The 70,058-nt window shown below is 51.3% G+C and overlaps 2 protein-coding genes across 2 annotated transcripts; one reads left to right on the top strand and one right to left on the bottom strand.

Moving 5' to 3' along the window:
* Positions 1–10,167: 10,167 nt before the first annotated feature.
* On the top strand, positions 10,168–24,231 carry LOC132590576 (gamma-secretase subunit Aph-1b-like). The gene is made up of 7 exons (XM_060263512.1): positions 10,168–10,413; positions 10,748–10,918; positions 11,470–11,543; positions 11,918–12,040; positions 12,157–12,284; positions 23,910–24,033; positions 24,188–24,231. The coding sequence occupies exons 1-7, from the start codon at positions 10,301–10,303 to the stop codon at positions 24,229–24,231; spliced, it is 777 nt and encodes a 258-aa protein (XP_060119495.1). The 5' UTR covers positions 10,168–10,300.
* A 1,234-nt stretch (positions 24,232–25,465) lies between these two features.
* On the bottom strand, positions 25,466–60,000 carry CA9 (carbonic anhydrase 9). Its single transcript, XM_060263511.1, has 11 exons — positions 59,902–60,000; positions 56,096–56,134; positions 54,948–55,118; positions 47,798–47,943; positions 36,169–36,261; positions 35,831–35,897; positions 34,638–34,795; positions 34,249–34,402; positions 26,471–26,506; positions 25,661–25,745; positions 25,466–25,559 (listed from the first exon to the last, which is right to left on the bottom strand). Exons 1-11 carry the CDS (start codon positions 59,984–59,986, stop codon positions 25,466–25,468), a joined length of 1,128 nt encoding a protein of 375 aa, XP_060119494.1. The 5' UTR covers positions 59,987–60,000.
* Positions 60,001–70,058: the final 10,058 nt, after the last annotated feature.

Genomic DNA, 70,058 nt, shown 5'->3' with positions numbered 1-70,058 from the left:
CAAAGACTGGTGCCAGGAAGAAGATAGAAAAAGAGGAAGACCATCTCCTGCCAGAGCCAAGTCTTTTGTCTAATCCGGGGGATACCTAGGTCAATATTTGATTCTCTATTGTCACCTTTTTAGATAAGTCCATCTTATCTGCCTGCCCCTTGGCCTGTTTCAATCTGAAAGTTCTTTCAGGCACACAGGACCCAGGCAAGTTCATTGGTCAAGAGCAGGTACCCAATTGGGTGCCACCAAGGGACTTGCTATTGGCTCTGCAATAGTCCAGCCCTCCTGGTCATTGCAGAGCCTCCCCTTTCTCCTCCCTCTTACCTCCCAGCCCCTGAGAGTCTAAGCTAGTCTATTTAACCTCTGACCCAACTCCACTCATGTGTGCTTCTAGCACTATCCCAGTTCCGCTGTCTAGATCCATCCCCAATTCTGGCCACAGTTTTGGGTCCATTTCCCCCGTCCTCTTTTGTCGCCATTGGAGCCTTCCTTGAAGACTACGATAGGTAATATTACCCTGTGTGTCTACCCTTTACGTTCCCCTATCGATCTATCTATATTTCTACGACTGTATGTGTGATTGGATGTGTATTTTTATCTTGTATGGAAGACTATATTTTTCTCAATAAATTATAATTGGTTTTACTAAATTAGAGTTCCGTTATTTAAGCATCACTTTTCTGGTTGGTTAATCTTGTATACATAGGTAAAAAGATCCCTAGTGAGCCAGGTGCCCACCTAACTAATTCCCCAACCTCGTTTTGAGGGCATTTTGGCTAACAGAGTGGACTTGCCGCTATGTGGACGCAGAAAGGGTTTGCACTGATGTATGACTGGTGCTGCCACAGCAGAAGGGAGTTACATGGGCGGGGGGCCGCCCGAGAACAGCGGCGCCTGAGGGCTGTGCCCGAGTGTGGGCAGAAGTGAGATGCAGCGCAGTGTTCAGGCAGAAGAGGAGATGGAGTTGGGGGCACGGCCAGGCTTAAGCAGCTTCCTGAGCAGTTTGGGCCATGACATGCCTTCCCCAAGAGGCGCAATGTTATGCCCGCAAAAACAGCAGCATGTCCCATAGGCAGAAGCTCGCAAACCTCTTAGGGAGCGGCGTGATTGCCTCGCCAATCCCCTCGCGCCTCGGGCTGATGAGCCCCCTCCCCAGCACCCAATCACGGTCTCCCCCCTCCTAGAAATATTTTCGCTCTGGCCTCGCACAACTCAGTTGTTAGGGATAGGAGCGCTTGGCAGGAAGCTCTGCCGGCGAGCTCCTGGCCATACAAACTTAGAGTGAGGGACAGGCAGGCACATTAGTGACATGTTTTGCACTGCGGAGTTGCTTTGACAGTATCTTTGACTTGCGAAAGGGAGAGAGTGGTCTCTCCCCTGGGGCTAACTGCTCTTGTTTCCAGGTCTCCACAGGTTCCCGACTCCTGGAGGCTCTGTATACGAGGACTGTCGCCCATGGCTGTGTAAGTTCCACTGTCCACCCCCCCGCCTATCCCTCCCCTCGCTCTCGACTGCTCAGTGTGCGAGCGTCTCTGGTACTTGAACCAGACAGTGTGCTCCAGCAGGGGGCATTTGCTGCCCCCACTCCCCTGTGCTGCTGCCAATACCTGAGAGGAGCAGAGCAGCTCTGATAGCTGAGACAGCTGGAGAAATTGCTGAGAATTTCTGAGTTTTGAAGGACTTCATTCTAAGGTTTGTGGGGCTGCCTAAAATTCTAAGGTGTGATAGCTGGGGAACTGCTCTTTGTTTGGTTGACTGCTCTTTGTTTGGTTGACTGGCCTAAGGGTGAAAGAGATTGAGAGTGATTGCTGCTGATTGCGGAGGAGTGCCTCTGCTCCACCTCTTTGCATTTTAAGCTGCGCCTTGCCAAAGGCGAGAGCTAAAGGGCTCTTGGCCTGTGGCTTTTCGCCTAGGGGCTCTCTAAGGACCAGGAACCCAGATCCCTGATTTCCTTGTTCTCCCAATAAGGTAAGTTCCCAATAAGGTAAGTTGAGGTAAGGTAAGTTGACCCTCCAGAAGGGGAGCCACCTAAACAAACAGCATTTAAAGAGGACTGTATATATATATAAAATGAAGATAGAATGCCAGCAGGGGGTTGGGGGCTTTCCAGTGTTTTGCACTGAGTGTCACATGTATGACTATCTGCCCAAAGGACAGAAGTCTTGGGTGTGTGCTCGAAGCAAGGAGCTCCTGGTCCTCAGGGAACGAGTTCGTACCCTTGAGGCCAAGGTGACTGCCCTGGAGAAGCAGAGACGGTCAGTTAGGCACTTGGGGAAAACTCTCGGGGGCGTATTAGATGAGCCCCGCTCTGAACGTAGCAGCCCCGTTGCTGCCAGAGAGCGTGAGAGTCAAGAGGGAACAGGGCACCGGGCTGAGGACAAGGGGAATGCGCCCTTAGAAGGGACCTCTTCTTCGGTTGGTGAGTGGGTATCCTTTCGCGCCAAGGAACCATCCCTGAGCAGGGGGAGAGGGGGGGGTTGGTAGTTGGTGATTCGATCCTTAGGCAAGTAGACAGCTGGGTGGCGAAACCGCGTACTGACCATATGGTGACTTGCCTGCCTGGTGCGAAGGTAGCGGACATTACGCGTGTAGTAGATAGACTGATAGACAGTGCTGGGGAGGAGCCTGTGGTCATGGTGCATGTTGGCACCAACGATGTGGGGAAATGCAGTCGTGAGGTCCTGGAGGAAAAATTTAGGCTGCTAGGCGGGAGACTTAAGGCCAGGACCTCCAAGGTAGCCTTCTCAGAAGTGCTACCTGTTCCACGTGCAGGGCAGGAGAGACAGGCACAAATTAGAAGTCTCAATGTGTGGATGAGACGATGGTGTAAGCAGGAAGGGTTTAAGTTTGTTAGGCACTGGGATGCTTTCTGGAACAAGCGGGAGCTGTACAAAAGAGACGGTCTCCACTTTTCCCCGGATGGAACCAGGCTGCTGGCGCTTAAAATCAAAAAGGTGGCAGAGCAGTTTTTAAACTAAATCTTGGGGGAAAGCCGACAGGAGATGAAATGTCTCTGGTTCGGAAGGACTCGTCTCAAAGAGATGAAGGGTTAGCTGCTAGTTTTCCACCGGGTAACGGACCAGAGTTGTCCACTGTGAAGGTGACAAACAATATGGACTGTCTGCCAGAGTCTCGAGGCGGCAGGAGGAAGGTGGCGGGCCTAGCTCGCCTGGGAAATTATAGATGTTTGTATGCAAATGCTAGAAGTGTTCGAAGTAAAATTGTGAATTGGAATGTTTAGTGTTGGGAGAAAACATAGACATTGTGGGAATTTCAGAAACTTGGTGGAATGAGGAGAATCAGTGGGACACGGTGATTCCTGGATATAAGCTATATCGGAAGGATAGGGAGGGAAGGGTTGGAGGTGGGGTGGCTCTGTATGTCAGAGAGGATATACGGTCCAGTAAGACTGAGATCAGAGAATTAGATTCACTTTTAGAAATGCTTTGGGTTGAAATAGAGGGCCCAAAAGGAAATTTAACTATGGGAGTTTGTTATCGCCCACTAAATCAAAAGAGAGAGGATGATTATAATATGATGGAAGGCTTAAAGATAGCAGCTAAACGTAAAAACTGTCGTAATAGGTGATTTTAACTACCCGCAGATTGATTGGGTCAATATGTGTTCTGGTCGAGAGAAAGAGATTGAGTTTCTTGATGCTCTCAATGACTGTGCTACGGAGCAGATGGTCTCAGAACCTACCAGGGGTGCGGCGATCCTGGATTTGGTCCTAAGTAATGCCCAAGACTTGGTGAGAGATATAAAAGTGATTGCGCTGCTTGGGAACAGTGACCATAATGTTATTGATTTCACCGTTTGTATAAATAGGGAGTTGTCCAAAAAGACCGCCACAACCACGTTTAACTTTAAAAGGGGTAAATACACTGAGATGAGGAGGCATGTGAGGAGGAAACTGAAAGGAAAGGTACATACGGTCAAAACCCTTGGGGAAGCTTGGACGCTATTTAAAACTATAATCCTAGAAGCTCAGATAAAATACATACCACAAGTTAGGAAAGGCACAAACAGGCATAAGAAAAGGCCTGCGTGGTTAACAAACAAAGTAATGGAAGCTGTAAAAGGTAAGAAGGACTCCTTTAAGCGGTGGAAAACCAGTCCAAGTGAGATTAGTAAAAGGGAACACAGGCAGTGGCAAATCAAATGCAAGACTGTGATCAGGCAGGCAAAAAGGGACTATGAGGAGCATATTGCAAAAAACATAAAGACCAACAATAACACTTTCTTCAAATATATTAGAAGTAGGAAACCAGCCAGGGAGGCAGTGGGGCCCTTGGATGACCATGGGGTAAAAGGATTACTGAAGGAGGATAGGAAAATGGCTGAGAAGCTAAATGAATTTTTTGCCTCCGTCTTCACTGTGGAAGATGAGAACTTTTTGCCCGCTCCAGAACCACTAATTTTGGAAGGGGTGCTGAAAGACCTGAGTCAGATTGAGGTGACAAAAGAGGAGGTCCTACAACTGATAGACAAATTAAAAACTAATAAGTCACCGGGTCCGGATGGCATACATCCGAGAGTTCTGAAAGAACTCAAAGTTGAACTTGTGGATCTTCTAACAAAAATCTGTAATCTTTCATTGAAATCTGCCTCCGTTCCTGAGGACTGGAAGGTAGCAAATGTCACCCCCATCTTTAAAAAAGGTTCCAGAGGAGACCTGGGAAATTACAGGCCAGTCAGTCTGACTTCAATACCAGGAAAGTTGGTAGAAACCATTATCAAGCACAGTATGAGTAGGCACATTGATGAACACGGGTTATTGAGGAAAACTCAGCATGGGTTCTGCAAGGGAAGATCTTGCCTCACTAACCTGTTACATTTCTTTGAGGGGGTGAACAAACATGTGGACAAAGGAGACCCAATAGATGTTGTTTGCCTTGACTTCCAGAAAGCTTTTGATAAAGTTCCTCATCAAAGGCTCCTTAGAAAGCTTAAGAGTCATGGAGTAAAAGGACAGGTCCTCTTGTGGATCAAAAACTGGCTGAGTAATAGGAAGCAGAGAGTGAGTATAAATGGGCAGTCTTCGCCGTGGCGGACGGTAAGCAGTGGGGTGCCGCAGGGCTCGGTACTGGGTCCCATGCTCTTTAACTTGTTCATAAATGATTTAGAGTTGAGCGTGAGCAGTGAAGTGGCCAAGTTTGCGGATGACACTAAATTGTTCAGGGTGGTGAGAACCAGAGAGGATTGTGAGGAACTCCAAAGGGATCTGTTGAGGCTGGGTGAGTGGGCGTCAACGTGGCAGATGCGGTTCAATGTGGCCAAGTGCAAAGTAATGCACATTGGGGCCAAGAATCCCAGCTACAAATAAAAGTTGATGGGGTGTGAACTGGCAGAGACTGACCAAGAGAGAGATCTTGGGGTCGTGGTAGATAACTCACTGAAAATGTCAAGACAGTGTGCGTTTGCAATAATAAAGGCCAACACCATGCTAGGAATTATTAGGAAGGGAATTGAAAACAAATCAGCCAGTATCATAATGCCCCTGTATAAATCGATGGTGCGGTCTCATTTGGAGTACTGTGTGCAGTTCTGGTCGCCGCACCTCAAAAAGGATATTATAGCATTGGAGAAAGTCCAGAGAAGGGCAACTAGAATGATTAAAGGGCTGGAGCACTTTCCCTATGAAGAAAGGTTGAAACGCTTGGGACTCTTTAGCTTGGAGAAATGTCGACTGCGGGGTGACATGATAGAGGTTTACAAGATAATGCATGGGATGGAGAAAGTAGAGAAAGAAGTACTTTTCTCCCTTTCTCACAATACAAGAACTCGTGTTCTTGTATTCGATGAAATTGCTGAGCAGACAGATTAAAACGGATAAAAGGAAGTACTTCTTCACCCAAAGGGTGATTAACATGTGGAATTCACTGCCACAGGAGGTGATGGCGGCCACAAGTATAGCCACCTTCAAGAAGGGTTTAGATAAAAATATGGAGCACAGGTCCATCAGTGGCTATTAGCCACAGTGTATGTGTGTATATAAAAATTTTTGCCACTGTGTGACACAGAGTGTTGGACTTGATGGGCCGTTGGCCTGATCCAACATGGCTTCTCTTATGTTCTTATATCAAGCACCGGTATTTCAAATAATCCAGCTTTTGTTTAAATCAAAGACTTGCTTTATTGATAATCCAATACTTGCTCCAAGGACTGAAACCTTGGAAGTGATACAGAGTTTCACACAGCATAGGATCTTAAAGGCTACTTCAAAGGCAAAGTTGTAGATAACTTCAAAAGCATAACATACAGATGTGAATTGCATATAGGGTTCAAAGGGTACTATCAACTATCCATTTGGTCACTACAACATCTCCTTGTTCCCACACATTCCTAGCTTGTTGATAAGGCATGTGGATGGGAACTCAGGGGAGAGGCATTTGTTGTACAATGACAAGGTTACTTGCATATTCTGAATCATTGTTACTAGGTAGGAAGGGGGGGTTGAAGAGGAGCCTCTTTGTTCAGAGGAAATAGAAAGGGGAAGAGAGGGGGGAGGGTGAATATAGGAAATCAGAAATAGCATGCTTGACAGCCTGCCCCCTTCCCTTGGTCTGCCCTCTGCCGCGTTCCCAACCCCTGGTGGGGCACGGGGTGTGTGTGTGTGGCAGCTGCCCTGTTGTGGGGAGGTGGGTCAGAGACTGTTCCTTTAAGCACCCAGCTGAAACACAGCCTGCTCTTCCAGCCGCTGCCCCTGCAGGTGCTCTTAATCTCTGTCTCTGTTTTGCAGGTGGGACTCCAACACAGAGGCTTCTGCATGTGCCGCTCCACGGCCCCCCCACTCCCTCAGCTGCTTCTGCCCACCGCTCGGAATGGAGCCCCGCCCAAGGCAAGACTGCCCAATGCGCACCAGGGAGACTGTTGCACTCTGTTCCAGAAAAATAAAGTCTGAGCTGTGCCCTCTGCTGTCTCTCCCGCTTGGCATCTGCTGCACATTCCCTGGACAAACACCCCCCCCCCTCTGTCAGTGGCCTCTCCAAGGGAGTGCCTAGGAGGGTGGGCAGACTTGGTGTGTGGGGGGGACCGGTCTATGAGCTGCCACGCTGCCCCCCACGTGGCTGGACAGGGGAGGGAGGGTGCCACCCCTCAGCCTGCCCGGGCTGACAGCCTACCCGACCTCACAGGGCTGTTGTGCGCAGGGCACTAAAGGGGGGCTGATGAAGTGGACTCAGAGTTCTGCGGCCCCCGGGGGAGGTGTTCCGTGCACATGGCAGGGGGCATCAGGGCAGCACAGGGGGTCTCTGGGTGGGGGGGTGGCTGCTGCTGGGCTGCTCACTCCCAGACACACATTCCAGTCACTGTGTATGGTAGCGAACTCCTGCACTTGGTACTTCCTGCTTGCCTGCCTGCCATTGGCAGAGACTCTGACAGCAGGAGGGTGTGAGGTGACTGACGGCTTCTCCGTGGTCCCATGCGGCCCTGTCTTGCCCCCACCCCCACCTCGCCACCAAACCAGGCTTCTCTTGTGCGCATATCCAGCCTCACTCCTGTTCCCTTCCCGTGTTGATGGGCTGTCTCTCCTTTTCCTGTGAGACTCTGCACATCATTGGCTCTGTTCTCTGTTTGGGGGTGGGTTGGGGATGGCTATCAGCCTCTCTGGGGCCGCCTCTCCCCATCCCTGACTGCCATGAGTAGCGGTGCAGGCGCCAGGACTGGCCAATGGAGGGGCGGGCCGGCCTTCCCCTCCGGCTGCCTCCGCCTCCCTTGTGTTTACACCAGAGGTGTTGCCATGGCAACCATCTCCCCCATGGCAAGCTACGCCTCTCCTCTCCCCACACTCCAGCGTGCTGAAGTCCTCAGGAAGTCTACAAGTGGCATGGCAGCTACACCACGGCCGACCGCCATTTATGCCTCGATTGGGCTGTTAGTGGACCGTACACTGACCAAGAGTCAACGGTGTGATGTGGTAGCTAAAAAGGCAAATGAGTCAACAGTGTGATGTGGTGGCTAAAAAGCTGCCCTCAGCTCGCTTTGGCAGGGAGGGCGGGATATAAATGGAAATAAATAAATAAATGCAATAATGAGTTGCATTAACAGAAGTCCAGATCACATGAAGTGATGGTTTCGCTTTACTCTGCTCTGGTAAGTCCTCACCTGGAGTATTGTGTTCAATTTTGGGCACCACATTTTAAGAAGGATCTAGACAAGCTGGAACAGGTCTAGAGAAGGGCAACAAAGATGGTGAGGGGTCTGGAGACCGAGTCCTATGAGGAAAGGTTGAAGGAGCTGGGTATGTTTACCCTAGAGAGGAGGCGGCAAAGAGGGGATATGATCATCATCTTCAAGTACTTGAAGGGCTGTCCTATAGAGGATGGTGTGGAATTGTTTTCTGTGGCCCCAGAAGGAAGGACCAGAACAAACAGGTTGAAATTAAATCAAGAGTTTCCAGCTCAACATTAGGAAGAACTTCCTGACCATTAGAGCAGTTCCTCAGTGGAACAGGCTTCCTCGGGAGGTGGTGGGCTCTCCTTCCTTGGAAGTTTTTCAACAGAGGCTAGATGGCCATCTGACAGCAATGAGGATCCTGTGAATTTAGACGGAGGTGTTTGTGAGTTTCCTGCATTGTGCAGGGGGTTGGACTAGATGACCCTGGGTGTCCCTTCCAACTCTAGGATTCTATGGTTTCTGATGAATGCATGTGAGGCAGGATCCCCCCCCTTTATATTTAAGGTGTATCCTGCCCTCATTCTTCAAATGGTCTCTGAACAACTAAAGTGGGTATTTGATGGAATTGGGGGGGGGGGGTTTGTCAGGGCAGTCCTTGGTGCAGAGCTTTGCAATAAGAGCCCCCCCCCCCAATCCAAACCCACCTCGCTTGTTTCCTTTCGAAATGAAGGTTTGGTAGATTCACAAGCAGGAGACTAGAAGGCACAGAGGGAGGGACATCCCAGCAGCAGCAGCAGCAGCAGTGGCACAAGAAGCCTTCAGAAGGGGTGAAGAGAAGACGGCCTCAAACTTTCAGGGCCCTCCCCATAGAGCTGCCTCCGCCCTTCTTACTGGATATCTGAATTGCCTGTCCCTGCTATGGCAGGGCTCTGGGGAAGGCCTTGAAAGTCAGTCCCAGAATCTGACTCCACAAGGAGCCACTGCAGTTGGCGCAGCACCAGGTGTAGATGCGCCATCTGCGATGTTCCCGTCAGGACTTGTGCCACCGTATTTTGGATCAGTTGGCGTTTCCGGGTCAGTCTCAAAGGCAGGCCACATAGAGCGAGTTACAGCAGTGTCGCCTGGAGGTGACCATTGGGTGGATTTCCATGGCTTGGTCAGACAGAATGGGGCCAATTGCCAAGCCTGGCACTAGGGTAGGAAGGGGCGATGCATTGGGGTAGGCAGGGTCTGAGCTGGCCTTCTAAGCCTCTCCTGTGGAGCTCCCGCTGCCCCCCCCCAAAGTTGCCTTATGCTGACTCAGACCCTGGGGGTCCACCAATGTCCGCAGTGTCTGCTCAGACTGGCAGCAGCTCTCTCTCCAGGGTCTCAGGTGGGAAAGGGTCTTTCCCATCACGTGGTCCTTTCAGCTGGAGACGCTGGGGGTTGAACCTGGGACCTTCTGCCTGCCAAGCAGCAGCTTTCCCACTGAGCTGCAGCCCTTCCTTCAAACGGGCTTCTTGCAAGCTTTGCAAAACTGAACAGTTGGAGAGGGCTTTCCAACCAAGGCACCAGGGGAGCGCTGTATATTAATTGATGAACTTATAAGTCACTTGGGGAATCACGAGGGACTGCGGTCTCTCTCTGCTACTGTGTGTAGCTTGGTGGTGCTACAGATTGTTGTATGCAGCGGCCCCCTCACCCGGCCAGCAGCGGAAGGAAGGAAGGAAGGAAGGAAGGAAGGAAGGAAGGAAGGAAGGAAGGAAGGAAGGAAGGAAGGAAGGAAGGAAGGAAGGAAGGAAGGAAGGAAGGAAACGAGGTAGCTGCCCGGCCGCTTTCTTCTCTTCTTTTCCGCTGCCTGGTCCAGCGGCGAGGAGGTGCTGAGCAGACCGGCGGCGGCCCCCCTGGGTGGGTGGGATTCGAACCGGAGGCCCCGCGGGCCACCTGACAAGGCAAGGCACGGCCGGGCACGCCTCCTCCAGCAGCAGCGGCAGGGAGGGAGGGAGGGAGGGAGGCGGGCCCGGCGGCCGCGCTTTGCTTTGCTTTGCTTTGCCCTCCCCTGCCGGGCGGCGCGGGATGTGAGGTCAGGCAGCGGAAGGAAGGAAGGAGGGAAGGGAAGGGAAGGGAGGCAGGCGGCCGGACCTCCTCCTGCTGCGCGTGCTCCTGCTGCGGCCCGGGCCCGGGGCTGGGGTGCGGCGGGCGGGCGGGCGGGATGACGCTGGCGGTCTTCTTCGGGTGCGCCTTCGTGGCCTTCGGGCCGGCGCTGGCCCTCTTCCTGCTCACCGTGGCCGCCGACCCGCTCCGCATCATCATCCTCATCGCCGGGTGGGTCCGTGGCTCGCCCCTCCCCCGGCGGCGGTTGCGGGGGGCGGTTGGGTCAAGGGGGGGCTCTTCCCTCCCTCCCTCCCCTGCTGGCCGGGGGGGGGGGCGCGGGGAGGGTCTCCTTCTCCTCCTCCCAGCGGTGGTGGCGGTAGTGGGGGGGGGCTCCTCTCCTCTCCTCTCCTGGCCTGGGCCCCGATCCTCCTGGTAAAGGGAGGGGGTCCTGGGCTCCTCCTGCGGGGTGGGGGTCCCAGAGCGGCCCTGCCTGGCGGGGGGGAGGGGGAGGCAGGGGAAGGGTCCGCCCTCCTCTCTGACCCTCTGTTCTCCCCCCACCCCGCAGGGCCTTCTTCTGGCTGGTCTCGCTGCTGCTGTCCTCGCTGGTGTGGTTCGTGGCGGTGAAAGCCAGCGACCCCAGGGATGAGGCGCTGCAGAAGGGCCTGCTCATCTGCGGGGTGGTCTTCTCCGTCCTCATCCAGGAGGCCTTCCGCTTCCTCTACTACAAGCTGCTCAGGTGCGCCAGGAGTGGGGAGAGCTGGGGCTGCCCCCAGGCCTGGGTCTCTGGGGAGGGGAGAGCCCCAGGCGGGGTGCCAGAGGGGAGCCCCCCCCCCACAGCCCCTTAGCCAGCAGTTCCAGAGCAGAGTTAGCCCTGGGGGTGGGGGGTGGGGGACCGTGCCGGCTGCACCTGAATCCCGGCAGGCACTGGAAGCCTCTGACTGGACCAGGGCATCTGCACACAGCCATAGCGGGGCGGGGGGCTGCCTTCTTGCAAAAGAAGCCACAGAGAGGGAGGGCTGGCCGGGAGTGGGGCTTATCCCGCTGGTCCTTGGGAGCCAGCAGAGAGGCCGGCCTTCCTTTGGGGGATGGGGTTGGGCGGCTTTCTTCAGGTGCAGTTTTTGATCCTGGCCCAGAATGCTTCTAATGCCAAGGTGGAGTTTTGCACTCTTTTCCTGTGAATTTAGGGGGAAGTGTTTGTGAGTTTCCTGCATTGTGCAGGGGGTTGGACTAGATGACCCGAGAGGTCCCTTCCGACTCTAGGATTCTTCCCTTCCCTTCCCTCCCCAGAAAGGCGATCGAGGGACTGGTGGCCCTGAGTGAAGACGGATGCTGGCCTGTCTCTATCCAGCAAATGGCCTACGGTGTGTTTTGGGGGTAGGGGAGGGGGGCTTTCCTTTTCCAAGGGGGCACGCAACGCCTCCGCAGTGAACCCATTAGGCAGCGGGAGACTTCTTGAAGACCCCTCCCCCTGCGAAGTGCTGGGTGCATGTAGGGGGGCAGAGGGACGTTCAGTGGGTCTGTCCTGTCCTTTTGGTGGTGGAGGGGAAGGGGGTTTATGCAGTTCCTGCACTTGTATCCCAGAGCATGCAAGAGTTCAGCTGGAGAGTCTCCCCCCCCCCCCCGCCGTAGCTCCCTGCCAGTAGCTGGCTGATCAGAGTCTCCTGCAGCGGTGGGTGCAGGAGGGGGGCAGCAGTGGGCCTCCTCCAACATTGCGTGCCTGGCGATGTCCCTTCAGTGGCTGGCCTGGGCTTCGGACTCATGAGCGGTGCCTTCTCCATGATCAACCTGCTGGCCGACGCTGTGGGTCCAGGCACCGTGGGCATCTACGGGGATTCTCAGCTCTACTTCCTGACATCAGGTAAGTCCCCCCCCTCCTGCCAGACCTGCCATGGCACCAGACAGCGCTGTTCGGGGGGACACCCCCCCCCCCGTGCCCAGTGTATGCAAACCATCTCTCCCCCCTCACCCACTCAGCCTTCATGACCCTGGTGATGATCTTTCTCCACACGTTCTGGGGGATCGTGTTCTTCCACGGCTGCGAGACCCGGCAGTGGTGGGAGGTGAGCGCAGTGGTGATCACCCACCTCATCGTCTCTGGCCTGGTGAGTATGGGCGGGGGGGGGGGGGGAGAGGAAGCGCTCTCCTGCTGCTGCCTGCCTCGGGCGGAGGGTGGGGTTTGGGTCGCCCTGCCCTGGCTCAGTACACCTTAGTCTGCGAGTCTGACGTGAGTTAGCTGTGATGCGGGGGGGGGGGGGGCGGTGTGTGCTTTGTTTGCTGGGTCTGCAGCAGCCTGGGCTGCCCAAGAAAAGAGAATCTTCTGGGTCTAGCTTCACCCTCAGCAGGATCTCCTTTCCACTCCCAGCCCAGAGAAGCCAAGGAGCAGGCTAGACTCAGCCGCCTTCCTCTCCGTCTGTCTTTCTCTCCTGCAAAACGGAGGGAAGCTCTGAGGCCCTTCTGCCTTGAGCAGCTTTAGCAAGAATAAGTAAAAAATCTGCTCACACAATCCCAGCTTTTCTGGTGGGTTTCCCACAAGCACAGCAAGAATAGCCGCCCATTTCTTTCAACCTAGCAAAGACGGGAGGCCTTTGCAGCCTCTGGTTTTGCATCTGCCTGCGTTGATTCAAAGTTCTTAGCTGCAGGTATGCAGTTCGCCTCCCTCGTCCTTCGGAGCGAAGCCCAGATCCAGTGGGTGTCTGGCTCTCTGCAGCCATGTGGGCTGGGCTTGCGTGGTCTCCTCAGGGGCCAAGTCCGGAGGGAGGGAAGCTGTAGCATTTGGCACTGGGCACACCCAGCCTGTCCCCAGTGGAAGGGGGGGATGCCTGAGGTTCCCCCCTGACCTCCATACGCATCTTCCAGCTCTGGCCAGCCAGATCCTTTAGAGGCTGGCTCCAAGGCAGGTCTTTATGCCAAACTCAAAGGAGCTGGCCAGAACAGACCCTAGTGGGGGCCTCTCCCCCCTCCCCCTGGGCAGAGGGGAGATGTCGTGGGTGATGTCTACTTGGCACTACCCCTGGGACAAAGGAGGGGTCCTAGCAATGCTTGTGCCCCAGCAATATGGTAAGCGGGAACCAAGAAAGACCAAAATCTGATCCTACTATGGGGGCTTTCTGCAGCAGGCACACCCAATTGAAATTCCTGCTCTCCCTCCAATCACTGGGAGGAGGTACCAAGTAGAATAATAGAAGAGTTGGAAGGGACCTCCAGGGTCATCTAGTCCAACCCCCTGCACAATGCAGGAAACTCACAAACACCTCCCCCTAAATGCACACGATCTTCATTGCTGTCAGGTGGCCATCTAGCCTCTGTTTAAAAACCTCTACGGAAGGAGGTTCCCAAGGAGGAAGCCTATTAGAATCATATTAGAGTTGGAAGGGACCTCCAGAGTCATCTAGTCCAACCCCCTGTGCAATGCAAGGAATCCAGAAAATACCTCCCCCCAAATTCACAGGATCTTCATTGCTGTCAGATGGCCATCTAGCCTCTGTTGAAAAACCTCCAAGGAAGGAGAGCCCACCACTTCCCGAGGAGGAAGCCTGTTAGAATCATAGAAGAGTTGGAAGGGACCTCCAGGGTCATTTAGTCCAACCCCCTCTGCAATGCAGGGAATCCAGAAACTACTGGATAGATAGGGGAACATATAAGGGTAGACACACAGGGTGATATTACCTATTGTAGTTTTCGAGGAAGGCTCCAATGGTGACAAGTGAAGGAATGGGTAAAGGACCCGAAACTGATCAGGGATGGATCTATGCAGCGGAAGGTGGGATACTGCTAGAAGCACACATGAGTGGAGTTGGGTCAGAGGTTAGATAGGCTCCCTTAGAACCTTAGGGGATGGGAGGTCAGAGGGAGGAGAAAGGGGAGGCTCTGCAATGACCAGAAGGGCTGGACTATTGCAGAGCCAATAGAAAGTTCCTTGGGGACACCTAATTGGGTACCTGTCTTGACCAATGAGCTTGCCTGGATCCTGGGTACCTGAAAGAATCTTCCTGATTAGAACAGGCCATGAGGCGGCTCCGAAGTGACAGAATAGAAGTGATTACTGGGTGGGGAACACTTAAGATTAGATGGGCTTATCTGAAAAGGTGACAATAGGGAATCAAATATTGACCTAGGTATCCCCCGGATTAGACAACAGACTTGGCTCTTGGCTGAAGATGGTCTTCCTCTTTTTCTATCTTCTTCCTGGCACCAGTCTTTGTTCTGGGTTTCGTTAGACAAAGGCTTGAGTGGTCTGGCAGGGTATGCTTGATTGCCTTATGCAAAAGCTGAAGCAGATGCTGGAGATGGAATCAGGAAAACAAGATGGATTCTGGTGGTGTTAGCCCTTGTTTCATGGAAACAGGCTGGAAACTGTTTGCTTGTACAGTTCATGGTGGCATGGCTTCCTTTACTGCAGCGGCCAAGACTGGGCACACAAGGAGTAGCTGGAGCACGTCTGTAGTTCTGGCTAACACCCATCAGAGATGTAGAATGCAGCTGCAAAGCTGAGGCTTATAGTATCCACATAAGCCTTAGAGACTGTGGGCAAAGTCCACTTCTTAGAGCAGATGTGTGAGAGTCAAACTCCAGGCACCCTGGCAACCATACTGGTGATCACGATGTCCATATGTATGAAAAGTAGGGGGTTTTTTCCTCACAATACCTCCCCACATGTCCATATGTATGAAAAGTAGGGGGCTTTTTCCTCACAATACCTTGGGGGGGGAGGGGGGGCTCCCTCTTGGGTATCCTGCCCCCCCCAGGGAAAGTGTACGTGCAATACATAGCCTCTCCTCTCCCGGGGTAGTGAATGCCACGTGGTCATTGTCCAGCTATGCCTGGCAGATGGTCACTGCAATGGCCTCTCCTACATTACTGCATCCGTGGCAACACCTTCCTGCTGGTCTCCCCCGTTTCTCACAGAGTTTGCCACGCCATGGTGCGACCGAATATCCGGCAGTATAACCGGATGGGCAGGCTGGGCTCACCAACCTCGCCAGCCAAGAGAAGGAAAACTCTAACATCAAACCCGGGCAGATAGAGCTCGTTAATGTAACACCTACCACCTGGAGGACTCGCTGCCGGCGTCCCGGCTTACTGGGCCATGGCAGATGACCCCAAGGTGAAAGGGTGGAGCCAGTACCGCGCACACTGTGCTTCACCTAAAAATTCCTCTGTGCAGGCCTGAAGGGCATATCCACATCCACAACCCACAACACACCAAGTCCTGCAGCGATGGGCAAGGGGCGAAACGGCAGGTGGAAGATGCCACTGGAAGCCGCAGTCCCGATCCTGCATGTAGGCGGTTCAGGGTATTGGTCGCCTGATGCTGACTCGGAGACGAAAGCATTTTTCGGCAGCACCCTGAACGACCAAGCAGCCTTATCTAGGGACAGCACTGCTTGCTCCACACGGAGAGGGGCCTAGAAAAGGTGGCCTAAACAAAGCTCATCTCCCCCCCCCCCAGTTGGCTAGCCGCGGTCAACGGGCATCCTTACTTATGGTCAAAAAATAACAACAAAGAAAAGGCATGAACCTGCCTCACAAAGTGTGCAAACACTAAAGCTTGCGTGTTGGAACATCAGAACCATGCTTGACACAGTAGACAGTGGTTGCCCTGAACGACGCTCTGCTCTAGTTGCCCACGAACTTCTCAGGTTGAATATTGACATAGCAACTCTCAGTGAGGTCCGTTTCCCTGAGGAAGGTAGTCTTCAAGAACATGGTGCTGGCTATACCCTCTACTGGTCGGATAAGTCAAAGGCTGAGAGCCGCCTTTCTGGCGTTGGCTTCATGGTCAGGAACTCCATTGCCTCCAAACTCGGAAACCTGCCAACAGGTCACTCAGATCGCATCATGTCCATGCGCCTCCCACTTCAAAACAAGCAACATGCAACACTCTTCAGTGTGTATGCCCCAACCCTTCAAGCAGATCCTGCAGAAAAGAACAAGATCTATGCTGATCTACGCAACCTCATACGGAAGACCCCTACAGAGGACAAGGTGATCATCCTTGGCAACTTCAATGCCAGAGTAGGTAAAGACTCGGAAGCCTGGAAAGGAGTACTTGGCAAACACGGCATTGGCAACTGCAATGATAACGGGCGCCTCCTGCTAGAATTCTGCACGGAGCACCAGCTCACCATCACCAACACTATCTTTCAGCAGAAGAACAGCCTGAAGACAACCTGGATGCACCCACGGTCCAAGCACTGGCACCTTATCGACTACATTCTGGTGCGCCAGAGAGACCTTCAAGATGTCTTACACACCCGAGTAATGCCCAGTGCGGAATGTCATACGGATCATCGTCTTGTACGCTGCAATCTCCGTCTTCACTTTAAACCCACACCCAGGAGAGGAGGTATCCCTCGGAGGAAGCTTCAGGTTGGCAGCCTTCAGTCAGCCGAAGTTAAAGCTGCCTTCCAGGCAAAACTTCAGTCAAGAATTGAGGACCCCAGTTGCCCCACAGACCCTTCTCCAGAAGCACTCTGGGAACACCTAAAAACTACCATCCTGTCGATCTCTGAAGAAGTCCTTGTGTTCTCCACAAGGAAGAACAAGGACTGGTTTGACGAGAACAATCAAGAGATCTAAGAATTACTAGCGAAAAAGAGATCTGCCTACCAAGCACATCTTGCTCAGCCCTCCTGTCCTGGGAAAAAAGCAATCTTTCGCGCTGCATGTAGCAACCTCCAGCGCAAGCTTCGAGACATTCAGAACGAGTGGTGGACCAAGCTTGCAGAGAGAACCCAGCTGTGTGCAGACACTGGTGATTTAAGAGGGTTCTACGAAGCCCTGAAGGCAGTATATGGCCCATCATATCAGGCTCAGAGTCCCTTGCGTAGTGCAGACGGTCAAGTGCTCCTCACAGACAAGGCATCCATACTGAACCGGTGGTCGGAGTATTTTCAGGTTCTCTTCAGTGCCAACCGCGTAGTTCAAGATTCAGCAATCCACCTCATCCCACTTCAACCAGTGAAAACAGAGTTGGATGAGATCCCCACCCTAGAAGAGACTGTTAAAGCCATCAAGCAACTGAAAAGTGGCAAGGCAGCGGGAGTTGATGGAATCCCACCAGAGATCTGGAAGCATGGGGGCACAGTACTACATAGCACACTTCACAAAGTACTTGTCACCTGCTGGGAACAAGGCAAACTACCACAGGACTTTCACGATGCAATCATCATCACTCTACACAAGAACAAAGGGGAAAAGTCAGACTGCTCCAACTACCGGGGGATAACCCTGCTCTCCATCGCAGGCAAAATCCTTGCCAGAATACTCCTGAACAGACTGGTGCCCACCATTGCAGAAGAACTCCTCCCAGAGAGCCAGTGCGGCTTCAGAGCTAACAGGAGCACCACCGACATGGTATTTGTTCTCAGGCAGCTCCAAGAGAAATGCAGGGAACAGAACAAGGGTCTATATGTGACTTTTGTCGACCTTACCAAAGCTTTCGATACCGTTAGCAGGAAAGGCCTGTGGCAAATCTTGGAACGTTTAGGATGTCCCCCAAGGTTCCTCAGCATCATCATCCAGCTACATGAAGACCAGCGAGGCCAAGTCAGACACTGCAACGACCTCTCGGAGCCCTTCCCAATAGGCACAGGTGTAAAGCAAGGCTGCGTTCTCGCGCCAACTCTCTTTACGATCTTCTTTAGCATGATGCTTCAAAGAGCCGTAGTAGATCTAGATGATGATGATGGTGTCTACATCCGCTATCGCACCGATGGCAGCCTGTTCAACCTGAGGCGACTAAAGGCTTACTCCAAGACAATGGAAAAACTTATCCGCAAGCTACTGTTTGCTGATGCTGCTGCATTCGTCTCCCACTCGGTATCAGCTCTGCAGCATATGACGTCCTGCTTTGCAGAGGCTGCCAAGCTATTCGGCCTAGAAGTTAGTCTGAAGAAGACAGAAGTTCTCCACCAGCCTGCACCCCAGGAAGATTATCACCCTCCCTGCATCACTGTGGGTGAATCAGTTCTGAAGACAGTCCAGCAGTTCAGCTACCTGGGGTGCATCATCTCCTCAGATGCCAAGATCGACAAGGAGATTGACAACAGGCTGGCAAAGGCAAACCGTGCATTTGGCCGACTACACAAAAGAGTGTGGAGCAACAAGCAGCTGAAAAAAAGGCACAAAGATCAATGTTTACAAAGCGGTTGTGATGACAACCCTCATCTACGGCTCCGAATCTTGGGTTTTATACCGTCATCACCTGCGACTCCTTGAGCGCTTTCATCAGCGCTGCCTTCGCACCATCCTCAACATCCACTGGAGTGACTTTGTGACCAAACTGAAGTCCTCAAGAGGGCGGAGGTTACAAGCATCAAGGCACTGCTGTTGAAGACGCAGCTGCGCTGGGCAGGGCATATTTCTAGGATGGAAAACCACCGCCTTCCCAAGATTGCTCTGTATGGCGAACTTTCCACCGGCCATCGAAATAGAGGGGCACCAAAGAAGAGGTACAAGGACTCCTTGAAGAAATCCCTTGGCACCTGTCACATCAACCATCACCACTGGTCTGACCTAGCCTCAGATCGCAAAGCATGGAGGCACACCATCCACCAGGCTGTCTCTTCCTTTGAGAACGCACGCATAGCTGGTCTTGAGGACAAAAGGAGATTGAGGAAGAATCGCACTGCTACAGCACCAACCCCAAATCAGACTTTTCCCTGCAGCCACTGTGGCCGGATCTGCCTGTCCTGCATTGGTCTTGTCAGCCACCAGCGAGCCTGCAGCAGACGTGGACTACTGCACCCTTCTTAAATCTTCGTTCGCGAAGTCAAGCCGAGAATGGAGAGAAAGAGAAAAACCTCCCCACACACATACAGCTTCCATGCCCAGAAGATGGCAAAACCCTCCAGGATTCCTGGCCAAACGGGCCTGGAGAAAAATTGCTGCCCGACCCCAGAATGGGTGATGCAGCCCTTCCTGCCCTCCTTCTCATGATCTGCCTAATTCACAGAATCAGCATTGCTGTCGGATGGCTGCCTAGCCTCTGCTTAAAAACCACCAAGGAAGGAGAGCCCACCACCTCCCAAGGAGGAAGCCTGTTCTACTGAAGCTTAATTTCAACCCTTTGGTTCTGGTCCAACCTTCTGGGGCAACAGAAAACAAATAAAATGAATTTTAATGGGGATAAATGTAAAGTTCTGCATTTAGGTAGGAAAAATCTAATGCATCATTATAGTTCCCAGGACAGATCCTTGAGGCACTCTGCTTGTTACTCCTCTCCAAGAGGACGAGGAACTCTTCACAAGCACTCTTTGGGTGAGATCTGTCAGCTAGTTACAGATCCACCTCTCAGTAACAGGATCCAAACCACATTTTACCTACTTGTCAACAACAACAATGTGGAACCTTATCAAAAGCCTTACTGAAATCCAGATAAACTATGTCTACAGCATTCCTGATCCAGCAAGGTAGTAACTTTCTCAAAAAAAGAGAGATAAGGTTAGTTTGACATGACTTGTTCTTGAGAAACCCATGCGGGCTCTTAGTAATCCCAGCCATTTTTTCTAAATGCTCAAGGACTGACTGTATGATGATTTCTTCTAAAATGGAGAAAGTAGAGAAAGAAGTACTTTTCTCCCTTTCTCACAATACGAGAACTCGTGGGCATTCGATGAAATTGCTGAGCAGACAGGTTAAAACGGATAAAAGGAAGTACTTCTTCACCCAAAGGGTGATTAACATGTGGAATTCACTGCCACAGGAGGTGGTGGAGGCCACAAGCATGGCCACCTTCAAGAGGGGGTTAGATAAAAATATGGAGCAGAGGTCCATCAGTGGCTATTAGCCACAGTGTGTATGTGTGTGTGTGTGTGTGTGTGTATATATATATATATATATATATATATATATATATATATATATATATATTTGGCCGCTGTGTGACACAGAATGTTGGACTGGATGGGCCATTGGCCTGATCTAACATGGCTTCTCTTATGTTCTTATGTTCTTAACTTTTCCAATAATAGACATTAGAGGTTGAGAGGTTGGTAGTCACCCGGATCGTCCTTTTCCCCCTTCTTGAAGATGGGGACAACATTTGCCCAGAGTTGCTACATGTTTAGTTGCCTCTATGAAAATCTGTTCTAACTAGGGATGGCTGTGAACCAGGAAAATGCAGTTCAGTTTATGCCTTGTTTGAGAACCATGAACTGTTACAAGCGTTTAGGAGCCAAATGAACCAGTTTGGTTTGTGAGGTGAATGGTTTGCTAGAACCCTTCCCCACCCCAAGCTGGAGACACCAAACTTGGGCTCCAGAACGAGGCTCAACCCCTGCCCCAAGTGAAGGCATTCACTCCCCCCCACCTCAAGGGGAGCTGAAGAGCAGTTGTAATTCTGAGTGATCTCCAGTCCTCACCTGGAGATTTACAGAGAGCAAGCCATGAAAAATAACTAACAACAATGATCAAAACCACTCAGTTCTGTTACAGATTCACCAGATTCATACAGCCTGTGCAGGGCTTGTCCAATTCCGATTTTCCCTGAAGGTCCTTGAGGTCTGACTGCCCGATTTTGAATGATATGGTTCTTTGATGAATATGCTTCTTTGGTAAAAAAAACAACAAAAAACCCTTGGAAGGTGGCTTAGTCAACAGAACTGTCAGACCCTTTTGTGATAAGTCCATACTTATACTTATATACACGTGTGGACCAAATAATACAGGAGGCAAGACTTGCTTTGGACTTACGCAGTTATTTAATTTCATATCGGGATGGGACTGACCCAGCAGGGCTCTCCTGATGTTCTTTGCAGGGGAAGGACTCAGCTTCTCTGCCCTGCTGTTGACCCTCCAGAGGAACTGGTTGGCCCCTGTGGGAGACAGGAGGCTGAACTAGCTGGACCCTCACTGGTCTGATACAGCAGGGCTCTCCTGATGTTCTTCTCAGGGGAAGGCCTCAGCCTCTCTGACCTGTTATTGGCCCTCCAAAGGAACTGGTAGGCCACTGTGTGAGACAGGAGACTGGACTGGATGGACCCTCACTGGTCTGATCCAGCAGGGCTCTCCTAATGTTCTTGGCAGGGGAAGGCCTCGGCCTCTCTGCCCTGCTGTTGACCCTCCAGAGGAACTGGTTGGCCCCTGTGAGACAGTAGGCTGGACTAGAGGCACCCTCACTGGTTTGATCCAGCAGGGTTCTTCTGATGTTATTCTCAGGGGAAAGCCTCTACCTCTCTGCCCTGTTGTTGTCCCTCCAAAGGAAGTGGCTGGCCCTTGTGTGAAACAGGAGGCTGGACTAGATGGACCCTCCCTGGACTGACCAAGCAGGGCTCTTCTGAAGTTCTTCTCAGGGGAAGACCTCAGCCTCCCTGCCCTGTTGTTGTCCCTCCAGAGGAACTGGTTGGCTACTGTGTGAGGCAGGAGGCTGGACTAGATGGACCCTCCCTGGTCTGACCCAGCAGGGCTCTTCTGATATTCTTCTCAGGGGAAGGCCTTGGCCTCTCTGCTTTGTTGTTGGCCCTCCAGAGGAACTGGTTGGCTACTGTGTGAGGCAGGAGGCTGGACTAGATGGACCCTCCCTGGTCTGACCCAGCAGGGCTCTTCTGATGTTCTCAGGGGAAGGCCTCGGCCTCTCTGCCCTGTTTTTGTCCCTCCAGAGGAACTGGTTGGCTACTGTGTGAGACAGGAGGCTGGACTAGATGGACCCTCCCTGGTCTGACCCAGCAGGGCTCTTCTGATAGTCTTCTCAGGGGAAGACCTCAGCCTCTCTGCCCTGTTGTTGTCACTCCAGAGGAACTGGTTGGCTACTGTGTGAGGCAGGAGGCTGGACTAGATGGACCCTCCCTGGTCTGACCCAGCAGGGATCTTCTGATATTCTTCTCTGGGGAAGGCCTCGGCCTCTCTGCTTTGTTGTTGGCCCTCCAGAGGAACTGGTTGGCTACTGTGTGAGGCAGGAGGCTGGACTAGATGGACCCTCCCTGGTCTGACCCAGCAGGGCTCTTCTGATGTTCTTCTCAGGGGAAGGCCTCGGCCTCTCTGCCCTGTTGTTGTCCCTCCAGAGGAACTGGTTGGCTACTGTGTGAGGCAGGAGGCTGGACTAGATGGACCCTCCCTGGTCTGACCCAGCAGGGCTCTTCTGATGTTCTCAGGGGAAGGCCTCGGCCTCTCTGCCCTGTTGTTGTCCCTCCAGAGGAACTGGTTGGCCACTGTGTGAGACAGGAGGCTGGACTAGATGGACCCTCCCTGGTCTGACCCAGCAGGGCTCTTCTGATGTTCTTCTCAGGGGAAGACCTCGGCCTCCCTGCCCTGTTGTTGTCCCTCCAGAGGAACTGGTTGGCTACTGTGTGATATAGGAGGCTGGACTAGATGGACCCTCCCTGGTCTGACCCAGCAGGGCTCTTCTGATATTCTTCTCAGGGGAAGGCCTCGGCCTCTCTGCTTTGTTGTTGGCCCTCCAGAGGAACTGGTTGGCTACTGTGTGAGGCAGGAGGCTGGACTAGATGGACCCTCCCTGGTCTGACCCAGCAGGGCTCTTCTGATGTTCTTCTCAGGGGAAGGCCTCGGCCTCTCTGCCCTGTTGTTGTACCTCCAGAGGACCTGGTTGGCTACTGTGTGAGGCAGGAGGCTGGACTAGATGGACCCTCCCTGGTCTGACCCAGCAGGGCTCTTCTGATGTTCTTCTCAGGGGAAGGCCTCGGCCTCCCTGCCCTGTTGTTGTCCCTCCAGAGGAACTGGTTGGCCACTGTGTGAGACAGGAGGCTGGACTAGATGGACCCTCCCTGGACTGACCAAGCAGGGCTCTTCTGATGTTCTTCTCAGGGGAAGACCTCGGCCTCCCTGCCCTGTTGTTGTCCCTCCAGAGGAACTGGTTGGCTACTGTGTGAGGCAGGAGGCTGGACTAGATGAACCTTCACTTGTCTGACCCAGCAGGGCACTTCTGATGTTCTTCTCAAGGAAAGACCTCAGCCTCTCTGCCCTGTTGTTGTCCCTCCAGAGGAACTGGTTGGCCACTGTGTGAGACAGGAGGCTGGACTAGATGGACCCTCCCTGGTCTGACCCAGCAGGGCTCTTCTGATGTTCTTCTCAGGGGAAGGCCTCGGCTTCTCTGCCCTGTTGTTGGCCCTCCAGAGGAACTGGTTGGCCCCTGTGTGAGACAGGAGGCTCGACTAGATGGACCCTCCCTGTTCTGACCCAGCAGGGCTCTTCTGATGTTCTTCTCAGGGGAAGGCCTCGGCCTCTCTGCCCTGTTGTTGTCCCTCCAGAGGAACTGGTTGGCTACTGTGGGAGGCAGGAGGCTGGACTAGATGGACCCTCCCTGGTCTGACCCAGCAGGGCTCTTCTGATATTCTTCTCAGGGGAAGGCCTCGGCCTCTCTGCCCTGTTGTTGGCCCTCCAGAGGAACTAGTGGGGGTCGCTGTGTGCGAAGGCAGCATATGCTAGCCTAGATGGACTCTCACCAGTCAGATCCAGACTTTTCTCTTGAGTGATCCAGCTCCTGCTTCACATCTTGTTAGTCCAGCCAACTTGCATTTATTGATCTCTTGGCTTCATTAAAACCCCACTTTTTGGTGCCCAAAGCAGCAGACAGTTACCCTCCCTCTGGTCTTATTTGCACAACAACCACCATGTGAGGTAGGCTAGGCTGAGAGTGTGGGACTGGCCAAAGGGCAGTTGATCCACACTGGAGCCTCAGAACTACTTTGGCAGTTTACACTCTCCCCCCCCCCCCGCCTTGCCCTGTGGACCCTGTTTGGCTTCTCACCTCCGGTCTTCCCTCCTTGCAGACCTTTTGGAACCCCATTTACCTGGGCAGCCTCCTCCCTGCCTACCTGCTGATGGCAGCTGTTGCAGTGTGGGCCTACCTGCTCTCGGGGGGCTCCAAGAAAAATCTGCACCACTTCCTTCTGTGTGAGTACATGTGGAGATGGGTCACTCCCCTCCTCTGGGCCTGGGCTGCTGCTGGAAAGACCCCCCCTCCTCCACTGGAAGTATGCCTCCCCTCCCCTCCCTCCCCCCATGAGGCCGGCCCCACCCTCTCTGACTCTCCCCTCTGTTCCTCCAGGCCTCCGGAGTGAGACAACGCCTCCACCCCCACAGAGATCCTGAGCCCACCGCCCCCCCTTGAAGATTCTGGCTGGGGGAGGGGATGAGGCAGCTGTGCCTTCAGGGACCAGGACTGTGCAGGGGGGGACTGGACTCCACCTGTGCCTCAGGATATTTTGCATCTGCCCTGGCCCACTGGGCGGGGGGTGGTGCTGAACTGTGGCCCGGCAGCCTGCCTGTGCCTCAGGAGTGAAGGCCGCCCCGGGGCCTCCCCGGAGGCTAGGGGCAGATGCTGCTTGCAGGGGGCAGAGAGCTGGACAGGGTGGGCAAGGGAAGGAAGGGTACGGGCTGGCACGCACTCCTGGTGGCCGTGGGGGTGGGGAGTATGACACAGGCCGAGGGGGTGGGAATGCTTCTTTCCTGCTGATTCCCAGCGGTGTGTGTCTTCATCCCAATAAAGAGAGCCTGGTGTCTTGTTCCTCTGCTTCTCTGTAGGCAAAGGGGAGGGGGGTGCTGTGGATCAGTGGCGGAGCATCTGCCCCCCCCTCTATCTGCTTTGCTCCTACCTGCTGCCCTCTTTTCCTGGCTCTGTTCTCTCCGCACCTTCCCTTACAGCCCCCCCCAACATTGCCTGGCTGCTGGCGTGTCTCCCTAGGGCCCAGCCTGACCTCAGGCGTGGAGGGTGGGCTGGGTGGCCTTTGAGTGCACCTCTGTCCTGGGGCTGGGCCCCTTCCTGCTGAGGTGGGAGGGAGAGAGGGGGGGCTGTAAGGGAGGCAGAGTCTACAAACTGGGGAGGGGGGATTGCTGTGGGTGGGAGTGGCCTGCTGGATTTCTCTCTCTTTCAAGACAACCCCCCTTGTTGCTTCAGATAAGAAAGGCTTGCTTGTGGCCAGACCACCCTGCATTGGCCTAGTGGTACCCTTCTACCTTGCCTCTGCACTCTTCCTTGGACGACCAATGGCAGGAGGGGCCAGAGCCTGGCTCTTGGCGCTCCCAGCCCCCTTCCTGTAGTCTTCTGGGAGATGATGATGCTCTGAGGCTCAGGGAAGGGCCCCTGGGTGGGGCTGCCCCTTTGCCTTCTCCCACTCACAGCTAGTCTGCCCCCCCCGCCCCCCCTGGCCCAGCAGGCATCCGCAAGGGCCTTGCAGCAAGGGGGAGGGGCTGCTCTCCCCCCCCATTCTTCCTTCTCGTGGTCTGCTGTGGCCGTTGCGCCCGGGTGCAGCAGGAGGGGCGAGTGCTTCCCGGGTGGGCGTCTGGTCTGGTCTGGAGAGGAGAGGAGGTGGGCAAGCGAGTGTCCTCAGCTGGCCTGGCTTGCGTCTCCTTCGCCGGTGGGCTCCTCAGGGGTGGCGGGCAGGTAGATGCGGCTGGGCTTGGCTGCGGGGGCGTCCGGCCTGGAGCGAGGTGAGGGACACAGAAAGGAGAGACCTTCCGGCTCTGCCCCCCTCCCCGGCTGCTTGGGCACCACCCCGCTCTCACCCACCCACCCACCTACCTCTGGCGGTGCTTGCGGGCATAGAGGAGGAAGGCCACGGCGGTGACCACAAAGAGCCCCCCAAACACGATAGCCAGCAGCTCCCCTGTGGGAAGGAAAGAAGGCAGGCAGGGCTGGCTGGCTTAAGCCCTGTGGAGGAGGCCCCGGGCAGTCAGAAGGGGGGGGCGGGGGAGACATCTTGCAAAGGATCCCTCTGCTGCCCCCGCTGCAGCCCGCAGGCATCTTCTCCAAAGCCCTCTAACAGAGCTGAGGTGGAGAGGCAGAAAGAGGCAAGCTGGGCGAGGATGCTGGCAGCAGCCTCCCCAGGCGGCGCACTGGGCAAAGAGCATCGCAGTTGCTGGCTGGTCTGGGGCCCCTAGCCAGTGCCTACTTGGCCTAATTGCTAATCCAGCCTGCGGGGAACGCCTGCCCCAGGGAGGAGAGCGGGAGGGCCGGCCCTGGGCTGAGGCTGGCAAGAGGGCGGCGCCCGCTGGGCCCAGGGAAGCCGCATGGGGGAGGGGGAGGAATGTCCTTCAAGCTCGGGCTGCGCGCGCTACTGCCGGCGGTTTGGAGCAAGCCAGACCTCTTCGGTCTCCCACCGGCGCAGCACCTGAGCCGCAGGAAGGAGCCAGGGAGGTCCCGCCCTGCCTTCAGCTGGCCTGTCTGTCTCCCCTGCCTTCAGCTGGCCTGTCTGTCTCGCAGAACCCAAGACTGAAAATGCTGAAGCGCCGCCCAGTGGGGCTCCCTCGCCTCGGTCAAGCCTCCCGCTGCTGCCTGCTGGTCGCCCTGGCCGGAAAGGAGGGAGGCGGAGGGCTGAGAAGAGGCCCTTACCTGTGAGGAGGGAGGCGCTTTCCTGCTTGCCGCCATCTGCAAGCGAAGCAAAGTGCAGTGGAGTCAGAAGGGCCTTTTCCAACCGCCCTCCGGCCCCGGATGCCCCAGCTCCCTCCCAGCTGCTGCAGCGAGGCCACCCGACCCTCGTCCTGCCCAGACTGGTTGTGCGCTAAGAGAGCCTGCGGGTGCTGGAGGAGGGAGGCCCTGCGCTTGGCCCGGCAGCAGCTCCGTGCCCTCAAGCATCCCAGGCTGAGGCAGAGAGGGGAGACGCAGACAAACTGGCTTTGCTCACCTTAATGCCACTTTCCCCTTTCTGCTCTCAGGGAGACTCACTCCCTTGAGGGAGGAAGGCCGGACCACTCTAGCTGATATCATTGACCACACCACTACCCTGACCCCGCCCCCCCACACCCCTCCCCCATGTGAAGGATGCCTTTGAAAGACCTGAGTGATTAGCAGGGGGGGAGTTAATGCCAGTGGGAGAACATCAGAGGGTGGTTTTTGCGAAGGCCTCGGAACAGCTCTTGCTTTCGACCTGCCTATGGGGGGGCACCCATACTCTCTTCATGGGATACCAGGTCTTTGCTGCCACATGGGACGTGTCCTATTGGTGTTACCTGACAAGGTCCCAATCCAGATTATGCACACGTTGCAAGCGCAGACCCAGAGCCAAAATGCTGCTCCCTGCTGTATTCTTTCCCTCTCTAGCAGACCTCGGACTTCCATCAGCAGACAGTCCTTTTGTCTTTCTGGTGCCCAGCTGCAATTCTGCTTTGGCACTTTCTGCTTTAACCTTCATCAGGAGCCATTTCAAGTCGTCTTCACTGTTCTCCGCCAGTCATGTGGTGTCATCTGCAGATTCTGCCAGTTTCCACGCCATCGTTCTCTAAATGTAATCCATCTTGCCTGCACACAGACTGAAGGGGCGGGGAGATAAGAGGCATCCTCTTCTGACACCTTGGCCGCCTGGAAAGCATCCTCTTTCTCCAGATTGTGTCCTAACAGCAGCCTCTTGTCCAGAGTACAGGTTGGGCATCAAAACAATCAGCTATTGTGGCACACCCATGTCTTTTAAAGCCAACCGTAGCTTTTCCTGACCCACACAGTGAAAAACTTTGCTGTGATCTATGAAACACAAGCTGCTTTTCTGCTGATATTCTCTCATGTGCTAGTAGCCTATGTAAATTTGCAATCTGATCTCTAGTGCCTCTTCTTTTTCAGAGTCTACCTTGAATATTTGGTGTTCCTTGCTCTGTATGTGGGGACAGTCTTTGTGTGAGATTTTTTTTTTGAGCATTACTTTACTCATGTGAGAAATTATTGCAATGGTTCGATAGTTGCTGCAATCTCTGGGGACTCTTCTTTTCAGAATTGTAATGCAGCGTGAGCATTTCAAGTCTGTGGACCATTATTTCATTTTCCATATTTGTTGACACAATTTTGTTAAGATGGAATTTTGTTAAGAAATGGACTCCATTTCTGTGTCTTGGAATAGCTCTGTGGATTTGGTGATTTGTTTCTCCCAATTGCTTGGATTTCAGCTTTCACTTCACTTTCTAAAACTGCTGGTTCTTTGAAGGAATCTGTCACCTTTTCATCTAGTTTGTATAATTGCTTGGTGTATTGTTCCCATCTTTTCTTCATTTCAGTTAATGTATTTCCATGCTGATCTTTCGAATTTCCCTTTCATTTCTTGGCTCCTGTGGAATGCTGCATGTAGACTTCTGATTCTATCGCTGCCAACTTTTGCTTCTTATCTCCGTTGAGTTATTTCAAGAGTTTGGTCAGTCATCCATTAAGGCTTTCCATTTGTCTATACCACAAAGGGGGCACTGCTGGGGAGATGGCAAGGGGCTGTGGGGGGGCAGAGCCCTGTTCAGGCATCTAGGGAATACCCCCCTGCAGGGTTTCTGAAGCAACTGCAAAGAGGAAGCCAACTTCCAGATGACCTGAATCGGAGGGCCGGGGTTCTCATGCCACGCGGACTCGTCTTTCTGGCTGAGGATGCCTGGAGCCGCGCTCTTTCAGCAAATTCTGCAAGCCATTGAAAAGCTGCAGGAAGATGCTTCCAGCTGCACCAGCTCCATTCTGCCTGGATCCAGCTTCGGTTTGGTCTCTCTCAGCTACTGGATCTTGCCGGCTGGGAACTTTTCCAGGGGCACTGGAGGGGGGCAATGGTGCCCAGCACGTTCCCTCTCAGCTGCAGAGTCTTGTGAGCAAAAATTCTACTTTGGGAGCTCGTGGCACTAAAGGCGTCAGCTAGTGCATCAATGCGCGTGCTCTGGGGCCAGCCTTCCTGAGCTGAGACAAAAATGTGCGAGCCGGAGGCTAGAAACCTGTGAGCTGGCTCACACTAACTCAGCTGAGAGGGAATGCTGGTGGAGAAAGACGCTCACCACATCTGTGAAATAACATTAGCAAGGACTTTCAAAACACAACATGATGAGTTTCTTTAACATGCGCTATGCAATTTCTGGCTGCAACTACTTTGTTCCCTGTTTTTCTGTGCCCTTTGCTGCTGAGGGGGTGTGGCGACCCCCGGTGGTGGAGGGAGGCAGGGCCCCGGTCAGGCTAGGTGAGAAGCTCTGCAGCTTTCGCTAAAGTCTTCCGTGCTGTTTGGACATGTGAAGCGTGACCAACAAACAGGTTCAAATTGTTCTCAAGCAGCCAGACTGATCAACCCAAAGTGAGAATGAGTCCCAGTTCCCACCTAGTGGCACGTGTCTGAACCTCCTGGAAAGCTGTCCTGTCACCGTTGCCTCCAATCTCTCGCCAAATGCCGCCGCTTCTCTTTCAAGAAGCTGGTTAAAGCAGCACCAACCCCAAGCAAAGCCACTGAGCGAGCTGCCTCCTTGGCCGCGGCCCGCAGGAAAGGGGGACATGTCTGAGTGGCTAATCTCAAGCCGCGTTCCCCAGCTCCTTGGGGTCAAGCAGCCCGTGAGCTGAATGTCCCGTGTGTGGAACAGCAAACAGTCACCAATGGCGAGCAGCCAACCCCAAAGGGAACTCTCCACTTCCGGGGACTTCTGGCCTCCTTTGCTGAAGTCTGCCCTTCCTTCCAGCTGCTCTCCAGAGGGGCACAAACAGAAGTCCGAGGGAAGTGGTTTCCACAAGTCCCTGGAAGTGGGCGGGGGGGGGGGGGAGCTTGGCCGCTCTCGGGAGTCTCGGAGGAGCGGGAGGCGAGGACTTGGAGAGACCGCCCGCCCTGCACATGGCAACCCCGCTGTGCTGTATTGGCAGCCGCCCGCCCGGCAGAACCCATGGTGGAAACACGAGCGCAGCGTGTCTCTGGCGGTGAGCTCCACTCAGGGTCCTTGGGCAAGAGGGAAGCCACCGGCTGTCTGGGCCAAGCACCACCTCTTCCTTCCCAGGGCCAAGCCGCAGGGGTCCTCTCCTTGGAGCCAGGGCGGGAATCCGCAAGGCGGGCGAGGAGGAGGGGGAGGCAGCAGCCGCCGGGCCTGGCTCGGCGCCCTCCTGCTCCCGCTGCCCCGGGGCCAGCCAGCCCGCGCCCGCCCCGCCCCGAGAAGGAGCCGCCCTGGGCGAGCCCACCGCCCCCCTGGGGAGCCACGGACTCTGCGTGGGGGGAGGGAGAGAGAGCTCCCTCCCTCCCTGCCCCGGGCACACTGGCGGACGTACTGGGCCATCGAGCCAACTCCCTCCCCTCCAAGCGGAGCTGCTGCTGCTGGCCTTGGCTGGCACGGGACCGGACCGGAGAAAGGAGAGGCGGCACCAAGTGCTCCATTCTCCCTTGACCCGCTTTGTTATCTTAAAAAACGAGGCTCCTGGGTGCAGAGCTGCAAAGGAGTCACACACTGCCTTTCAACACATTTCTACATATCTGCTGAGGCCGCCAACAGTCCCTCCCCCACCCAAAAGGCCGCGTGGCCTGTAGGTGAGTCACTGCTGGGGGGTTTTAAGCATGTGTAATACCGTGTAGGAATAATACAATACTTTGAATAACCTTTTTAAAAAAACCTCCTTGCATTTGCAGAGATTACATCAAAGCTTTTGCCTATGGCTGGTTTGAAAAGCAGTGGGTGTGCCACAACAGCTGACTGTTCTGATGCACAACTGGTGCCAGAGACTTGTTAGGACAAAACATGGAGAAACAGAATGGTTTCCACTTGGCAAAGGTGTCAGACAAGGATGCATTTTATCTCCCCATCCATCTCTTCGGTCTGTATGCAGAACTGGATTAGATTTCGATGAAGGTCGAGTCAGAACCAGCCCTAGACTCTGGTGCCCCCCTGGCTGCACTGATAATGTCACCGAGTCAGATGGGGGTGCCCAATTTGGTGCCCCCAGAAGACCAGCACCCCAGGCAATCAATCGCCTAGTATGCCTAGTGGGAGGTCTGGCCCTGGGTGGAGTGAAAATTGGCAGAAAGAACATTAATTTGAGACATGCAGATGACACCACATGACTGGCAGAAAATAGTAAAGAAGACGTGAAATGGCTCCTGATGAAGATTAAACCAGAAAGTGCCAAAGCAGAATTACAGCTGAACACTAAAAAGACAAAATACTGACTGCTAAGAAATCACACAACTTTATGGTGGATGATGAAGAAACTGACATTGCTCAAGGATTTCTATTCCATGGATCCATCAACAATCCAAAGGGGGGCTGACACCAAGAAACCAGAAGGCAATTGGGCGGGGGGAGCAGTAAAAGATCCACAAGTGTAAGGATATGCTGCTGGTGACCAAAATCAAGATAACTCATAGGATACTATTCCCCATTACTGTGTTTGTGTGTGAAAGTTGGAAAGTTGACTCATTTAAATGTGGAGTCGGAGGAGAGTTTTTTCCGATATCACAGACCATCAAAAAGACAAATCAGTGTGCTCTGGGGCAAATCAAGGCTGAGCTGTCCCTAGAAACTAAAATAACTAAAATGAGGCTATTTCACTTTTGTTGCATTACAAGAAGACCAGAGTCACTGGGAAAAGAACACCGTCCTGGTAAGAACAGTTGAAAGCAGCAAGAAGTAAAGGAAGACGCAACATGAAATGGGTTGCTTCAATCAAGGAAGCCAGCAGGGCCCAAGGTTTGAAATTATGACCCATAGAGATTTGGGACCATTTAGCTATATGGCTCCCTTCAGTTTGCAAGCCCTGAGCAAAGCTGCTAACCAGTGGATGTTTCAGAGGAGATAGAATCATAGAGTTGGAAGGGGCCTCTAGGGTCATGCAGCACTAGCCTCTGTACAATGCAGGAAATTCACAAATACACCCCCCCCCCCCCCCAGTGATCCCTGCTCCAAGCCCAGAAGATGGCAAACACACACACACACAACAAACAAAAAAACCTCTCCAGGATTCCTGGCCAAACCGACCTGGAGAAAAATTGCTGCCTGACCCCAGAGTGGCCATCAGCATTTCCCAGGAGGTGTAAAAAAGGGCAATGAGAACTAAGCGGTGATGCAGCCCTTCCTGTCCTTTTTCTCATGATTTGCCTAATTCACAGGATCCTCACTGCTGTCAGGAGGCCATCTAGCCTCTGCTAAAAAAGGAAGGAGCGCCCACCACCTCCCAAGGAGGAAGCCTGTTCCACTGAGGACCTGTCAGGAGGTTCTTCCTAATGCTGAGCCGGAAACTTTTTTGATTTAATTTCATTGATTCTGGTCCTTCCTTCTGGGGCCATCCCCAGCTCCTTTGCAGGGCCGGATCTACATTTTTTTGAGGGGGGGGGACAAAAATGGTACCCCCCACTCAAAAAATGAAGGGACCCATGGGCGATCTGACACCGCCCCCCCCATTTAAACACCCCACCGGGTGTTTAAATGGGGAGGGGAAGCTCGGCAGGGCTGGCCCCATGGCGCAACTCTAGAGAAGGGAATATGAACTTTAAACCCCTTCTCTTGCACAGCGCAGTAGAGGTGGCCCAACCCCTCCATTCTATCCTATGAGCCTATAAGAAATAATGGGCCAATAGGACAAAATGAAGGTGGGGATCCTCTCCTTGCTTTTGCGCCCTAGGGGTGCAAAGGCAAGGCGAAAGCCCCCACTGCCAGGGTGCCTCTTGGGAGACTTTTTGCACCCCCTTTCAGAGAGGCACCAAAAACAGAGGATCTGACTCCCTTTTCCATTTAAACACTCACCAGATGGGGGGGGATGGGAAGGAGAAGCCACTGGGCTCCTTTTGCCAGCTCTCTGCCTTACGGAGAAGCGACAAAACCAGAAGATCTGACTCCCCTCCCCATTTACACACTCAGATGAGAGTAAAGCGTGATCTGGACACTATACTTTTGTCAATACAGCCCAAAATCGCATTGGCCTTTTTAACTACCGCATCACACTGATGCTCATGTTCAGCACATGGTTCATTAAGATGCCTAAATTCTTTCCTGCCTAAATGTGGAACTTTACATTTATCCCCGTTAAAATTCATTTTATTGGATTTAGCCCAGTTTTCCAGCCTGTCAAGATCATCCTGAATCCTGTTTCCATCTTCTACCGTATTTGCAACCCCTCCCAATTTAGTATCATCTTCAAATTGAATAAGCATTCCCTCTATTCCTTTTCCATGAATCTATCTAATCCCCTTTTAGAGCTGTGTTCTCTGCCTGCAGATTCCACATTTTAATAATCCTTTGTGTAACAAAGTAGTCTTCCCTTTTGTCCATCCTGAACCTAATAGTTTCATTGGATGCCCTCAAGTCCTAGCATTTTTGGAGAGAGATAAAAATTTCTCTTTGCCACCTCTCTCCACCCCATGCATAATTGGATAGACCTCTATCATGTCCCCCCTTAGTTGTCTTTTTTCCAAACAGGAAAGTCCCAGGGTGTGTTTACACAACACTAAATAATGGGCATGTTTAGCCTGGAGAGGAGACAGCTGAGAGGTGATAGGATCACCATCTTCAAGTACTTGAAGGGCTGTCCTATAGAGGATGGTGTGGAATTGTTTTCTGTGGCCCCGGAAGGTAGGACCAGAACCAATGGGTTGAAATTAAATCAAAAGAATTTCCGGCTCAACATTAGGAAGAACTTCCTGACGTTTAGAGCGGTTCCTCAGTGGAACAGGCTTCCTCGGGAGGTGGTGGGCTCTCCTTCCTTGGAGGTTTTTAAACACAGGCTAGATGGCCATCTGACAGTGATGAAGATCCTGGGAATTTGGGGTAGGTATTTTTGGGTTTTCTGCATTGTTCAGGGGGTTGGACTAGATGACCCTGGAGATCCCTTCCAACTGTATGATTCTATGAATGTGTTTTACACCTGGATTTTTGCTATTCTTGCAGAGTAAAAACTCCAGTTGCAAAATGCATGTGTAGTGTAAACTCGCCCCCAGACTCTCCAGCCTTTCCTCCTAGGGAAGGGGCTCCAACCCCCTCGTCATCTTGGCTGCCCCCTCTGGACTTTTTTGGCAGAGGGTTTCCAGGGCCTTAGGCTGAGGTCCTTCTCATTCCCCACCACAGATCCTTCAAAGAGAAGATGCCAGAGACAGAACCCGGGACCTTCTGCATGCCAAGCTGGCTCCACCACCAAGCCACGGCCCCTCCCCTTAAAGAAGGAGGGGCACAAAGCAGGCGAGAGGGAAGGGTCCTTGCTTGAAGGTCAAGGAAGCTGCCCTCCCTCTGGCCAGCCACACACAGGAGCTGGGGTGGAGCACCATTAGCAGCCCATGTGGCATGTGACATGCCCTCAGGTGGCACACCAACAGGAGCATCAGCTCCTTGCCCTGTACCCAGATCCTCCCAAGAATCGGGAGCTGCACACCTGTCTTGAGACCAGGACCCCACGAGGTAAGCCCCGCCTGGTGGGAGGGATGTTCTTACCTGGTGGCTCAGCAGCTGGCGGTGCTGCTGCTGCTGTAGGGGGCATCAGGAAACTGGCCAGCACTCTCCGGTCATGCAGGCTTTGGGGCAGGCGGAAGTTGCCCTGGATCAGCTCCTCCTCATCCCCAAGAAGACTTTCCTCCAGCACTGAGATCTAAAGGAGAAAGGGGCAGCGGCAGACAGGTCACCCGGAGAGAAGCCAGGCGGTAGCAGGGGAGGGGAGGGGAGAAACTCCTTCCCACAGATTCAAAGCCACAACTATTTCAGGAGAAGAGCCAAATCCTTGTAGCCTGTGTGGAGACAGCTGCCAGGCCAGACAAAGGCAATGTCCAGGGTACAGACCCCCCCCCCCACCACCACTATGCCGTCCCCAACCCGGACAGACAGACCTGCCCTTGGGACAGCAGAACCGTCTGGTTAAAGATGGTCCAGTTCACTGTCTGATAGCAAGGCGGTGTGGTCAGGGAACCGTTGTAGCGGAAGTAGAAGTGGAGGTTGTCTGGAAGCAGCTTGGCTATATCAAACCCCGCTATTGAGGCTTCCTCTCCTGGGAAGGGGGAAAACAGCAACAAAACACTCTCCTCCCTGACCGCGGAAGAAGACGTGCCCAAGTAGGACTCCTCGAGTGCAAGCAAGGAAGGGAGGCAGGGAGATTGAGGGAGCTGCCAAGTCCCCGGGGGACGTTGTCACACCAGTGATGTCGGGGAAGGTCCCTATGTGGACCGGCGGGTTGGGCACTTCCAGGGCAGGAGAGCCCCTGTCTGGCCCGGGGACTTGGCAGCCCTGTTGAAGCATGATGGAATTCAGCTGCTCCCAAAAGGCAATTTGGAAATATACTTCACAGGAACCAGCAGAAAGTTCAGTCAAGGGCGAAATGCTATGCTAGACCTGGGCTGGCATGACTGCCTCTTTTGGCCTTCCTAAATTGGAGCTGAAACTCTCTGTCTCTCTGAGGGGCACCCAGGACTGGCATCAGGAGGAGGACCTGTTTCATCCTCACCCTGCAGAGAGAGGCCTGTGGGCTCACAGGCGGCCAGCAAAATGTGACTCATCCTGAGAAAAGAGGTGCTGGGAGGAGCGAACGCAGCAGGACTATGGGGCAGAGGTGCACAGAAGAATGGGCAGTGTGTTCCCTCTGAGGAGGGGAGCCTGTGTGAGCACAGAAGGAGCTGCGGGGATGGCCTCTTGTTGCCTGCCTGGGAAAGTGCTGGAGAGAGCAGAGTGGAAATTCTCTCTGGGTCCCTTTGGCATTGCTAGCTTCGGTGTGTGTGGGGGGCGGGGGGGCAGTCAGGGAGGCACAAGAAAGCATTGTCCCGGGGGTGGGGGGTATGCAGCCTGGGGTCATAGCATCACAGAATCATGGAGTTGGAAGGGGCCATCCAGTTCAGTCTCCTGCTGCCCAATGCCAGATCAGTCTAGAGAGCATCCATCCCTGGAGAAGTGTTTGCCCAGCCACTGTTCGAAGACGCCTCGTGAGGACGGGGAGCGCAGCACCCACCTACCCACCCCCCACCCCTGCCTTTACACTGCAGCTGGTTCTACTGGCTCCTTTGCCAGCAAGGAAGTCTTTTCTCTTTTTCACCTTCCTCATGGACCTCATCCAAAGATTCAAGGATGTGCTGATAAGCTTCATTCTCCTCTGATCCAGCCTGGAAAAGCAATTGAAAGGGTTTGTGAGAACTCTGTTTGTGACACTGTGTGTGTGTGTGTGTGTGTGTGTGTGTGTGTGTGTGTGTGTGAGAGAGAGAGAGAGAGAGAGAGAGAGAGAGAGAGAGAGAGAGAGAGAGAGAGAGAGAGAGCGCTGTAGGTTGGACCTGCAGTCCAGGGGCAAATCGGTGCTTTAAAGCAGGAGCCAGGGTCCCTGCACAGGGTGGCCACGCCCTCCCCTTCCTCCCTGCCCTCTCATGCCCCCAGCATCACCTGCAGAAATGCAGCCAGCACAGCCAAGCCCCCTGGCTCCCTTGCCGCCTCCTTGATGCCGCCAAAGCGGGAGTTGTAATGGACAACGTGAATCTGGAACCACAAGGCAGAGCAGCTCTGAGCAAACTTCTCACTCCACCCCCACCACCCCCAAAGAGTTCAGTCAGGGGCCTCTGGGAGGAGGCTGTTCTCCAGACGTTTTGGACCCAGAGATTCTTATCTTTTGTGCTCCAGACATGGACCTCCGGCTCACATCCTGGCAGCGTTGCCTCAGAATCAGCATAGCTTCCAAAGATGCCTCCAAGCAGCCCTGAGGAGTCGGGCAGATTTAGGGGGAAGGCAGTTGAGGGAGGGGATGGTGGTGGAGCCCTGCCAGGTATTCCTGGATGACACCTGTGCCCTTGATCCAGTTCAGCCTGCTTTTGGGCATGGCTTTGGGAAAGCCTGATCCTCACTGCCAGATGACCCCCCCCCCCCATTTGCAACACGATGAGGCCTCTTGGTTCTGGTGGATCTTGCTGGACCTGTTGGCACGCAGCCTCTGATGCTGGGCATCCCTCCACTCTGGCTGCTGCTCAGAACATCCAACTGGTATGAGGGGTGGGTCGCTTCCATCTGGTCAGAGCCAAAAAGCTGCCATCAGAGAGGCCACCTCCGCCGTGCGGGCTTCACTGTGAAACGCTACAAGGACAGGGACTGTCTGCCACCCATGTTCTTGGTGGGAAATGCCCTCCACCCTAGAATATTCCAGTCACTAGGGTGGCACTCTTTATACAGAACCCATCAGCAGACTCATTAGAAGGAAGGAAGGGGCAGGGGTAGGGCCTTGGGTGCTTGCAGGATCTGCTGATGGCTCTGGCTGAAGGAGAATGATGGGTCACCATGCTGCATAGAGGGACATCAGGGGCGGCAGGCAAATCACTCCAATGTCTTATTTCTTCCTCTGCAGCAAGAAGATGAGGACAACCGGGAGGTGGGTGGCTCCCAGAACAGCAGCTATAAGCTCCCAGGACACAGAGAAGCAGCAGCTCTGTTCTCTTTGGATGGGCATGAGCCACAAAGGACCAAGCTTTACCTCCACATGGCCAGTTTGGCAAGCGACAGTGGGGTGAAGTCCCAGCCATGGGGACTAAGAAAAGGCTGACATTAAAGCTACTGAAGGTTCAGGAAATACTAGCCTGCCCTATTTAAACATTGTCTAGGATAAGAACCAATCACCAGAAGAGGGGACATGTTTTGCTCCCTTTTCTTTGTACCCTCTGGGTTGTGTGTGTGAGAGGTATTTGTGAAGTTCCTGCCTTGTGCAGGGGGTTGGACTAGATAACCCTGGAGGTCCCTTCCAACTCTGTGACTCTGATTCTATACCCTGCCTGAGCCTGGATGCTTGAACAGACAATGGGTATTTAACTTATATTTTGAATGTTCTAAGCCTAAACTGTAAATGACATATATTTATTTGTGCTGTCTGAAGTACGGGAATGAGGAGAAGGGACAGTGGAAGTTTACCCTCCCACTGGGTAGGGTGATTAACCCATGGAATTCACTGCCACAGGAGGTGGTGGCAGCTACAAGCATAGACAGCTTCAAGAGGGGATTGAATCAACATCTGGAGAGCTTCCGGAAGATGGCGGAGTGAAGCGGAGCTCCTTACTCGAGCTCGAGAAGGAACTCTGTTTGGGGGGTGACAGAGGGGGTTTCCCGGACGGGAGACACCCCTATCGGAGCTGTCAGGGGACGCTCCGGAGTCGGAGGGCTTCTGGTTGTCGGGGGGGAGCGGAGGTTCCCCACCAGACGCCGGTTCCTCCTGGCCGTTACCCCTCAACGCTTCGGCGCTAAACTGTGCCACCGGAGTGAAGGAGAGTGGAGGGGGAGCGAGGCTTCTAACAGCTGTACCCAAAAGACTGCTCGAGAGTGGGTCCCTCCTCCCAGGTAGCTATAAAGAGCTTGAGCTTGAGGAGAGGTCTTCGGGCCGGGGATCCGAGAGACGCGGAAGTGAGGCTGTGAAGAAAAGCGGTGGAGAGAGGGGGTGAGTGGCGGCGCGAGCCTCGGGAGCCGGCTGAGGACAAAAAACGGAAACCAAAGCGGTGGAGCTGAGCAGAAGCCTGATCGGGTGAGCGGAGTCGGTGGAAGGGGTTTAAAAGTTAAGAAGTAGGAGCGTGGAGGGAAGAAGAGGTTTTGGACCGTTGTTGGCCCGGGGGAGGCATTTTGGAAGGAGTGTTAATGGCGGACGGGATCTAGCTGTCTCTTAGGAAGGCAAGGGGCAGAGAAACTTGCTTCCCCGGGCTGAAGAAATTCCCCCCCCCTATCTACAGTCTTGGTGTTGGTGCTGGCAAGATCTAGTGGTGGTCGGTGGTCGTTGGATTATATTTTTTCTTTTTCTGCTTATCTTTATTTTTTATTTTTTTTCTACTTGTATTGGGTGTTCGGGTGGAAGAATTGAAAGGGTAAAGAGGCGGTTCTTAGCGGCATTTGACGCGGCCGCACTTTACCGAAGAGCCGGGTGTTGTGTCTGTGTCTGGGTTGATAATCAGCAGGAGCAGAGAGAAGCTTTGGTGGAGGTTTTGTTTTGCTTGGTGTTGGCTTTTTTCCCGGATTTTCTTATCTTCTATGGTCTCTTCTAGAACAGTTAGTTCACCTGTACTCTGGGCTTGGCATTGAACATAACAGGAGCTGAATACAAACAAACTCAGTATAACAGAAACTGATCATAATTGAACTAATAGGGATTACTTTTTAATTGGATCCAGACTCATAGAATAATAGGACTTGAGAGACAGAGACACAGAAGCCAGAAGAGAAGAAGCAAGGGAAGAAGGAAGAAAGGAGAGGAAGCAGCAGACAAGGAGCAGATAAGACTTTAAATAAACTTTTTAAAGAGCCTGTCTGTATAATGGCATATTGGTGCAAGTGCTTGTGAAACTGTATTTGACTATTGTCAAACTATAATAAGCTGGTGGATTAATTGATTATTGGAAAATCTCATTTTTTATTGAATGTTTAGAGCCTTTTAAGCATTAATTGATATGTAATTAATTGAGAAATTTGATATACACTTTATGAACTGAAATACTGATTTTTGAAGGGTGAATTAACGGGTGGAGTTGATTTATCTTAAATTGAAGGGATTGGTTTTATGAATATTGAATTGTTATAGGCTATTCCAAGCAGAAATTGGTAGGTTGGGGTGAAGAGTAAACTGAGAAGGAAGCAAGCCATTAGATTTGGCTTAGCAAGGTTGTAAATGACAGAAACAAAGATTAAAAAATATCAGCAAGGAACCCCATCGCCGGGGGGAAGTAAAATGACTCCAGGCGCTGCCACCCAAGATGCACTAGAGAAATTGCAGAAGAGCGTCACAGCTGGATTTAAGAAAAGCCATGAAGCAATGGACGAACTAAGAACAGATCTGATGGGCGAGATAAAGAAGACAAATGATCAGCTGGTAGAATTTCAAAAACAAGTACTGGCCAATACGCAACAAGTACATGAATTAACCGCTAAAGTAGACAGAGTGGAAGAATGGAACAAACAGACAAGAGACATAGCTAGAAGGAACCAAACAGAGTTGGTGGAGATGGAAGACCGTCTGATGAAATTGGAAATGGAGAAAGCAGCAACAATTCTGCGGTTTCAAAATATACCTGAAGAGAGGGATGAAGACCTACCCAGTAAAATAATGGATATTTTAACAGTGGATGAGGAAGAATTACTAGAAGAAGGTCCAAGAGACATCTTATGGGCCAAAAGAGTCTCATCAAGCTACATAAGGAAGTTTAAACTCCCCAGGGAGGTCCAAGTTAAACTTTTGCGATCAGAAACAACAGAAAGAGTTCTGAGAAAAACTAGAGAGTGTGAAATTAATTGGAAGGGAAACAAAATAAAAATTTTGAAAGAGATACCCTGGAGTGTAAGACAGAGGAGGTTTAAATTCAAGAAATTGTCCACATGGCTAATCAAGCATGAAATTCAGTTTAGATGGTTATTTCCACAAGGCCTCTTTTTTACATTTCAAGCGAAGAGGTACAACATCACTACTGAGGCAAAGATGGAAGAATTTTGGACCCAATATGTGGAACGGAGTGGATCGGAGTCAGGGGGCGAACAACCAGATGAGGTTCAGGAATCTCCGGCGGGAGAATCCCCTAAGGAGAAACGTGACAAGATAAAGACAAGACTCCAGAGTAAGAAGGAATTCAAGATACCTGATAGTAAGGAACCGGCAAAATGAATCCTAAAGCAGAAACTAGAATACTCTCTTTGAACGTCAACGGATTAAATGAACCCGGAAAGAGGAAAAGAGTTTTTCAACAATTGCGGAAATCTGGCGCACAAATTATTTGTTTACAGGAAACTCATATTCGGAAAGATAATGTAAAGTACTTAGAAAATAAGAAATTGGGAGTCTTATACGCTTCATGTGACCCGCAGAAGAAGAAGAAGGGAGTAGCAATTTTTATTCCTAAACAGATTAATTCGAGATGCCTATATTCGGATGAGCAAGGAAGAATTCTTATCGTTGAAGTGGAACTAAATGGCCAGAAAACAATTTTGGGCAATATATATGCCCCCAATGAAAATCAGGAAAAATTCTATCAAGATTTGTATCTTAAGCTTAGAGAGATGAATTCGGATAGATACTGCATTATAGGAGACTATAACGCGATATTTGATGTGAAACTGGATAAAAAATATGAGGATGTTCAGAAGAAAAAAACGAAGACTCGAAATTTACTACCAAACTCCTTTTTGAAAATGGCTGAGGAACTGAACCTAGTAGATGCTTGGAGAACAAGAAATCCGAGTACAGCAGATTTTACTTTTTATTCACAACCACATAAGTCTTGGTCAAGAATTGACATGATTTGGATGTCGTTAGAAATGATACTGTCAGTTAATCATGTGGATATTCTTCCTCAATCGTATGCGGATCATAGTCCAATTTCGGTGGTATTCCAGGAACAAAAAAGAAATTTTAGATGGTCTTTAAATTTACAAATTTTGAAGGAATCTAAGTTTTTGGAAGAAGCTAAAAAAGAAATACAAGAATTTTTTAAACGTAATTTGGAAAAGGATACAAAGATTCCAATCATATGGGATGCATTCAAGGCCTTCTTTAGGGGTGTGGCTATCCGTTATTCATCAAGGAGGAAAAGGGAACAAAGGAAGACTTACAATGAACTATTGACAAAGCTGAATTGCTTTGAAAAGCAACAGAAAGCGGCGAACTCAAATGGGATTAGGACCAAAATTACAGCTACTCAGCATCAGATAAATACTCTCCTGGCAGAGGAAATTGAGAGGAAGTTAAAATGGACAAGACAAAATTATTTTGAAAATGCAAATAAAGTGAGTAGATGGTTGGCGTATAGACTGAGGAAAGAGAAGGAGAAAAAGATCATAAAGATGTTAAGAAATGAGGCGGAGGAGGAGACTTTCCAAAATTCTCAAATGAAATTAATCATTCAAAATTTCTATCGGAACTTGTATAAGAAACAGAAGATTGATCAGCAAAAACAAGAGACTTATGTAAAAGAAGTGGAACTGAAGCAATTAACAAAGGAACAACAAGTAAGTTTAGAGAGCCCAATTTCAATGCAGGAAGTAGTTGAAGCTATTAAAACTCAAAAAAGTAACAAGACGCCGGGTACAGACGGATTGCCGATTGAATTCTTCAAAGTTTTCGAAGATGAGTTGCTGCTGCCCTTTAAGAGGGTATTGGAAAATGTTTACAACACGGGGGAGATTCCGGAATCGTGGAAAGAGGCCTTAATATCTCTCATACACAAAGAAGATTCTGACCCAGCAGAAATTAAAAATTATAGACCAATCTCTCTATTGAATAGTGATTATAAGATCTACGCAACAATATTAGCAAATAGATTGAAGAAAGTTATCAGAAGTCTAGTTCATGAAGATCAAACAGGTTTTGTCCCGGAACGTTTAATGAACCAAAACGTGAGACTGTTTCTGAATGCAATTGAATATTATAGGGAACATTCAGATAAAGAATTCGCGGCGATTTTGATAGACGCGGAAAAGGCTTTTGACAATGTCAACTGGAACTTCATTAAAGAGACATTGGCAGGAGTTGGATGTGGAGAAAGATATTGCTCAATGGTCGAAGCAATTTACACGAAACAGACAGCCAAAGCTAATTTTAATGGAGTAACGACGGATTCAATAGAAATAGAACAAGGTACAAGACAAGGGTGCCCTCTATCTCCACTACTTTTTATATTGACTTTGGAGCCGCTGATTAAGAAGATAAGAGAAGATTCCCAAATTCAAGGAATTAGAATAAATAATACAGAATTAAAGACGTTGGCATTTGCAGATGATTTGGTATTTATACTAGAACAACCTATGTCATCGATAGAGCGCCTTAAACAAAGACTGAATGAGTTTGGAGAAGTATCTGGATTTAAATTGAATGCCACTAAAACTAAGATTCTATTGAAAAATATGGAAAAGGATCAAATTGAAAGATTGGAGCAGCTCTCAGGATTTAAGAATGAAAAAAAGGTTAAATATTTAGGAATATTCCTGACTAATAATTTAAAGAATCTATATAGGGATAATTACGAAAAAATTTTGAAAGAGATCCGTAGGGATCTAATGAAATGGAAAGATCTACAGATTTCACTTCTTGGTCGAGTCGCTACAATTAAAATGAATATACTTCCGAGAATTTTATTTTTATTTCAAACGATTCCAATTGCATTACCCAAATCCTTCTTCCAACAACTTAACGAGTTGACTAGAATGTTTATTTGGCAGGGTAAGAAGGCCAGAATAAAAATGAAAGTCATGCAAGACACTAAGCTAAGAGGAGGATTTGCTCTCCCAGACTGGAAATTATACTATAAAGCGTGCTGCATTGCGTGGCTGAGAACTTGGTGTAAATTGGACAATAAAAGGCTACTGTCCATAGAGGGCGATGGTCTGGGAGAAGGTTGGCATAGTTATATGTGGTATAAAACTCCTACTAAAACCGGGCGGTTTCTCAGACATGAAATAAGAAGAGCTTTGTATGCGGTCTGGAGCGAAATAAAAGTACTGTATAAACAGACGCCAAAATGGATTTCCCCGATAGAGGCTTCGTCGCATCCTAAATTATATAATTGGGAAAATCAACAGGACTATGCTTATCTGTTAAATGACCACAATGAACTGATTGAAGAAGAAGTTTTAAAGCTATCTTGGTGGCTACAATGTCAAGTGAGATCGAGATTTCGAAAAGATAAAGAAATAGGTTTTGGGAATTCCGACTCTGATCTAGATTTGATTTTGGAGTCTAAACAAAAATTAATTGCCAAGGTATATGAATGGCTGCTCCAAGCCAAGATGCAGGATGAAGTGGTGAAAGAAGCCTGGATTAGATGGTTGAAAGACTTTGGTTACAATATAGATCTGGAAGAGTGGGAGAAGCTATGGAAGCAGAATATGAAGTTAATAAAACCAGCAGACCTCAAAGAAAATGTGTATAAAATGGTTTATAGATGGTATCTCACTCCAGACAGATTGGCAAAAATATATCCCTCTTACTCCAATAAATGTTGGAAATGTACCGAAGTCAAAGGTTCTCTGTTCCATATATGGTGGCATTGTAAAAAGGCCAGGAAATATTGGACACAAGTCAATATCTGGATTCAAAAAATTCTGAAAATACAAGTAAAGCATGTTCCGGAACTGTATCTCATAAACATTTGCAGACAAAATTTACCAGCGACCAAGTTGAAATTAGTGTTGTACATAGTTACAATTGCCAGAATCTTATATGCTAAGTACTGGAAGGAGGACAGAACTCCTAACAGAGAAGAATTTATATCTAAACTTTTTGAAACGGCGGAAGCAGATTTGATGACCACCCGATTAAGAGGTGGTAATGTGCAGAAATGTCGGGAGGAATGGGACCCTGTATATGACTGGGTTAAAAACAGAGGTTATGATATATGATAGGTTTTGATATATGATATATGACATATGTTATATGATATAAGACATATAAAAACAGAGTATATCAGGATAATGTATAGATGAAGCATTGAACTGTGTAATGCTTTTATGTTTAACCCCCCTATCCCTCTCCAGTGTGGGTGGTTGGTAGTTGGTAGGGGATGATGTGGTAGGGAGTAGTATGTATATTGTGTTGTGTATTGTGTTGTTTTTTATGTTATATGTTTCACGTTATTAGTGTGTTAGCATTTTGTTATGTTTGTAGTTGATTTTTAGTAATAAAACTTTAAAACTCTAAAAAAAAAAAAAAAAAAAAAATGAATCAACATCTGGAGCAGAGGTCCATCAGTGGCTATTAGCCACAGTGTATTGTTGGATCTCTCTGTCTGGGGCAGTGATGCTCTGTATTGGTGCTTGGGGGGGCACAGTGGAAGGGCTTCTAGTGTCCTGGCCCCACTGATGGACCTCCTGATGGTTCCTGGGGGTTTTTTGGCCACTGTGTGACACAGAGCATTGGGCTGGATGGGCCATTGGCCTGATCCAACAGGGCTTCTCTTATGATTTTATGTCTGGGGCAGTGATGCTCTGTATTCTTGGTGCTGTGGGGGGGCGCAGTGGGAGGGTGCAGTAGGAGGGCTTCTAGTGTCCTGTTCCCACTGGTGGACCTCCTGATGGCACCTGGGGTTTTTTTGGCCACTGTTTGACATAGAGTGTTGGACTGGATGGGCCATTGTCCTGACCCAACAGGGCTTCTCTTATGTTCTTATGTGACACAGAGTGCTGGACTGGATGGGCCACTGGCCTGACCCAACAGGGCTTCTCTTATGTTCTTATGTGACTCAGAGTGTTGGACTGGAGGGGCCATTGGCCTGATTCAACAGGGCTTCTCTTATGTTCTTATGTGACACAGAGTGCTGACTGGATGGGCCACTGGCCTGATCCAACAGGGCTTCTCTTATGTTCTTATGTGACACAGAGTGTTGGACTGGAGGGGCCATTGGCCTGATCCAACATGACTTCTCTTATGTTACCCAGAGTGTTGGACTGGATGGGCCATTGGCCTGATCCAACAGGGTTTCTCTTATGTTCTTATGTGACCCAGAGTGTTGGACTGGAGGGGCCATTGGCCTGATCCAACATGACTTCTCTTATGTTACCCAGAGTGTTGGACTGGATGGGCCACTGGCCTGATCCAACAGGGCTTCTCTTATGTTCTTATGTGAAACAGAGTGTTGGACTGGAGGGGCCACTGGCCTGATCCAACAGGGCTTCTCTTATGTTCTTATGTGACACAGAGTGTTGGACTGGATGGGCCATTGGCCTGACCCAACAGGGCTTCTCTTATGTTCTTATGCAGCGCCTCTTCTAAAGCAATTCCATAGGATGCCTGATTATGTCTGAGCTCAGTTTAAGGTGGGACTTTAACACCTGGGACCCAAACCTCTGAAGGGCCTTCTCTCCTGCTGTGGACCAGCTGTGCTCTTGGCAAACGTCTAGGAAGAGAGGCCAGGCTGGTCTAGTCACCAAGAGCACTGTGGCAGGGCTGGAGTCACACCTGGAGTCTCTGGCAGGATGGCACTGGCATTCTGGCAGCCATGAAGAGGCAGCGGGAGATGGAGTACAACCACCGGGGTGGGGGATTATTTATTTTGTGGAGGTTGCACTTATTTATTTTAGAATTTTTATGCTGTCCCTTAAGGAGCCTGATAAGAAACATGAAAATATATTAAATAAAACCCAGCATGACATAAAAATGTACACCATAAAAAGAGACTTCAGGCATCCGCTTAAAAGAACAGTTTCCAGGATAAAATGGCATCAAAACCCCATCCCCTGAACTCAGAGCCCACTTGGGCTTGCAGACACCTGGAAGAAATCAATGCTGGGGCCAGAAGAGCCACCCAGGGAAGGGAGTTCTGACCAGGCTCTGCCTCTGGGTGCCACCCGCCTTAGCTCTGAAGGCAGGGGCATGGAGAACTGAGCTGGAGAGGCAGATCTCAACAAGCCAACATGGAGGGGCCTGTCTTTCACATCCCCACATTTAGGACTTTCAAGGTAAGAACCAGCATTCTGAATTGCACCTGGGTACAATTTTATGGCTGTTTTACTAGGCTGTTTGAAATCCAATATTTGGAGCAAGTGAGGGTAAAAATATTGTAAATGAGTACAGGTTTTTAATTAACCCTTTAAGTACTGCTTGTAAACATTTAAAATTTGAGAAGAAGACTAAGAACATAAGAGAGGCCATGTTGGATCAGGCCAATGACCCATCCAGTCCAACACTCTGTGTCACACAGTGGCCAATATATGTGCGTGTGTGTGTCTATACTGCTTTTTTTGACTGATGAGTTGTGTGCTCAGCCTTCCTATGGACGGATGGCAGGATGTACAGAGAGCTGCAGAGCTGACAAAAAAGCTAAATCAGCACTAGCGGGGCACAGATCATAAGAACATAAGAGAAGTAATTTTGGATCAGGCCAATGGTCCATCCAATCCAACACTGTGTCACATCCCAAAACACAAGACACCATCAGGAGGTCCACCAGTGGGGCCGGGACACTAGAAGCCCTCCCACTGTTGTCCCCCCCCCAAGCACCAAGAATACAGATCATCACTGCCCCAGACATAAGAACATAAGAGAAGCCATATTGGGTCAGGCCAATGGCCCATCCAGTCCAACACTCTGTGTTACACAGTGGCCAAAAAACCAGATTCCATCAGGAGGTCCATCAGGGGGCCAATCAGAAGAACTGTTTTCCCCTTTGATGTGTAACTCCATTTTAGATATATGCAAGTGAGAGAGCAATAAGGATTTGGGGTGGGTTTCCACCCCCTCCCTCTGTCTCTTGTTAGAACGCTAGAAGATAGGGTCCTCCAATCAAGTTCACTCTTGCAGGTTAAAGTACTTCCTATAGTGCATCATTAGTTCATAGAACACAAGGCGAGAAAGCTTTAAAGAAGAGAAGTCCACTAGCTACCAGGTGTGTGTGTGTGTGCGTTGGGGGGGGGGGATAGCCTGAGACCTTCTCTCTATTGTGGGATTCTTGTGGGCTTCCCACAGAAACCAGTCTGGACTGCCCTGAGTATAAGAAGTGGACCAGTACATGTCACATCTTCATTCCTTGGTCTTTGCGTGGCTGGTGCAAGGCCTGACCCCAAGCCCCCCCCCTCGGCACTGGCTGCCTGCCAGAGGAAGGGGATGAGCGTGTTGGAGAGGGGTCATGGTTCAGCAGCAGCATCTTCAGCTGCAAGGGTCAGGTAGTGGGTGATGGTGGCGTGTGAGTCTGTGCCCGAGACCCCGGAAAGCCCATGCTGACTGCAGAAGACAAGGCTTGGCAGAAGACTGCTTCTGGTTGAGTGACCGGAAGGTGCTGGAGGGCAACTCTTTGTGGACATTCTGAGACAGAGGGCAGCAGAACCCTCCCTATTGCAGGTGACCGGGTCTGCCCTCCCACTTTGCCCTGGCTGTGTCCGTGGGCTCCAGGCTGATAAACCTCCTTGCATCCCTCTGCGGCCCCGGAAGCATTTGGGGGGGGGGGGTGGAGTGAATCCAGGAGTGAACCTGTTCTGCCTATGCTGGGTTTGCCCCAGGGAGACCCAGTGAGGCTGTTCCCCCCCTTCTTTCTGCAGCCCCGGCTGGAGAGTCCCAGGAGCTACAGAGGGCAGGACTTACCTCCCCAGCAAAGTGGTGGCCATCCACGGTGTGCTCAGAGCCAGGCCCCCCCTGGGACCCCCAGTGCAGGTGCAGCTGGGCCGCCAGGTAGGCCTCTGGGAGCCCACCTCCGGATATAGACACGTTGGCCGGCAGGCCCAGAACGACTGCAGGAGGCAAAGAGGCAGAGGCTCCTCAGTGTCCTTTCTGGCCAGATCTGTCCAACATCTCCTGTCCCATCACAGCTGCTTCTCACAGGGCTGAACAGGCAGACCCCAGCGCCTCCACTTCCCTGCACCCCCTCCCCGTGCGCTGACAGACATTTGACTGCAAACGGGAACAAACAAGCCTTTTATCTTATTGGCGGCCTGTCCCTGTCTTGAACTCTAAGTACTCCTTGCTGGAAGGGGCATCAAGGGTCATCTAGTATAGCCCCCCTGCACAGCACAAGAAATTCACAGCAGCCTCCCCCCCAGCCCCCCCCCCCCCGTGACCCCAGCTCTCTGCCCTGTTGTATGCTCAGTGGTTGTTGTTTTACTCCACTGGATCATAAACACTGCATCAGATGTACACCAAAGCTGCTACCTGGAATAAAACTTCTTTGGTCTGAAAGGTGCCTGATTGGCTCAGACTTTGTTCTGCTGCTTCAGACCAATACGGCTGCCCCACCTGGGCAACAAACACTGCAGGGAAGGCGGTCTAGAAGTCTGATGAAATAAATAAATTAAATCAGAAGAAGGTTGATCTAGGCTGGCTTCCTGTTCCCCCCAGTGGCCAACTGGATCCCCTTAGAAGGCTCACCACAAAGGCCCACCTCGTGGCCCACTCTTTCAGCAACTGAGCAGCACACAGGAGCCATTGAGCCATTGGGGCTAGTGGCCGTTCAGAGACTTAGAAACATGGAACTGGCTCATCTAGTCCAAACCCCTGGGCACCATGCAGGAAATTCATAACTACCTTCCCCACTAACGCCCCCCCCCCTCCACTATGCCCAGGGGGAGGCAAAAATCACCTCCAGGATCCCCGGCTCATCTCGCCTGGAGGGAGAGAAATCCCCTCCTGAGTCTGAGGTGCCTCACCCTGGACATATAAGAAAGGGCCATATAAGAGAGCGCCAAGTGCTGGCCCACTCCTTCCTTCTCACAATCTGCCCAAGTTTCACAGGATCCGCATTGCTGTCAGGTGGCCATCAAGCCTCTGCTTAAAATCCTCCAAGGAAGGAGAGCCCACCACCTCCCGAAAAGGAAGCCTGTTAGAAGAGTTGGAAGGGACCTCCAGGGTCATCTAGTCCAACTCCCTGCACAATGCAGGAAACTCACAAACACCTCCCCCTAAATTCACAGGATCCTCATTGCTGTCAGGTGGCCATCTAGCCTCTGCTTAAAATCCTCCAAAGAAGGAGAGCCCACCACCTCCCGAGGAGGAAGCCTGTTAGAATCATAGAAGAGTTGGAAGGGACCTCCAGGGCCATCTAGTCCAACCCCCTGCACAATGCAGGAAACTCCCAAACACCTCCCCCTAAATTCACAGGATCCTCATTGCAGTCAGGTGGCCATCTAGCCTCTGATAAAAAACCTCCAAGGAAGGAGAGCCCATCACCTCCCGAGGAGGAAGCGTGTTAGAATCATAGAAGAGTTGGAAGGGACCCCCAGGGTCATCGAGTCCAACCCCCTGCACAATTCAGGAAACTCACAAACACCTCCTCCTAAATTCAAAGGATCTTCATTGCTGTCAGATGGCCATCTAGCCTCTTTTTAGAAACCTCCAAGGAAGGAGAGCCCACCACCTCCCAAGGAGGAAGCCTGTTAGAATCATAGAAGAGTTGGAAGGGACCTCCAGGGCCATCTAGTCCAACCCCCTGCACAATGCAGGAAACTCACAAACACCTCCCCCTAAATTCACAGGATCCTCATTGCTGTCAGGTGGCCAACTAGCCTCTGTTTAGAAACCTCCAAGGAAGGAGAGCCCACCACCTCCCGAGGAGGAAGCCTGTTAGAATCATAGAAGAGTTGGAAAGGACCTCCAGGGCCATCTAGTCCAACCCCCTGCACAATGCAGAAACTCACAAACACCTCCCCCTAAATTCACAGGATCTTCATTGCTTTCAGATGGCCATCTAGCCTCTGTTGAGAGACCTCCAAGGAAGGAGAGCCAATCACTTCCCGAGGAGGAAGCCTGTTAGAATCATAGAGTTGGAAGGGACCTCCAGGGACATCTAGTCCAACCCCCTGCACAATGCAGGAAACTCACAAATGCCTCCCCCTAAATTCACAGGATCCTCATTGCAGTCAGGTGGCCATCTAGCCTCTGTTGAAAAGCCTCCAAGAAAGGAGAGCCCACCACCTCCCAAGGAGGAAGTCTGTTAGAATCATAGAAGAGTTGGAAGGGACTCCAGGATCATCTAGTCCAACCCCCTGCACAATGCAGGAAACTCACAAACAGCTCCCCCTAAATTCACAGGATCCTCATTGCTGTCAGGTGGCCATCTAGCCTCCGTTTAGAAACCTCCAAGGAAGGAGAGCCCACCACCTCCCGAGGAGGAAGTTTGTTAAAATCATAGAAGAGTTGGAAGGGACCTCCAGGGTCATCGAGTCCAACCCCCTGCACAATGCAGGAAACTCACAAATATCTCCCCCTAAATTCACAGGATCCTCACTGCTGTCAGGTGGCCATCTAGCCTCTGCTTAAAATCCTCCAAGGAAGGAGAGCCCACCTTCTCCCAAGGAGGAAGCCTGTTAGAATCATAGAAGAGTTGGAAGGGACCTCCAGGGTCATCTAGTCCAACCCCCTGCACAATGCAGGAAACTCACAAACACCTCCTCCTAAATTCAAATGATCTTCATTGCTGTCAGATGACCATCTAGCCTCTGTTTAGAAACCTCCAAGTAAGGAGAGCCCACCACCTCCCAAGGAGGAAGTCTGTTAGAATCGTAGAAGTGTTGGAAGGGACCTCCAGGGTCATCTAGTCCAGCCCCATGCACAATGCAGGAAACTCACAAACATCTCCCCCTAAATTCACAGGATCCTCATTGCTGTCAGGTGGCCATCTGGCCTCTGCTTAAAATCCTCCAAGGAAGGGGAGCCCACCACCTCCTGAGCAAGAAGCCTGTTCCACTGAAGAAGTTCTTCCTAAAGTTGAGCTGGAAAGTCTTTTGATTTAATTTCAGCCAATAAAATCAAATCCATGAATCTTTTCAGCAGTTTTTGTTACATCTTATGGCTTATGGTAATTATGATGGCATCACTCACATCTCACCATTCTTCCTTCACAGAACTGAAGAGAATGCAGAACGTCGCCGATCCAGATGTGGATCTGGCACACAACTGCTGGACATTTCCAAAGTGACCATGCCAGGTGTCTTCAGACTATACTCTTGGGTATTGATTACTCCAGAATTCATACCCCATTCTTTGTTGGAAGATTTTGCCCCTTGTAAGATACAGTCCAGCCCTGGGACTTATAAGATAAATAGAATCTTCCCCTTATGAGATACAGGAACCCCAGCTGCTGGCTGATGAAGAACTGAAAGGACCAATGCAGCATGCTCGGTGGCCTTTCTGTTTCTACGATCTGGCTCTTATTTTATCCACAGGACTCCAGGAGTGGTAGATGAGAAGGGTCTAAGCACAGTCAGCTGGAGGTTTCCCTCTGAAGACTCTGACCTTTTTTTTTGGTCATGTGTAAAGTTATGATGTCCTTTGTTTTGCAATTAGGGGGAGAGGTTACACAGAGGAATGGGCATCTTTGGTGACCGACCAGTTACATCTGCTGTAAGAGCTGTGCCCTTGTGTACTCTGGATGTCACCGACCAGTGTCTGGCAACTCATATCTGGTATGAAACTGCTGCTGAAGTTGAGGCCTTAAAAGACAGCAGAAAGCCAAGCCTGCACTTTGAGTTAAAGATCTGCTCTGCTTATACACTGCCAGCTTGGTAATGCTGCATTTACCCCAGAATCTCCAAACCCAATAATCCTGGAAGCCCTTTTGAGAGCCATAGCAATGCCAGAAGGGAGTGGGAAGGCAGGGGACACACTGGCGGAGCACCCTTCCCTCCCCTCCTTCCACCCCCTGCTGTGGGTCTATTGGGAACACAAACACATTTCTGCCAATAACTTCAGAGAGTGCTTGAAGCTCCCCCACCCATGAAAATGCCCTCTGTGCCCCTGCAGGTTGCAGCCTCTGGGCAGTTCTCCATCTGGAGTGCATGTGGGAAATGTGGAGGGCAGTGGGTGTCAAGGCCTCTGGGTCTGACTCTCAGCCAAGCCCAGTTTGTCCCTTCCTAGAAAGCAGCAGGAAAGATTCACTGGGACAACCCTCCCAAGGAGACACACCCTGAGAGCTTGGCCCTGTCTGGGCAGAAGACTTGCCCAGCTCTGTCAACCCAAACAACTCATTCCTCTTGCCAGCTGAAGAGGAAATGGGTTTCAACCACTGCAGCTGAACAACACCTTTATTAAGTGAAATGACAAGACAACCTGGGATAGGCTCAGATTAAGAACATAACAGAAGCCATGTTGGATCAGGCCAACGGCCCATCCAGTCCAACACTCTGTGTCACACAGTGGCAAAAAAATTTATATATACACACACACTGTGGCTAATAGCCACTGATGGACCTGTGCTCCATATTTTTATCTAAACCCCTCTTGAAGGTGGCTATACTTGTGGCCGCCACCACCTCCTGTGGCAGTGAATTCCACATGTTAATCACCCTTTGGGTGAAGAAGTACTTCCTTTTATCCGTTTTAACCTGTCTGCTCAGCAATTTCATCAAATGCCCACGAGTTCTTGTATTGTGAGAAAGGGAGAAAAGTACTTCTTTCTCTACTTAACGGTTGGGTCTCCCCTGGCAGGATGATCCCTGGACTGGCTGGACTGTAGCCACTGAAGGATACGTCTCGTTCAAAAGTGCAGCATTGGGGGTGAGGTATGAGGAAAGAAAACCACTGTGTACACCTGCTCAGAAATCCAAGAGAGTGAGCGAGCAGGCAGCCCTATGGCATGTACTGGAGACAGAGGCCACGGAGCAGAGAACTGTCTCTTCTAAGTTCCTGGTACATTGCTGTCCCAACAGTCCAGGCCTGAAAAGCAAGGGAGATCAAGGGGGGCGGGTGGATGGCCCTGCACCTCCAGCCTCTCTGTGGCCATTTGATTATTGTTTGCCCCAAAACAATAGCTCCCATAAGGCCAATAGGTGGCTGCCACCAGCTGGTCCCTCTAGGATCTTGGGCAGAATCTGACAAGCTAAATTCTGCCTCTCTCCCTCAAGCACAGGCCTCCCCTCATCGGACTAAGCATGCAACCTGGCTCAACTGAGAAATGGCATATGCAGAACCCATTTCTCTTGCACCTGAGCAATCTGGGAGTCACACAGGTGCTCTTAATTAGAAAGGGGTAGTTTGGAAACAGAGGAAGGAAGGGAGTCTCCTCCCCAATTGAGTGAGTGGATGCTGGCCTAGATGAACCACTGGTCTGTTCTGGAAGGACCTTTCCGGTGTTCTTATAACATGGCATATTACTGCTTGCATGGGAAAGAGGGAGCAGGGAAGGATGTCGGACATATGGGGGATGCAAAATAGAAATGAAATGCAGTAATCTAAAACAACCTGAATTAACAGACTCCCTGCTGCAGTGGCTCACTCTAGTTCACAGGTCCTGAGCCCTGCCAGCCTCACAGGGCCTCACCCAGAAGGAACTGGACGAAGGCAAAGGAGCCTCATCTCGGGGGAAGAAAGCCAGCTCAGAGCTGCACCCACAACCCACTGCTGACCGTGCCCACCCAAAGCTACAGGGAAAAGGTTGTTGAACTCATTTCTTTTGAGGGCCGGATCGGACATAAATGAGACCATGTTGGGCTGAGCCATGTCGGGCCAGGCTGTATGTGTACCTATTTAAGATTAGACAGAAGTACTTATTTAGCTATAATTTTTATAAAGGACACAGACAAACACAATTAAAGATTTTTTTAAAAAAAAATTAAATTAAAACATGCTTAAAACATTAACATTGGTTGGTCTTAAAGGTGCTTTCTTTGTAACTCTTCCATGGGATCCAGGGAATCGGGCAAAGGAAGCTCTGGCTCTTTCCTTCCTTCTCCAGGGGACCAGGAGGGGGAGGAGCCTCAGCCAATAGAAGGAAGAGAAGCTTGGCTCAGTAGCTCTGCTGTGCAATTGAGATAGCCAGGTAAAACAAGCTATTCCTCCCCCCTTCCTCCCCAAGGGAGGAGCCTCAGCCAATAGAAAAAATAGAGACTTTGCTCTGTAGCTCCTGTGTGATTGAGCAAGCCTGGCAAAACAAGTTGTGATGCAGAAGGAAGCAAGAGAGAGGGAGAAGGAAGCAGATGACAGCCAATCACTCGGGGGCCTGATTGGAGCCCTCTGAGGGCCTGATTCAGCCCCCAGGGCTGCATGTTTGACACCTCCACTCTACATGGAACCCCCCCCCCCATCCCCATGGCTGCAGGCCACACTAGATCTCTAGATAGAGCATTTTTGCTGCCAAGCTGCACTTGATCACTGACATGATCAAGAAACATCATTTATCACAACACAACCTCACTGATGCTGAAAGAAATTCAATAAACAGCCCCTGAAACTACCCATCAGGGACCAAATTCAAGAACCTGAAAGACAATTCTCCAATACCAATTTCTATAAATGCGTATCCTCAGTCCCCACTCAGGAGTACCAAAAAGAACAAACATGAAAGAATCAGACACAGAGAGGAACAGATCTATTCAGATCCAGATGGGTGGCCGTTCTAGTCCGTCTGTAGCAGCAGAGAAGAGCCAGAGCCCAGGAGCACCTTCCAGACGTATCACCAGACCCTTAGCCACACACTTCCTGTCTTCTGCCCCGAATACACAAGTCAGCCATCAAAGGCAGATTCCCAGTCACTGTTCTAAGCACACCAACTGCAGCCAGGCTCTACACTACAGCTGCCTCCATTCTGAGAGCTCTGACTGGCTGGAGCCACTGCTTGAGATAGCAGGTGCTGGACTAGAGAGGTTCAGCAGGGATCTTCTGTTTTTTTCTGGCATTATGCCTGCCACTGTAACCTTGGTGTTCTCCTGACGCCACCCTCTGCTTCAAGAATTGGCCTCCTACAGTGTTTGTCCTGGGCCTCTGGGCCCAGAAAAGAGCATTTTTCCCCCACCCCAGGAGGACTCACTGGTATGCCCGTTGTTCTGGAGGCTGAGTGTCTCTTCGGGGGGCAGGTTGTAACCAGAAAGCTGGAAGGGCTTCAGCTGGGGGGCAAAGAGGGTGGTGGACGTCTCAATGTTGATTGGTGACTGCATGCTGCCCCCGCAGTCGGGGAAATTGGATGCCCACTGTGCCTTGTCTGAAAGGTGAAAGTGAAAGTGAGGAAGGCCTCAGACAGATCAGTCACCCGTCCTTCTGTAGTGCCAAGGGCTGTGCCCAGGCATGAGTCGACAAGCACTAAGAGGGTGGTTGAGCAGCGGGGAGCTCATACTGCCTGTCCCACCTCTCATCTTATCAAAAAAGAGAGTGCCACACTTTGAAAAGGAACTACTATGATGAGAAAGCAGGAAGATTCTCCCTGTTCTCCCAAGAACTGATCCCAGCCTCTTGCAAAGGAAGTTGACAGATGTGTTTCTATATGACACAACTTAGGCCTAGAGGCCCCAAAGGGCGACTAGTCCAGCGGCCATCTTGACAACCACAACCAGTGTTCCCTCTAAGATGAGTTCGCATGAGCTAGCTCACACGTTTTTAGCCTCCAGCTAATACATTTTTGTCTCGGCTCAGGAAAAATAGCGCCAGAGCACAATAATTTATGCAGTAGCTCACAACTTTAATGCCAGTAACTCACAATTTTAATACTAGTAGCTTACAAAGTAGAATTTTTGCTCACAAGACTCTGCAGCTTAGAGGGAACATTAACCATAACCACAGCTGCTTCTTCCCAGACAGGAGGCTCAGGCAGGTCTCCCAGAGGAGGCAAGAAGATCCGTGAGTTGTTCTCAGGCTCTTGCTGCTTCTAGTCATGGCAATGGGTTTCCTCATCTTCAGCATAAGCACAGCTGTATTGCCCTTGGCAAATCTCCCACCCAGTGAGGAGAGATCCTGGCCAGCCATTGCCCCCCAGCCCAGGGTGGGGGTGGAGTGGGGGGCTTCTGTGACTCCCTCAAGCAGTCAGATCCACCTATGCCCAGGCAGGCTTTCAGGGTGGGGCTGTGCTGAGAGGGCAGGGCGGGCGGGCGAATGTGAAGGAGAGCAAGCTAATCATTAAGCCCAGCAAGCCGGTTGGCCAGCAGCCCAGAGAGAGGGCAAGGACAGAGGCTCCCCACCCCTCACCTGCATAGCTCCAGTGCCTGGGCCCAGGGCCAGGAGGACCTGCGGAAGAAACAACGGGGAGGGGGAGGGGGGGACAAATGATCAGGAAACAAAAGGACTCTCTATGCCTCTGCCCCCCCCCGCATTGCACTTTTGCTCCCAGGTGAGCCGATGGAGATGGTGCCCTGCCTAGACCAAGCCCATGTTAGGTCAAAAGTGTGTGTGTGTGTGTGTGTGTGTGTGTGTGAGCCCTACACAAGTACCTGAGGCAGTACAGGGAGGGAAGGAGTTTTCTTTGGCAGAAACCACTCCCCACCTTTCTTTAATAACACTCTCACATGCTAGACTGTGAGTCAAAGACTCTCCTCAAAATCCACTGCCAGGCCTCGTTTCCCCATCTGTCCTGGTCCAATGGGGATCCACTCAAGAGACAGAACCTGTGACCATCTCTCCATTTCCTGGCCCCTGCAAAGGAGTATTCTTGACTTTCCACTTCCCAGGTTGGGAGGAGGGTGTCTCAAGCTCCCTCTCCCAAAGTATTGCAGTCCCACTTTGAACTGGGCTCCCACATGCAGCACATAGCTGATCAACAGCCCCCCACCACCCCTCAGCCCCCCTGGACAGGGCTGACCACCCTGCCCAGCTGCTACAGTTTTGTGGAGGCAGGAAGATCCATGGGTTGTTCTCAGGCTCCTGCTGCTTCCAGTTGTGGCAATGGGCTTCCTCCTCTCCAGCATAACCACAGTGTCAGATCTGAGCAGGCAAAAAAGCTGGGAATGGTGTCCTTGGCTGGCTCCCTCCCTCCCTCCCTCTCAGCCACACAATGCTTCTTTCTTTGTCTTCAGCTGATGAGTCTCTGGTGCTCTGGGAGCCCCAAATAGCGCCCCCCCCCCCAGTGTTCTAATCCCTGGCAATGTAGCAGAAAAGCAGAGGGGGTGGGTGGGTAGATAGATGGATGGATGAAGGATAGACGGACGGGGACGGACAGAGACAAACCGACAGACGGACCGACCGATTTGGAGGAGTGTGGAATCCAGCCCAGTTCTCAAGATCAGAGTTCATGGCTCCTAATCATTCTACTCCCTGCCCCTGGTGCTCAAGAGGCAGCATATCTGTCTGCAGGGGGCAGAGAAGTGATGCTTTGGCTCTGGAATATTAGAATATTATTATCCATTCCACCATGAATCAAACAGAAGTTCTGTGGGGTCATTTTAAGCAGATCCAGCAAAGCTCTTTCTTTGCTCATATGTACTTTAAGGCATTTTGACAGGTCTTAATAGCAGCCATTTGTCAAGAGAGATCTTTTGACACCACTGTTGGTTTTGGGGTTTTTTCAAGTAGATGATATGGCCACCTGCTTAAGCGGTTTGTTTGCTGCTTTTCTAGAGACCTGCTTGAGGTGGCTAGCAATAAAAATATACTGTCAACATTCAAATTAAATCAACAAATCAATAAAACTAATTGTCCAGCAATAATCCTCATCCTTCAGTCAATTAAGCCAATAGTACTTCAAGCTACTCATGCCTGATGAAGGGAGTTTGGCTCTGAAACTCTTGGACCTCCTCAAATCCAGCCGTTCTCCTGCAGACCAGACAAGGCCACTCTCTGAAAACAAAACCATTAGGAGCATAAAAGAAGAAGAAAAGGGATTTCTACCCCGCCCTTCACTCAGAGTCTCAGCGCGGTTTACAGACGCCTTCCCTTCCTCTCCCCACAACAGACACCCTGTGAGGTAATAGGGCTGAGAGAGCTCTGACTGAGAACTGCTCTTGAGAGTACAGCTCTGAGAGAATATGACTGACCCGAGGTCTCTCTCACAGCTGCACGTGGAGGATGAAGGGGAAATCAGAGTCTGCGCACTTAACTGCTGCACCAAACAAGCACATCATAAAAACACCAACCAGAAAAGGAACACAGGCTAAATGTCATTTTTAAACCCCAAGAAGCAACTATAAGGTGAGTTAAAACTTCCACTAAGCAGAAGTGTTTTGACCCAGCCCCTAAACAGGAAGAAGGCAGGGCCTGAAGATTCCGAAGAGGACAGCAGGGGTTGGAGGGCTGGGCTGGGGATTTGGCAGGCCCGGGTCTGAATCCCACGCAGCTGCCACACACACCAGGGCCGCCAGGGTAGGAGTTCATCTGAAACCCCTTGGCCGCCACGGAAGCTCAAAAGGTGGCCCCGGGCCAGCCCCAGCCCCTCTCTGCCTGACCAGAGGATCGTTGAGGCGAGGGTCTCATGGCCCAGCAGAGAAGGATACCAGCTGCTCCGGGAGGGGAGGGAGGCGGGCTAGCAAGCCAGGGAATGGAATGAATCAACCAATCAACGGTGGCGGCTGCCATGAGCTGAATCAGGCCCTTTGGCTATCACAGTCAGAGTGGGCTGCTTGGCCTGGCAGTGGCCAGTGGGCCAGAATCTCGGGCAGAGAAGGGCCTTCCCTTCCTCCTCCCCCTCCCCCCATGCTGCTGCTGGGAGCTGAACCGGGGACCTTCTGCAGGCCAAGCTGTGGCTCAGCCGCTCCTGTCCCTGCAGACCATCCAGCAAGGGGATGACCGGATCCCTGCCTCTAGCGCCGCCCCCTCCCCCCTGCCTGCCCTTTCCCCACCTAGGCGGGTTAGAGGCAGCTCTATAGTAACGTGACCTGGATCTGATCAGCCCATGGATTTCCGAGACCAGATCCAAGCCCCCGGGTCGGAAGGAAGGCAGGCAGGCAGCTCTAGTGAGTGCAGCTGACCCGAGCCCGGCTGTGCCGCGCTTGCAGTCTGGCGGCAGCCGGAGAGAAGGAGCCCGCCCGCCACGCGCTCTGCTTCTGGCCTGCCGCTTGTTGCTTCCTTCTCCCTGCTGGGAACGCGGCCGCGGGCTCTGCTCCCCCGCTTGCAGCAGCACCCCTTGCGCTAGCCAGGGCATTCTGCCGCGCACCTTTCCCCTTGGAGGGAGGGAGGCCGGGCGGGCGGGCGGGCGGGCGAGCAGAACAGAGCGACTGCAGAGAGGTGGCGGTGCGCCCCTTCGCAGCACACCCCCCTGCCTGCCGCCTTAGCGCGTAGAGCCCACCCCCCCCCCCCCCCAAGAGCTGCACGAAACACACACCGAGAGCAACAACAAGATCACAGGAGCAGGAGGGGGACGCCATCAGCGCTCCGGGGTGGGGCGCTTTCTTGGCCCAAGGCTGGAGCGGGGCAGGCAGCAGGCAGCTGAACTAGGAAGTTTCACAGCCTCTGGCGGCAGCCTGCCCCCCCCCCCTCCGTTCCCCTGGCCCGCTGGAGGGAGTAGCTGCCCTGGCTACTCGCCACTGATGAAGACGCGAGGAAGAGCTTTGCATTTGTCCCGAGGGCGGAGGGATCCTCCTTGTCTCCTCCCGTCACTCCTGCCGCCCGGTGCCCAGCCTCCCCGCCCCGAGCTGCTTGGAGCAACTGGAGCGGATTCTCTTGGGGGTGGGGACCTTTGGGTCTAGAACTCTGGTGGTGGGTGGGAGGGAGGAGGGATCTGTCCCCGCGCTGATCCATTCCCACCTCCGACGCCTGAAGGCAACCCTCCAGAACCTGCGGGGGGGGTCGTGGTGGGGAGGGAGGCTCTGGCCAGGTGCCCCTCCAAGGCTGAAGGGCTGGGGGAGTGACAGAAAGCGGCGGGAACTCTGCAGCCCACCTTCCAGGAACGCCTGCAGGCAGCCACGAATGGAAGGGAGCCTGGGCCGACGCCCCCCCCCCCCTTCCGTGGAAACCGCAGGCTGCTGCGCGGGTGGGAGCAGGCTGGCCTGGACGGGGAGGGCACACCGATCCCTGGGCGCGCCCCGACTCCCCTCTCCCGCCAACCGCGGCCCCCTCTCACCCACCGGCTGTACTGGAGTCCTCCGAGGCGCCGGCGGGCGGCAGGGCCTGCAGAAGCAGCGCCAAAAGCCACCAAGTCCAGAAGCGCATCTCCACCCGCGGCTCTAGGTGCGCGGGCCCAGCGGCCAGTGAGGGAGAGGCCGTCGTGGGCGGGGAGGGCAGGGCGGGGGACGGGCGGGGTCTATTGCCCGACGGGATGGGAAGGCAAGGGAGCGGCGGGCGGCGGACCCAGCACCTTCCCGGCGCCCGGGAGCTCCGGAGACTTCAGGGGCCACGGGCGCTTCCCGCCCCGCGCCGTCTGCCTCCCCGGACGCCAGCCCCTCAGCAGAGTCTGGCCAGGTGCGCTCCCAGCTCTGTCTCCCCTTCCTCCCACACAACCTTTGCTTCGCTGCCACAGAACTCCCCCCCCCCCCGCCGCAGCCCCCGCGACACCCCCCAAAGAACTGCCCTTCCGAGGACCCGGCGGCAGCGAAGCCTTTTTGGACTCGGCCGGGACAGGCGGCCCTCTCCTTTGCGGACCCTGAAGCAGGCCGCCGGTGACGCGGTCTGGGGGCGGGGCGGAGGGGGTGCGCGGCCGGACACTCGGCTCCTGGCGCGGGATGAGCCGCAGTGCAATCTATGCACAGTTGCCCCGGGGCATCAATTGCCCCGTGGTTTCGCGTTGTGAAAACGGGACCACCGCGCAGTTCCGATCCGACTGGGGCCTTGCAGCCCTCCAGAATTCAGTCCCCTGCCCCCCCCCCCCCCAGGGAACCAGCTTGTCCTTGCCTTCTGGCCGCCAAGGGCCCGGCCATCTGGCCTGATTCACAGCGCCCCATTTAGCTGACAAATCGCCCGAGCCGCCCGCAGGGGCCACTGCCCCAATGTGGCTCCCCCTGCTGCTCAGTCGAGCCAATCCCATGCACCCCCCGTGCCAGCCCCAGGAGCTTTGGGAGGGGGCCGCTAGCCTGCGCAAGAGAAACACCCAGGCCACTTTACCAGGCATGGGAAAAGGCGACTCTCCTTTCTCGCATGCTGGGAGCCTTCTCAGACAGAATTCCCAACTCCAGCATGCTGCAGTGCTGACAACACATTTCCGCCCCTCCCCATTAATCCTAGAATCATAGAAGAGTTGGAAGGGACCTCCAGGGCCGTCTAGTCCAACCCCCTGCTCTCTCTCTCGGCTTGGCTTCGCGAACGAAGATTTAAGAAGGGTGCAATAGTCCACGTTTGCTGCAGGCTCGCTGGTGGCTGACAAGACCAATGTGGGACAGGCAGGTCCGGCCACAGCGGCTGCAGGGAAAAGTCTGATTTAGGGTTGGTCCTGTAGCAGTGCGATTCTTCCTCAATCTCCTTTTGTCCTCAAGACCAGCTATGCGTGTGTTCTCAAAGGAAGAGACAGCCTGGTGGATGGTGTGCCTCCATGCTTTGCGATCTGAGGCTAGGTCAGACCACTGGTGATGGTTGATGTGACAGGTGCTAAGGGATTTCTTCAAGGAGTCCTTGTACCTCTTCTTTGGTGCCCCTCTATTTCGATGGCCGGTGGAGAGTTCGCCATACAGGGCAATCTTGGGAAGGCGGTGGTTTTCCATCCTAGAAATATGCCCTGCCCAGCGCAGCTGCGTCTTCAACAGCAGTGCCTCGATGCTGGTAACCTCTGCCCGCTTGAGGACTTCAGTGTTGGTCGCAAAGTCACTCCAGTGGATGTTGAGGATGGTGCGAAGGCAGCGCTGATGAAAGCGCTCAAGGAGTCGCAGGTGATGACGGTATAAAACCCACGATTCGGAGCCATAGATGAGGGTTGTCATCACAACCGCTTTGTAAACATTGATCTTTGTGCCTTTTTTCAGATGCTTGTTGCTCCACACTCTTTTGTGCAGTCGGCCAAATGCACGGTTTGCCTTTGCCAGCCTGTTGTCAATCTCCTTGTCGATCTTGGCATCTGAGGAGATGATGCACCCCAGGTAGCTGAACTGCTGGACTGTCTTCAGAACTGATTCACCCACAGTGATGCAGGGAGGGTGATAATCTTCCTGGGGTGCAGGCTGGTGGAGAACTTCTGTCTTCTTCAGACTAACTTCTAGGCCGAATAGCTTGGCAGCCTCTGCAAAGCAGGACGTCATATGCTGCAGAGCTGATACCGAGTGGGAGACGAGTGCAGCATCATCAGCAAACAGTAGCTCTCGGATGAGTTTTTCCATTGTCTTGGAGTGTGCCTTTAGTCGCCTCAGGTTGAACAGGCTGCCATCGGTGCGATAGCGGATGTAGACACCATCGTCCTCATCTAGATCTACTGCGGCTCTTTGAAGCATCATGCTAAAGAAGATCGTAAAGAGAGTTGGCGCGAGAACGCAGCCTTGCTTTACACCTGTGCCTATTGGGAAGGGCTCTGAGAGGTCGTTGCAGTGTCTGACTTGGCCTCGCTGGTCACTCACAAACACCTCCCCCTAAATTCACAGGACCTTCATTGCTGTCAGGTGGCCATCTAGCCTCTGTTGAAAAACCTCCCAGGAAGGAGAGCCCACCACCTCCCAAGGAGGAAGCCTGTTAGAATCATAGAAGAGTTGGAAGGGACCTCCAGGGCCATCTAGTCCAACCCCCTGCACAATGCAGGAAACTCACAAACACCTCCCTCTAAATTCACAGGATCCTCATTGCTGTCAGATGTCCATCTAGCCTCTGTTGAAAAACCTCCAAGGAAGGAGAGCCCACCACCTCCCGAGGAGGAAGCCTGTTAGAATCATATAAGAGTTGGAAGGGACCTCCAGGGCCATCTAGTCCAACCCCCTGCACGATGCAGGAAACTCACAAATACTGCCCTTTGAATTCACAAGATTAGCACTGTTGTCAGAGGGCCATCTAGCCTCTGTTTCAAAACCTCCAAGGAAGGAGAGCCCACCACCTCCCAAAGAGGAAGCCTGTTCCACTGAAGAACTGCTGTTAGGAAGTTCTTCCTAATGTTGAGCCGGGAAATCTTTGGATTTAATTTCAACCCATTGATTCTGGTCCTACCTTCCGGGGCCACGGAAAACAATTCCACCCCATCCTCTATAGTACAGCCCTTCAAGTTCTTGAAGATGGTGATCCTATCCCCTCTCAGCCCCCTCCTCTGCAGGCTAAACATCCCCAGATCCTTCAGCCTTTCTTCATAGGACTTGGTCTCCAGACCCCTCACCGTCTTTTTCATCCTTCAGGGAAACTGACAGTTCTCAGTAGTCTGGAGATGGACTGCAATTCCAGGGGATCCCCAGATCCCACCTGGAGTCTGGCAGCTTTCCTTGCATGGAAATTTAGAGGCACAAACTCTCTCTTGAAATGCAAAACAAAAGTAAGGACACATCCAACCCGGCCCCCATGAGTAAACTTTCCTCATAAGGAGATTTAAAGGCACACTGCACACATACTCTCTTCCAATGCAAAACAAAAGCCAGGACTCTGGTCCTTACCTGGATAGCTCAGGGAAGCCCCGTCTCATCAGATCTCGGAGGCTAAGCAAGGCACTTGGATGGGAAACTGTCCTTGAAATACTCAGCCAGAAGGTGGAGGCAGGCTTATTCAGTCGCCTACCAGTAGGGGCCAATCACCAGAGATTGGCATGACTTCCATGTGCAGATGCACACACAAACACACACACAATGCAAAAATACCAAAAAGAGAGGGGGGGGGAGCAAGGACTCTGTTCTCTCAGTAGCTGCCAATTCCAGCACACCTGTCAGAGAGAGAGAGAGAGAGAGGTGCGATAAATAAAATTTAAAAATGGAAATTGGCAGGGCCTGGGGGGTGGGGAGAAGAGAGCATTGGCCCAAGGGACGCCCAGCCCCCAGCAGCCCCAGGAGAGAGAGAGAACTGCTGGGCATCACCCTTTAAGAAAGGAGGTGGGGTCTGGGGAGACAGCCACTGGAGAGGGGCATGGGAACCAGAGAAGGGCTAAAAAGAGAGGAAGGGCAAAATCAACAGGACTATGCTTATCTGTTAAATGACCACAATGAACTGATTGAAGAAGAAGTTTTAAAGCTATCTTGGTGGCTACAATGTCAAGTGAGATCGAGATTTCGAAAAGATAAAGAAATAGGTTTTGGGAATTCCGACTCTGATCTAGATTTGATTTTGGAGTCTAAACAAAAATTAATTGCCAAGGTATATGAATGGCTGCTCCAAGCCAAGATGCAGGATGAAGTGGTGAAAGAAGCCTGGATTAGATGGTTGAAAGACTTTGGTTACAATATAGATCTGGAAGAGTGGGAGAAGCTATGGAAGCAGAATATGAAGTTAATAAAACCAGCAGACCTCAAAGAAAATGTGTATAAAATGGTTTATAGATGGTATCTCACTCCAGACAGATTGGCAAAAATATATCCCTCTTACTCCAATAAATGTTGGAAATGTACCGAAGTCAAAGGTTCTCTGTTCCATATATGGTGGCATTGTAAAAAGGCCAGGAAATATTGGACACAAGTCAATATCTGGATTCAAAAAATTCTGAAAATACAAGTAAAGCATGTTCCGGAACTGTATCTCATAAACATTTGCAGACAAAATTTACCAGCGACCAAGTTGAAATTAGTGTTGTACATAGTTACAATTGCCAGAATCTTATATGCTAAGTACTGGAAGGAGGACAGAACTCCTAACAGAGAAGAATTTATATCTAAACTTTTTGAAACGGCGGAAGCAGATTTGATGACCACCCGATTAAGAGGTGGTAATGTGCAGAAATGTCGGGAGGAATGGGACCCTGTATATGACTGGGTTAAAAACAGAGGTTATGATATATGATAGGTTTTGATATATGATATATGACATATGTTATATGATATAAGACATATAAAAACAGAGTATATCAGGATAATGTATAGATGAAGCATTGAACTGTGTAATGCTTTTATGTTTAACCCCCCTATCCCTCTCCAGTGTGGGTGGTTGGTAGTTGGTAGGGGATGATGTGGTAGGGAGTAGTATGTATATTGTGTTGTGTTTTGTGTTGTTTTTTATGTTATATGTTTCACGTTATTAGTGTGTTAGCATTTTGTTATGTTTGTAGTTGATTTTTAGTAATAAAACTTTAAAACTCTAAAAAAAAAAAAAAAAAAAAAGAGAGGAAGGGCAACCAGCGGGAGGTCGGTGATGACCAAAGGTGCAGTATGGAGGCCAGTTGAGTCGAGCACAACCAGAGAGAGAGAGAGAATATAAGTGCAGAGGAGACAAGCATGGCCAAGAAGGGCGACAGGGTGCTGTAACCCGGCCCAGCACCTTTCTCTGAGACCTCCCAGCTGCCCAGGGGCAGGGCCCCAGGGTCCGCAGGGCAACTGCAGCCCAGGGGTGGGGCTCCCGGACGAGGCAGGGCGTGACAGAGAGAAACTGCTCTTGAGAGGAACAGTTCTGTGAGAACTTGTGACTAACTCAAGGTCTCTCCAACAGTTGCATGTAGAGGAGTGGGGAATCAAACCCAGTTTTCCCAGATAAGAGTCCAAGCACTGAACCACTACACCAAACTGGCGCTCAGTATCTTACATGGAGAGGACAAATGGGGCAAATTAAACATTTAACCATGATGCTGTTACATCAAAAGGCAATTTGTGAGCAGATAAGGCAGAAGGGAGAATGGGGACTTTTGACTTCTGATCAAAGCAAAGAAAGCAAAGGTTATGCTAACTGGAAATCATTAAGGAATGCCACCAATTAACTTCTGGGTGGGAAAAGAGATACTTTTAAAAATCCTGTGCTGCTGAGCAATATTTGACCCAATCACTTGCTAAGAGAGCAGCTGTGAGGAAGGAAGAAGATATTGAATTCAAAGCCCGCCCTATACTCTCAATCTCTGAATCTAAGGGTAGCTCACAATCTCCTTTTCCTTCCTCCCCCACAACAGACACCCTATGAGGTGGATGGGGCTGAGAGAGCTCTCCCAGAAGCTGCCCTTTCAAGGACAACTCCTATGAGAGCTACGGCTGACCCAAGGCCATTCCAGCAGCTGCCAGTGGAGGAGTGGGGACTCAAACCCAATTCTCCCAGAAAAGAGTCTGCACACAACCACTACACCGAACTGATTCTCTGCAGGGAGCATCTCGTTTCCCCCTCCCACACTATTTTCTCTTTCCCTTCCCACCATTCCCTGCCACAATCTCCTATATCTTCTCCACCCATGACAGACGCCCTGTGAGGTGGGTAGGGCTGAGAGGGTTCTCACAGCAGCTGCCCTTTCAAGGACCACCTCTGCCGGAGCTATGGCTGACCCAAGGCCATGCTAGCAGGTGCAAGTGGAAGAGTGGGGAATGAAACCCGGTCCTCCCAGATAAGAGTTCGTGCACTTAACCACTACACCAAACTGGCTCACACAGAAGCTGCCCTTTCAAGGACAATGTGAGGGCTATGGCTGACCCAAGGCCATTCCAGCAGCTGCCAGTGGAGGAGTGGGGAATCAAACCTGGTTCTCCCAGATAAGAGTATTTGAATCAAAGAAGAAGACTGTAGTTGTATACCCCACCCTTTTCTCTGAATCAGAGTCTCAGAGCAACTCCCAATCTCTTATGTCTTCTCCCCCCATGGCAGACACCCTGTGAGGTGGGTGGGGCTGAGAGGGCTCTCCCAGCAGCTGCCCTTTCAAGGACCACCTCTGCCAGAGCTCTGGCTGACCCAAGGCCATTCCAGCAGCTGCAAGGGGAGGAGTGGAGAATCAAACCTGGCTCTCCCAGATAAGAGTCCACACACTTAACCACTACACCAAACTGGCTCTAGGAGGCTCAGGTCTGCAGTTCAGCTGCAGACTGTGGGTGGGATGGGAAGGGTAGGCAGCTGTTCTTCATGTATTTTTTCCTTCTGCAGATTCCTATCAGAAACACTGTCCCAGCTTTTGTGGCTCATCTGTCCCCTGTGTAACTTACTTTTGGGCATACTGGCTAAACAGAAAAAGCCAAAAGACTGTTGTAATCACTCTTCACTAAGCCATAAGTCTCAAAATATCTCAAAAATATTCAGAAAAGTCTTTATATGTCACCTTACACAACATTATTTCTTATAACTATCATATTCAAATGTTACATTCATGAATGCTCATATTTGTGTATGCAACCAAACATTGATATGTGTGCCTGTGGCGGAACCGGCCCGATTCTGCCTTCAGACCCGGTCCCGTCAGCTCCCTATGGAGTCGCCAACTCCTGGAGGGAGCTATTTCTCCTCCCGCCCCTTGGGCGCGCTGCCACCACCTGCTCAGTCCCGGGGTTCAGATTGAGAGGAACAGGACTCCCAATCCCCCTCTCCAGCTATGAGGCCCAGCCTCAAGGTCCTCTGCCACCCTGCACTTGGGTTTCACAGAGACCTCAGCACTTCTTTGGGGCACCCCTGGAGGATTGGCACCTTAACCAACTGCATGCCTTCCCCCTTCCCCGGGGCCCGCTTCTCAACACAGCGTGGTCCAAAGCGGTTTGGGGATCTATGTGGTACAGAGATTGACTGCCAGCATTTAAACAGTAAAAATATATTTATTTAAAAAGAGAAACAGATAGGGAAAGAAAAACAAAACAAAAACAGTTGCATCTACAAAATTAGCACAGCACAGCACACACACAGCAAACAGCCTGACAAACAAAATGTGTTATAAACGCGTCCTGCTGGCCCTGATCTAAACTTGCCCTGTCTTGTGAATTACTTACTTAGTCTGCCTGCCTGGGGGCTCCCAGGCAGGAGCCTCCATTGCTCACCACATGCTCGCTCGAGCCCCAGTTCAAAACTGGCTTCTCTTCCTGCCTAACACATGCAAGGAACAACAGCACTTCCTGCCTCTCTAGGAGATTTTCCCCCTAGCGTTGTTGGTTTGGCTCTGGAAGGGAGGGGGGGAGTGAGGGGAAGGCTACCAAGCTTGCTGAGGGATTTACTGACCCCTGCCAAATGAAGCACCACCACTGACTAAAATGGCGTTTCTCCACAGTGCCATATATGGATTGAAGACCTTATTAATAGTATTTAAAGTCCAGAATCTTCTTTTAATAATAATAATAGTGCAAGGGAACCAGGTAAGGATGTTCCAAGGTCACCACCAATGAACTTGTCAACCTGTGGTTCATTTACAGTAGTTGTAAGCAATAACATTGTTGTATAAGGTGACATAGAAAGACTTTTCTGAATAGTTTTGACATATTTTGAGGCTTATTGCTTAGTGAAGAATGATTGTGACAGCCTTTTGGCTTCTTGTGTTTAATTTCTGTATTGCAGCCCCTCCCAGAGGGGCAAGGAGGCTAGGAGGTGTTGCAGACTCCAGGCTGATTATTCTCACTGATTTCAGCAGTCACACGGATGCCTCCTTGTCAGGTAATGCATGGGACTTCATGGCTGCTACAGCAATCATGGCACAAACACAGGCTGACCTGGGACCAACATACAGGAAAAATGGAGTAATTAGGATCTTTTTTTCTGGTGACCTGGCACAGGGAATAGAAGTGAGGCCCTTCTCATGAGGCGATCCATTTCTGCTAGAGGGAGGGGTGATTGTGCCTCCTCCCCCACCCCAAGAGCGGTGCACTAGAAAAGAAATGTTCTGGATCCATTGGTCTTCTGAAGGACTCCAGAGCACTTCCATCCTTTATGACTGAGGGCTCACATACCTGAAGCACATTTGCTACTCCCTCGTCTTCTGTTACAGTGGTTGAATTTAGTGATAGGTTACTTATATGGGTTAGTGGAGCAACCATCTCACATTTGAGTTCTCTGAAAACTCTCAAGTGTATGCTGTCAGTACCTGGAGACTTTACAATTATTAAATTCCCCCAATAGGACTAGAACAGGGGTGGCCAAACTTGCTTCACATAAGAACACATAGAATAAATGCCAGGTGTTCGAGAGCCAAAAAACTTGAATGTGACCAGACTCACTCTGGTCCACCAGCTCCCAAAACACCATCCACATCCCCGACTGATTCACTATGCAGTTATATATTCTTACACATGTAGAGAGAGAGAGAAAGAGCATCAGGCAAGAATAAAAGTAGCCTTGATTTGCTGGCATAGCATCTTATTTATTTCAATTGTTAACTGATCTTTGATGGTAATAAACTGAACAACTAGATAACTAGAACTATTTGTTTCCTGAAATTTTTCTTGAAAGTGATGTATTTTGACTTCCTATTCTGGCTTCAGTGTAGTGACATCGAGGGGGAATTGCAGCGCTTGCAATCCCCCTCAAATTGTGAAGGATGAGGGGGTCCGGATACCCGAAGAGACTCCAGAAGAGGGGTCTCTAAGCATGGGATGTGACAAAACCCAGGACTTTCAATGGCAGCAAAGCCCTGGGACTTCTTGTCTATCCTGAAGTCTCACCATTTTGATTGTCATTTTGTGTGGCACCAGTTGTGTCTACTGGTAACAGAACTGCTTGATGTTAAAGTGTTTGCTAATAAAATCAGAAAAAACCTGCCTTGCAAGTAAGTCTTTTTTGCAATGTTACCTACTAGCTAAACTTTCATCATTATACCAAATTTGACTGTTCAGAATGAGGGGGAAGATTTATGACACTCTCCCCACACAAAACCAGCTTTCAAACTTAAAAGAACAAACTTGCAGTAACTGTTATTATTTTAAATAAAAGAAACTGGAGTGAATATTTACTTATGCATTGATTTGGTACAAAATTAAACAACAAAGTATTGGGACTTAAAACACAATAATATTATGAGAAAAGGTTTGATGTGACTTCTTAATGTGACAAACTTATCTTCTGATCTGTCTGGACTGATCTAATTTCTATTGGAACTCAGGAGAAGAAAATTCTTAATTGGAAACTTGGAAGAATTTGCTAATTGAGACTTAAAGTTGGATTTCTGGTCTTAATTGTTTTGCTATCGGATTGTTTCATATTGAAGAGAAATTGACATCTCAAACTGAAGTAAATACTCAAAAGGACTTCATTGCCACCATCTTCTCTATTCAGCAAGGAATTGGCTTTTTAACAGAACTTATATCAGATCACATTCAAAAGCTTCTGGACAAATGTGGCGAAACCAATAATATTCAGGATTTGACATCTCAAGATGTGCAAGGGTTATCTTATGAATTGGAAGAGGCTGATATACAGGTGTCTGAGAATGTACTAAGGCGAAATGGAAGAGACCTCTGATTCTTCGTGGTAGAAAGAGAAAACACAAATCACCGAGATAAAGAAACAGAAAAGCAACATCGACATAGCTTGCTGT

This window comes from Heteronotia binoei, unplaced genomic scaffold, assembly GCF_032191835.1.
Source record: "Heteronotia binoei isolate CCM8104 ecotype False Entrance Well unplaced genomic scaffold, APGP_CSIRO_Hbin_v1 ptg000322l, whole genome shotgun sequence".
NCBI classification, from domain to species: Eukaryota; Metazoa; Chordata; class Lepidosauria; order Squamata; family Gekkonidae; genus Heteronotia; species Heteronotia binoei.
Note: the sequence above shows the minus strand (reverse complement) of the source record. Positions and strands in the feature narration are given on the sequence as shown.

Bases quoted from the DNA above. Each gene is read 5' to 3' on its own strand.
- CA9 (XM_060263511.1), bottom strand. From the start codon at position 59,986: ATGCGCTTCTGGACTTGGTGGCTTTTGGCGCTGCTTCTGCAGGCCCTG. The intron at 55,119-56,095 runs GTGAGGGGTGGG...TTCACCTTTCAG, and splicing joins CAGGCACTGGAGCTATGCAG to ACAAGGCACAGTGGGCATCC. The intron at 26,507-34,248 runs GTAAGAACATCC...CTTCGCTTGCAG, and splicing joins GCCAGCTGCTGAGCCACCAG to ATGGCGGCAAGCAGGAAAGC.
- LOC132590576 (XM_060263512.1), top strand. From the start codon at position 10,301: ATGACGCTGGCGGTCTTCTTCGGGTGCGCCTTCGTGGCCTTCGGGCCG. The intron at 11,544-11,917 runs GTGTGTTTTGGG...ATGTCCCTTCAG, and splicing joins TATCCAGCAAATGGCCTACG to TGGCTGGCCTGGGCTTCGGA. The intron at 12,041-12,156 runs GTAAGTCCCCCC...TCACCCACTCAG, and splicing joins GCTCTACTTCCTGACATCAG to CCTTCATGACCCTGGTGATG.